Source organism: Mizuhopecten yessoensis, unplaced genomic scaffold (assembly GCF_002113885.1).
Source record: "Mizuhopecten yessoensis strain PY_sf001 unplaced genomic scaffold, ASM211388v2 scaffold10069, whole genome shotgun sequence".
NCBI classification, from domain to species: domain Eukaryota; kingdom Metazoa; phylum Mollusca; class Bivalvia; order Pectinida; family Pectinidae; genus Mizuhopecten; species Mizuhopecten yessoensis.
Genome location: NW_018408363.1, coordinates 112,800 through 184,888, shown reverse-complemented (window position 1 = coordinate 184,888; position 72,089 = coordinate 112,800). Strand labels below are relative to the sequence as shown.

At 37.2% G+C, this 72,089-nt stretch overlaps 3 protein-coding genes, 1 long non-coding RNA gene and 1 pseudogene across 4 annotated transcripts in view; 3 read left to right on the top strand and 2 right to left on the bottom strand.

The window, feature by feature from the left end:
- Nucleotides 1-7,497, bottom strand: part of LOC110459459 (receptor-type tyrosine-protein phosphatase kappa-like) — a 45,901-nt gene extending 38,404 nt beyond the window's left edge. Inside the window, exon 1 of the mRNA XM_021511723.1 lies at nt 7,399-7,497. Coding sequence (XP_021367398.1) covers nt 7,399-7,480 — 82 coding nt within the window. The 5' untranslated portion in view covers nt 7,481-7,497. The remainder of the gene's footprint in view (nt 1-7,398) is intronic.
- Nucleotides 7,498-11,500: 4,003 nt separating this feature from the next.
- On the top strand, nt 11,501-21,754 carry LOC110459458 (pancreatic lipase-related protein 2-like). Its single transcript, XM_021511721.1, has 9 exons — nt 11,501-11,654; nt 14,460-14,788; nt 15,118-15,346; nt 16,143-16,262; nt 16,466-16,588; nt 17,222-17,458; nt 18,271-18,385; nt 19,730-19,930; nt 21,288-21,754. Exons 1-9 carry the CDS (start codon nt 11,612-11,614, stop codon nt 21,388-21,390), a joined length of 1,500 nt encoding a protein of 499 aa, XP_021367396.1. The 5' UTR covers nt 11,501-11,611; the 3' UTR covers nt 21,391-21,754.
- A 7,474-nt stretch (nt 21,755-29,228) lies between these two features.
- LOC110459448 (inactive pancreatic lipase-related protein 1-like) lies at nt 29,229-43,953 on the top strand. Its single transcript, XM_021511710.1, has 7 exons — nt 29,229-29,333; nt 32,517-32,591; nt 35,059-35,354; nt 38,592-38,823; nt 39,169-39,285; nt 40,527-40,649; nt 43,659-43,953. The coding sequence occupies exons 2-7, from the start codon at nt 32,537-32,539 to the stop codon at nt 43,895-43,897; spliced, it is 1,062 nt and encodes a 353-aa protein (XP_021367385.1). The 5' UTR covers nt 29,229-29,333; nt 32,517-32,536; the 3' UTR covers nt 43,898-43,953.
- Nucleotides 43,954-47,030: 3,077 nt separating this feature from the next.
- On the bottom strand, nt 47,031-53,529 carry LOC110459455. The gene is made up of 4 exons (XR_002463893.1): nt 53,435-53,529; nt 47,900-49,412; nt 47,600-47,728; nt 47,031-47,404 (listed from the first exon to the last, which is right to left on the bottom strand). It is a non-coding gene; the product is annotated as an uncharacterized LOC110459455 (long non-coding RNA).
- Nucleotides 53,530-64,847: 11,318 nt separating this feature from the next.
- Nucleotides 64,848-72,089, top strand: part of LOC110459449 — an 8,181-nt pseudogene continuing 939 nt past the window's right edge.

The following is a 72,089-nucleotide window of genomic DNA, read 5'->3' as shown; positions in this document are numbered from 1 at the left end:
AAGTCAAAGTCACACAACCTAACAAGTCTATCACACAGGTAAAGTCAAAGTCTCACAACCCAACAAGTCTATACCACAGGTAAAGTCAAAATCTCACAGCCCAACAAGTCTATAACACAGGTAAAGTCAAAGTATCACAGCCTAACAAGTCTATATCACACAGGTAAAGTCAAAGACTCACAACCTAACAAGTCTATATCACACAGGTAAAGTCAAAGTCTCACAACCCAACAAGTCTATACCACAGGTAAAGTCAAAGTCTCACAACCCAACAAGTCTATACCACAGGTAAAGTCAAAGTCTCACAACTCAACAAGTCTATACCACAGGTAAAGTCAAAGTCTCACAACCCAACAAGTCTATAACACAGGTAAAGTCAAAGTCACACAACCTAACAAGTCTATAACACAGTTATATAATTAAGATATGATGATAATGATTTAAAGAGGCATTCCAACAACACAGAAACTGATTTAACCAGAATTAAAGTCATCAGGATGTATAGAATTAGTTATTTGCATGTCACTTTTCCTGTTTTCTGCCTCAAACTAGACCAAAAAAATAACATGTTTTTTCCTATTACAAACCTGAAAAATTTTGGGAAGGTAGTTAGCTATATATAGGTAATAATTTTTATTTTGTATGCTTCATTTACCAGGTAGAAGAGTTATCTCAATTTCATAGTGCTTCCTTGAAAATTGCCGAAGAGTGCACAATTAATCATACTATTAGGGAAGGGAGGGCATCATGAAGCAAACAACATTTTGTATTTTGCACTAGATTCTCAATCACACAAATACGCATATAACTGTACAGATCTATAACATGGAACCTCTGGACTATAATTATTAATTATGAAACATTTTATCATCAATTAAAAATAATAACACAAATATGCAGTTGCCTGGAGTTGATATTTTTCTTATTAAAAAGGATTTTAGTATTTCTGGTAATATGTGTTTCAAAATTAACAGACTCAAGTCATGTGACTATATAGATAAATTATGATAGGTGTAACAAAACACAATGGAAGCATTCCCGGGATGACTGGGAACCACATGAAATATATATATATATATATACAAGTGTGATGACATATCTGACACTGGTGTACTGTACACCTTGTATCTCTGATGTGGTATAGAGTCACATTATAGTATGCATACATGTAGGTGCCGTCAGTTTCATGTACATTCCCTCACTGAAAGAAATTCCTTCACTTGGGATTTTCCACAGGAAAGAATGTTTGAATGGAACATAAAACTTATGTATATTTAAGTCCATTCATGATCATCAGTAATTTTATCAAATATGAGGTGGCACTATAAATGATACCGTTGGAAGCACAGTCCCACTACAAACCATCCTCAATATCTAGGGGTTACGCTCACTTACCGTCTCTGCACCCCTGGAATATGTCATTGCAAAACTGAAGGCTCAGTGTGTGCCAACTTGTTGATGAGACATGTACAAGAAAACTAGTTTGATCCTTTGATATACATCAAAAGAATCTTGTGGTGGCATAATGTTAAAATTGACTGACTTTGAAGTCGGTGTGGTCCCTTTGTAATCTTCTAAGGACAGGTATCAACCTAGCCATTGGTCAGGTTTTGTTACCTGAGACCAACCAAAGAGCTGTCTTTGTGGCTTCAATTTTGCTTTGACATATTCTAGTGGTGCAGAGAGAGTAAGTGAGCATAACTCCTGGATATCGAGGATGTCTACAAACAGAACACATTTACAATACATATACATCTCCAGCATGTACACGCGCAGGCACACACACATAGGGAAATGTTAGCCAGGTGTGAATCGCGCAGTTAGATGAGAAGTTTATAAGACTCATTTATCATAAAATAAAATAAAATATAATGTATAATTTCTGGACTACAAGTATGAATAAGAATCTCTGCAGCACTGCTTGTTTTACAAACCAGACAAGCATTAAGAAGTTACAAGACAAACTTCTTTATGGATTTTTCAAGGGCTTTGGATCCGGAATGAACCAAGAAATTGGTAAATTAATAACATTTACAGTTATGGTAAAAATATATTGATTGTGTTGCATCTTCGGCTAATTCAAAATTTACATGTCATCTCTTCAAATCAGCTTATTTATATGTCATCCTTTCTATCACAGGTAATCTATATAATTTCATAATAAACCAGCTGATTCAAAATACATATCGCTACGTATACTTTGATCATCAGTCTAATTCACACCTAACTCCTTAACTAGATATGTAAATTCACATGTCACTCCTTCCATTATAAGCTTATAAATTTACACATCACTCAATCTCACTGACTCTTCATGATCAGATCACTTAATTTACACACTAAAAAGGAATTAAAATTTGAAATTAGGATTTAAGGCATATTCACTTTTTACTCCTTAAATCAGCTAAACTACATGTAATTCCTTCTATCAGTAAATTTACAGGTCACTATTTTAATCAGCTTTCCATTTACACATCAATCATTCTACCAGCTAGCAAACATACACTGTATAGACTGTTCTTTGACTCCCTAAATGAAGAATTCTGGGTTCACTAAACAGAATTTACACTAAAATGTCTAACAACATCATAAAGGCACTAGAGTGTGCAATTTCATTTTTGTGAATTTGCTCGCAGGCAAATTTTGAAAATTTTTAATAGCTTGACATATATATTTATTTTCATAGTAAAAATTTAAAACATCTAGAGCGCCGACATAAAATGTACAAGCGCAGACCGCCAGGCTAATGGAGTTGTACATACATGTCGACATAGACTGATAGCTATAGGTATATAGAAATGATATACCATAGTCAGATGCAAAAAACATGTTTCCACATTTTTTATATTCACAAGGTAAATTTTTAAAGTGGCATAGCATGTTATGGTTATCAAGGTCTAGGCTAATACAGGGAAGAAAATGGTGTGCTAAATTGGAAAATGGCAGGTGAGAATCAAATTAAAATGAATCTTCTAGATCTTAACTAAGAGGTTTTGTGTGTGCATGTCAGGAAGGAATGAACATCTGTGGATTATAACATTGTATTTCATATGCTTTGTTAACCAATTCTGACAGGCCAAATGGAGGGAGTGAGACGAGGGACTAGCTATCCTATTACACACGTACTTTATGTGAACTCGCAATCCTATACACTAACACGAAAATTGCTAAATTACAGCTAACAAGTTCACCCAGAACAGACATATATAATACCGGCATACATTTAAATTGTTACATGAGTCACCGACAACTTCTGTTCAGAGGAAACACACTAACTGAAATATGTGTCAGCTTTTCATCTAACAGCTGGCCATCATAAACTCTATATAATTATATGATATTACCAAAGTTAGCCTGCATGAACATTTTCATGTGATCGAGCCCATCTTTTTGCCATTTAAGTGTTAATCTGATTATTTCATATCAGATTTTTTATGTGATGTATTTTTTATTTATGATCCTTTGATTGATTTTCCGACCTAATGTTATAAAGTACCATGGGAATTGAACAATGTAAAAGCATGAAAAAAAGCCATTAAATCTACCCAAATCATTTAAATTTCTTTTGTGATGTGAATAAAAGATACAACATTTTAGAATTGTGTTTTAATGGTTAAAGCAACAAGTTCAAATGATGATTGGTGGAAAAATGGCTACAAAATGACAAAACATTCCATCAGTAAATTGGATTGAAGTTGTGTGATGGCATATCTAGCCATTCATGTTACTTGAATGATTATAACATAGCTTGTGATCATTGTTCCACATGGACGGGTTGTACATGTAGTACATGAATGTCGTCATCATGTACAGAATTTTAGTGTTAAATGAAAAACTGTAAATTACTCTCTAAAAACAGACGAAACCAGACAACAGGAAAGACGTGGGTCAACGAAACCACAAAAATGTAAAAAAATGAGGGTTAAATATATTTATTTTAAAAATCTCCATTGATTCAGACGTTCCTGTATACAGTCCATGTACATGTACATACCATGCATATATATACAATGTGCATGTGTGACAACAGACTGCTGTGATCACATTTATTTTAATATATAGTTCTCATACAATGTACATGTATAATTACCAGATACTTTTTCGCTGTACATGTGTTTTGTCAGTGATTTTTCAGCTTGAAAGAACGTTATCTGATAATTTACTCAAATTGATACCCAATAAAGCACGTAAATTTTGAGTAAACAACATGCATATATAATTTACAAGATCTTCAGTAAGTAGATCAATAATATTTAAGATTTTATACATGAGAATTGATATAGATCATCATAAACAATTCCTTTCAACATGCCTAGGGGCCTGTCCCATGCGACTTTCGGAAAATTAACACAAAATAAAGTGATTTTTGCATTGAATTTGGGAAAAGAAAGCAGAATTTTTCTATATCAGTTTATCTTATGGAAAGGGGCCTGTATAAGACCCCTAACTAACCCTAACAAAATCCTATACAGCTTGGGAGCAAACATGCATGTATATGTAGAGTGTAAATAAAACACTTCAACCTAGTTCTGGGTATATATTTACGGAGTACAGTATATACATGTACATGTACATAGAAAATATAGCAAGTTAACATTATGTACCTTTCCCCTGATTTACTACATGTATGTGTACATGTACATGCATATATATATATGTACCTCTATAATACATTTTGTTTTAAATTCCATACAACTGGCTATGAGAGTATTTTGCAGTATTATACTTCATCATTTACAGGTCTGTAGTGTCATTATGATCAGATATGTATTGATTGACACACACAATTATATATGATCAACAGGACAGACTGACTCCAATGAGTCTCTGTACATGGTGTTATAACGAATAATCAATGTGGCTCATCCATCAACTGGATACTTTACTCTAGTTTCACAGTAACTCTCATTATTGACAGTAAAATGGGAAAATAAGAGAATAACAACTGGTAATTGAGTGGCTCAAGTTCGGCTCTGTCACTTGAACAAATCTGAACTAACACAAATCTAAACAACCTTATCTCTATCAGTGATTTGTTTGCTCAGTTTTACAGCCGAATACAGGTGGTTTCCCATTGCTAAAAGGTGCCTTATTTTCCCAAAATGACCCAAAACCGAGGAATATATTCCCAATTCCAGTACAAATGATGCTATATTTCCCAAAGTTATAAAGGAATGGGCTGTTGTATCTCTTTTTGTTTTACCTTATCAGCTGAATTACCAGTATGTTTAGAAATTAACCAATTTTAACATCAGTAATAATACAGTATAACATTTCTTTGAGAATAACAAAGACTATCATTATATGAAGATTACGTTTGAGTTATGAGGGGATTCAATTTATATGAGTTTTACTTCTTGTATATTTTTGATTATTTCACCATGTGCTCTGAATTCTAACAATATGACTGTGTCTAATTAAGATCAATGCAAGAATTCAGTGTGCTTTACAGGTAAATATATAAATCCATTAGAAATGTAGTCAGTTTTATGTATCAACCTAAAGCATTTTTTTTTTAAACCTGTTTTTAATTTTCTACTTCCTATAATGATATATTTGTTTTAGACCTTTTCCCAATACTATATTAGCAGACAAATAACTTGGCACATCAGTTTAAATGTAGGAAAATTATGCATTAATCAATTACTCTTGACTTTAATTTGGTCATTTCATTGTGATCATGACCAAAAACAGATAGTGTTCATGTGTGCTATAATAACATGTGGATTATAATAAGATGCATGTATATCACAGTGACTTTTGCAAGACTTCTTCAGGTAGGTCCTGACCATCATTTTCACAATATGTCGATGAGTCAAATGCTCTCTTATGGAGTCCCGGCCCACATACACAGGAAAAGCACAAGTCTTTGACTCAAATATACAGTGTAAATGTGTCTCAAAAATTGCTTTTGTCAATTAACATTTAACATCCATTTTGTTAAGTTTCATGCGTTTCCACATCTCTTTTTGAATAATTCTGAAGTTATTTTGTATTGCTAGTATATAGCTTAATTAATTGAACTGAAGGAAACTTTTTTTTTCTGAATTTCATGATCATTTTGTTTCTTTTCCATTTTTATCTGGGTATTGGTTTGTAAGGTAGGGTAACAGGTTGTTTTACCCTAAATCCTGTTTGCCCTAGGTTGTTTCGCCTTAAAAATATTTTGTTAATTTATACGCTAATATAAACATTAATATTTAAATATATCAAGGACACTTAATTGATAACTTTCCATATTGTTGTTAGATATATTTCATGTAGAAAAAACTGTGTGAGTGCGGAGTCAGCTTTTCACAGCTGCCGTTTGTCACACTCGCTTAAAAACAAGACAAACACATTTCTTTTTACAAAATTTATCGTAATTTAATGGAAGACAAAGAAAGACTTAATTTGTGACTTAAACTACTAAAATTGAAAGAAAATACCAAACAATGTTTCGCCATATTTTTGTGTTTTAGGGCGAAACAACCAAGCACGAATCAACCTAGCTAGGGCGAATGGGATTTTGGGCGAAACAACCTGGAACCGTAAGGTATTATCACAAGTTTATCTTTCTCCAGAAGTATGGTTTTCTGATGCAGCTTGGTAATGTAAAGGAGAATGGCACCGGCATAGCATTTTTTTCAGATAAACTCTGTGAAATCATTGAAAACTGTAAACGGGTAATAATTATGGTCATCTACATATACACTATACCTTCAAATGTATAGATCGGATCATGACTCAAAAATGATTTTGACCCTTACCTTTTGAATTTCTCTGTCAATAATCGGAGAAGTGTTTGCTTGACTGTTATTGTGTCGTACATTTGATGATTATTTATAGTACAACATACTATATACATAGGCAGTATTTAGAACAGTACTGTTCATCTCTGTGACATCATTTTAAATGAACTGTGTCACCCCTCGGCCAGCCCATACTTTACAAATAAAAAGGTTTAAGCACAGGAGTCTGACTTTCAGTATAACTCAAAAAATCTGCATATACAAAAATACCCCTTGTATCATAAAAAACATGAAGACAACAAATAAAATGATTTTTCTTCATTAAGCGACTCTATTCCATTGAATGTTAGGCAGTAAGACGAGCGACTAAGATATGGAACTTATTTTGGCAGCGCTGTTGGCACACCTGCTTGTCGTTTGTATTATCACAAATAAACACAACATGGTTTTCCCGACAGTAGACTACAAAAGTATACAGTAGTAACATTAACAGGAAAAAAACCGTTCTCGTTCCAAGTATCGCAATGAGTCAGTCGTAAACATTACAGTCTACCTGAGTTAAAATCTAAGTTTAAACCTTAATCTACACCATCATGAAAATATGTAAGATATACATTTATGCAACTATGTAAATACCATTCAATGAAAGTACATAAAGTGAGTTTACCTGAGCAGAAAGCACACAAAATCCCAAATATTATCAACAGTGGCACAGTTTTCTCGATGTCTTCCGCCATTTTTCGTGCCATTCGCCACCTTGTGGACACCTGCGAACCAAACAGGGGAGATAATTACGAGACAGCTGGGCGCCACGACTCCCAACTATGCAATATCACGTACAGGTGTTTGGAATAATCCCGTTGCAACACTTTGGGGAAAACCTAGGACGACCGCATTATTTATCTCAACATTTTTTTGACTGCGTAATATATATTCGATCCGATGAAATCGGACAATATGTGTAGATTTTGAATTAAAATATGGAACTGCACACTATCTAGGCCTATGTGCCCACGGCAGATCTTCTATAACTACTCCGTGTATTATGTAACGTTACAAAATTACAAGTTAAGTACTAATACACATAGTCAGAATGAAGTTAGCCCGGATCGTTCACAATGACCAGAGAATTAAGGTATGCATGTCGAAGCATTTGTGTAGTATTATTAGACATTTTAGGGTTTAACAATAATGCAGTTAAATTAGTGCCACGCAAATGGAAAGTAATGTAGACGATGCCCTCTTTTAGATATCCAAACATGTATTTAACTATTGTGTTTAATTCTCAGGCCCTTTGCAATACTTCTGTAGAATGGCAAAATGGATGTTAGTTAATATAAACCGCTAAAAGTCTAATGATACTCTCCTCATACCAGGAAAGGCCTGATATATGAATTAAAATATTTCAAAACAAACGTGTCTTAATTCTCGGGTCCCCGTTGACATTACCAAAATCCAAAAATGAGAGAGAGAGTTTATTAAGTCAGGGAGATATAAAACAAAATACGATGAGCTGGGCGATCAGACACAAGCTGATTTGCAGACACATGTTGATGTGGAGTAATGATGGTGAGCGCCCGGGGCAGTCAGGCACATGTTGATGTGGAGTAAGGATGATGAGCGCCCGGGGCAGTCAGGCACATGTTGATGTGGAGTAAGGATGATGAGCGCCCGGGGCAGTCAGGCACATGTTGATGTGGAGTAAGGATGATGAGCGCCCGGGGCAGTCAGACACATGTTGATGTGGAGTAAGGATGATGAGCGCCCGGGGCAATCAGACACATGTTGATGTGGAGTATGGATGATGAGCGCCCGGGGCAATCAGACACATGTTGATGTGGAGTAAGGATGATGAGCGCCCGGGGCAGTCAGACACATGTTGATGTGCATGGATGTTGATGTGGATTTGGGAAGATGAGGTGGGCGGTCATACGCATTTTGTTGAGGATTAAAGGAGGAGCAGAGAAGTCAGACACATATGTTGATGTGGATTTAGGATGATGAGCTTGGACGTCAGACACATGTTGATGCGGACTAAGGATTGTGAGCGAGGCAATCAGACACATGTTGATGTTGATTTAGGATTGTGAGCGAAGCAATCAGACACATGTTGATGTGGATTTAGGATTATGAGCTCGGAGGTCAGACACGGGTTGATGTGGATTTAGGATGTTGAGTGGGGCGGTCAGACACAAGTAAATGTGGATTTGGGATGATGAGCTGGGCGGTCAGTCACGTGTTGATGTGGGTTTAGGATTGTGAGCTCGGAGGTCAGACACGGGTTGATGTGGATTTAGGATGTTGTGAGGGGCGGTCAGACACAAGTAAATGTGGATTTGGGATGATGAGCGGGTCGGTAAGACACATGGTGAGGTGGGTTTAGGATGGTGAGCTGGGCGGTCAGACACGAGTTGATGTCGATTTGGGATGATGAGTGGGGAGTTCAGACACGTGTTGATGTGGGTTTGGGATGATGAGCTGGGCGGTCAGTCACGTGTTGATGTGGATTTGGGATGATGAGTGGGGAGGTCAGACACGTGTTGATGTGGGTTAAGGATGGTGAGCTCGGAGGCCAGACACGTGTTGATGTGGGTTTAGGATTATGAGCTCGGAGGTCAGACACGTGTTGATGTGGGTTTGGGATGATGAGCTGGGCTGTCAGACACGTGTTGATGTGGATTTAGGATGGTGAGCTGGGCGGTCAGACACGTGTTGATGTGAATTTTGGATGATGAGTGGGGAGGTCAGACACGTGTTGATGTGGATTTAGGATGTTGAGTGGGGCGGTCAGACACAAGTAAATGTGGATTTGGGATGATGAGTGGGGCGCTCAGACACAAGTAGATGTGGATTTGGGATGATAAGTGGGGCGCTCAGACACAAGTAGATGTGGATTTGGGATGATGAGTGGGGCGGTCAGACACATGTTGATGTGGATTTGGGATGATGAGTGGGGCGGTCAGACACATGTTGATGTTGAGTTGGGATGTTGAGCGTGTCGGTCAGACACATGTTGATGTGGATTTGGGATGATGAGTGGGGCGGTCAGACACATGTTGATGTGGATTTGGGATGATGAGCGGGTCGGTAAGACACATGGTGAGGTGGGTTTAGGATGGTGAGCTGGGCGGTCAAACACGTGTTGATGTGGCTTTAGGATGGTGAGCTGGGAGGTCAGACACGCGTTGATGTGGATTTGGGATGATGAGCTGGGCGGTCAGTCACGTGTTGATGTGGATTTGGGATGATGAGCTTGGCGGTCAGACACGTGTTGATGTGAGTTTAGGATGGTGAGCTCGGAGGTCAGTCACATGTTGGTGGGGATTTGGTATGATGAGTGGGGATAGACACAAGTAGATGTGGATTTGGAATGATGAGCGGGGCGGTCAGGCACACGTAGATGTGGATTTGGGATGATGAGTGGGGCGCTCAGACACAAGTAGACGTGGATTTAGGATGATGAGTGGGGCGGTCAGACACATGTTGATGTGGATTTGGGATGATGAGTGGGGCGGTCAGACACAAGTAGATGTGGATTTAGGATGATGAGTGGGGCGGTCAGACACATGTTGATGTGGATTTGGGATGATTAGCGGGGCGGTCAGGCACAAGTAGATGTAAGTTTGGGATGATTAGCGGGGCGGTCAGACACATATCGATGTGGATTTGGGATGATGAGCGGGTCGGTCAGACACATGGTGATGTGGATTTGGGATGATGAGTGGGGTGGTCAGGCACAAGTAGATGTTGATTTGGGATGATGAGTGGGGCGGTCAGGCACAAGTAGATGTGGGTTTGGGATGATTAGCGGGGCGGTCAGGCACATGTTGATTTAGGATGATGAGCGGGGCTGTTAGACACATATGTTGATGTGGATTAGGTATGATGAGCGCCCCGCCCCGGTCAGACACAAGTTGGTGTGGTTTTTGGGTGATGAGCGACCTAAAGTGACTTGTCGGGGCATCATATGAATGTAATTACTGAACAAATACAAATTTAGTCAGGTGATTAATGGACTAAACAGTTCATGTGTTTGAAATATGATGTATATATTGAAACGTAGTTATTAATTTTAAATGGATTAGGCCAAATAATTTGACAAAATTATGTTATAGTTGGAATATCCGTCTGAATTCTCTCGAGATCCTGTTAATTACAAATAATAAATACCATGTGAGCATTTCAGCCGCATGATGCATCGAAATTGTAAGTTATCTTTTTAATCATTTGACAATTAATTTGCATGCTTTTTCATTACAAGGATTTCAAGTTAGGTAAATTTTCAATCTGCTTAAATTACAACAGCTTAAAATATTTCCAATAATTCCTCTACCAGACTGCAAGACATGAGCAGTAGTCAAGTACTGAATTCGGTTAATTTAATTATTTTGTTATTATCTCGTCCGCTTCTATGTACACATAGTGTGCGTATCATGGATGCTGTTCAGCTGTTAGGGATATAAATGATAAGGACCTCATTCAGACGTGGAATTTCATGGATATCGTATTTGCAGGAAGCTTTTAAAGTCTACTCTTACGGGAACATCATTTTGGAAATCGTTCGAGTAAAGTAATAATATATCTCAGAAATAGATAATTAAATGGCAGTGAACTACAAAACCCAGCTTAAATGGGAATATCATTAACAACCTAATGACGTTCAAATAGCATAGCTAATTTGACTTTGAAACGACCGTGCCAAGATATTTTTAGTAAAAACAATATAACGCATGCGCATTGCGTCGGTTCAATCACGTGCAGTGGTACGATGTTTTCACAGTTCCCGTAATTAGGGCACCAATAGGTCAGGCGCAGACTCTACACTCATGACCAAATGTTTACCTTACCAGTTCCAAAATAAAGAATTGCCATAAAGCAAGATGGTCTCCGTTCTCTTAGCGCTTGGGAGTTATCTCCTGCTTGGTAAGTACGTGTGTGAAAACATTGTACTTTTTAGGACTACAGAAGTGTTAAGATATAAACGATCATATTATGTTCAAGATGATTTAATGCGATACCATCTCCTGTTAACACTAAATATATGGGTTTTGTCTTGTACTTCTATGCAGGCTATGAAGTATAGTTCGAGGATAAAATGTCTTTATTTATGACCATCATACATTATATCGAGTTAAACATAAAACAACAATAATAATTTGTAATAATATGTTGCAGTTTTTATTAGAATTCTGATCAGAGGCTCTTAATTTCAATATGATAAAAAATGAAATGTGCACACGTCATGGACTTGTAATGAAATATGACCTTTGCTAACACTTCAAAACTACATCGGATCCTCACACGTGTTCTCAGATCTGTACGAGCCATTGCCGTTATAATTTATAAAAGATGTCGAACCTGATAACCAGAATAAATTGTACTTCAAACAGACAGAAGACCATGTTATCCTAGCCAGCTCCAGACTTCTCGTGTTGATGTAGCTAGCGCTACATATAGCTCACAGGAACACGTTATAATGAGTTCAAGATGTCGACGAATACACCAAGGCGCGGGGCTGAACGGTTTTACCATTAATATCTCTCGTTTTGCCAGCGATTTCCAGTATATACCACACATTTCATTTTCTAAAATGAGGTCTTTCTTAAAAAACATCATTTCAAGCAATATTAAGATAAGAAGGTCGACATCTATATATTATTACCACTGCCATACTTATGGAAATTGGAGTCATTATTTACAGAAATATTTCGTAAAAATTACACTATGCCATGGATGAGACAGAACTATAGTTTATCTAAAATGGTTGATTTGAAAGCAAATTTTCAAAAAAAAAACAAAAGAGAAAAAATCAAAAGCTTAAGGGTTTCGATCTTGGAAACTTTCCAAAGTCCAATCCTACACTTAAACAATGTTGCCTGCTATTCATTAAATCGGTCTTATGCTCAAATTCATAAGCTGTGCTAAAACTCAAATTCTTGTTCATGAAATAAATAAGAAAAATCACATTTACCAATAACGGCGAATTTAGTACTGTAGGACACGGTCCATGGAACAAAAAATGACAACAGACGAACGCAAAGGTATCTATTTTTAACTGATATCTTCGATTTCACTTAGAGTATACGGTACCGTCTAAAGTAATATTCTCACGGAAACCTAAATGAATCCAGCTTTTTGCACATAAACCTAAATGACTCAATATACCCAAACTGATTGCCTTCTGGTAACGTTTCAGCATTCGATACCCCGAGATTTAAGGGTCTGACAGGAAACCCTCATTTAGTCATTCACGGAGAAATGCATCAAATATGACCACATTACCAGTTGTGTCACTGTTTATAAGAGGCTGCAACGATCTATCGTATCATTTTTTTTTATTTATCTCTCAGAGTTTATTTATTGAATTGGTATCTTTCAGTAAAGATGTGGCGCCCCCTGTGCAAAAGTACTAAAAAACATACAAAAGTATATTTTGATATCATTTACTATGCATATATATAATTAGGACTATAACAAAACTGTAAAATCTTAAACTCGATTACTCATTTCAACATTTCAAGACCGACTGGCCCCTTTGTAAAGCTATGACTGAGTGAGCGATTTGTATTTTTTTTTACCTGTACAACATTGTGACGAAAATGCATATTTTTCATGTCACTCGATCCGAAACGTCTCGCCTATCGATAGGGAGCGTATACACACTGCATCAGCTATGTTACAGGTAGGGTGTAGATCTAGCCCCTTCCCTGTTTTGTCGGTATCGGTTCATACAGATGACTCAGCTGGTGTCCCCCTCGTCTCTGTTCATGTTATGAGTTTTCCTGATTTTGATTGCTACTTCTATTTGTCTCGTTTTTTTGTATTGTTCCCTTTCAACTATCTTGTTATTGTCCCTATCGACGATGTGGGTTTGGGTGTTAGCGTGATCAGTTAATGGTTATTGTACTGTTGCTCGTTTTCTCTACGTCCTTTTGATGTACTTTCAGACGTGTACCAAATTTCCTCCAAGTTTCACCTATATATGACTGCTGACAAATTTGCATGGAATTTGATATACAACTCCTGGTTTGTCTAAAATGTCAGTCTTGTCTTTGAGGTGCACCAGTAACTGTCCGATGGTTGTCAGTGGTCTCATCGGGTTGCTGAAATGGTGTTTCCTCATCACCCAGGCAAATGCATCAGATGTCCCCTTCACATAGGGTATAGTGACCCAGCCTTTGCATTTGGTTTGGGATATATATATATATATCCTCGTGCTTAATCTGTAAGAGCAATGATTGGCTTTAGCTTTATGCTGTTCTACAGATATAAAGCGTAAAATAATTAAAAGAAAATCGTATTATAATTCGCATGGGAGAAATGTTTTTAAATTTTTTTAATAACCAACTCATAAAAATGGATACAAAATATAAAGTGGAATTTGTATATTGAACTCTGCAGAGTAAGATATCGAAAGTGAACTTCGACGATCACAATTTACCACAAACCCAAATATAGTAGCATTAAATAGATAGCGCAGCTATAATAATCAATGAAGACAAAACAAAATCAAAATGGATACTAACGATAAGTGTGTGTGTGTGTGTGTGTGTGTGGTGGTGGTGGTGGTAAACGGAGCCAATGCCACTGGATTTCGAGGGTGGATAGTAGTTGTCGATATGACATGATGTTCACAAAAACCAATCACGTTTGGTGAACACTTCCTACATTTGCCAGTGTCCAAAATACACAAAGTGAAATACATGTTGTGTGTTTCTTGGTTTTCAGGATTCTGTACTGCGTCCAGTTTGAGAAGTGATCGCACAAAGCGCTCGTCCCTCTGTTACGGGGACCTGGGTTGTTTCTCCAACGACTACCCGTTTAATAACACCGATGGGGCACTGCCTCTATCTCCAAGTCATATACGACCCGCCTTCCTTCTGTTCTCCGAGAGAAGCAACCCTAGCGCACCTTTTCAGCTTGTGCGCAATGACAGACACAACTTATGGACGTCCGGGTTCGAATCCAGTCTCCCCATCAAGATAATAATCCCCGGCTTCACACAGAACGGCAACGTGACTTGGGCTCATGTCATGATGTCCGAACTCATAAGAAAGGTAATGCTACATATTTGCATACTTTAGTATCAGCTCTGAACTGCTTTCAGTTGGCATTCATAACCAATATGAATGCCAACTGGAAATGACAAATTCCCCGAAGCGAATAAACTGTTTTGGCATATATGTATAAGGTTGTGAATATGATATATCGTTAAAATATAGACATTTTATTTTGTGAATATGCTGCGGTATTTATGAAGGTAGATAATTACTCGAGGCCATAACCGATGTCTCTTTGGTTTCTCTGTAGTCAATATCACACCATATAACTACTAATATTACAGCCATGTTGGATTATGTCACAGGTTAACGGTTTTACTCTGTAGGAGAGGATGAACGTGATTATTGTGGACTGGGGCAATGGTTCCGGGTTCCCTTACACTCAGGCGGTCGCAAACACCCGCGTCGTTGCGGCGGAAGTAGCAGCCATGATCTCTTACCTGAACACCGCTGTAGGAACCACCAGCACACAGTATCATCTGATTGGTCACAGTCTCGGCGCCCACGTGTGTGGCTATGTCGGACAAATTGTCAGGGGTCTAGGGCGGATCACAGGTAGGTAGAGTAAATAAAGACGAAATGTGGGGGGAAATGGGAATATTTTTGGAAACTACGGTATTTAAGTACAATGGGCACCGGGTATTTCAGTTTCAGGTACCGGGGCGGTCGATAGGTACTGAAGCTAATGATATCACGAATGACAGACTGAAGAAGAAGAATTGGAGTAAGGCTTGTCACTCAATCAAGTTGTCTATTGAATATCAAGGAACGTAATGAATGGATTATTTTGACAGAAATGGATATAACGAAGTAAAGATAATAGGTTATCAAGTGTTCAGTAATGTTTAAGACAAACATATAAGTTATGTATTTCAAAACCTTTCGGACAGTGTTTAATCTTGTCACCTTGTGGACACGTCTACAGGATCTATACGTCAGCAAACAAGACATCGAAAGCATTATAGCTATGACAAGCCTTACAGTTGTATATAAGAGAGGGGATCGTCGATATTTAACATTACAGAGCGGAAAATCTTCGGAGCAAATATGAACATGGAGACTTATTTTTTTTAGAACACTTTGGAAATCAGGTTTCATTTGTTCAAAGTGAATCATAATTCGCCTTATCCCAAAAAGCAACTATATTCATATTGTTAAATATTCAGATCAATTGTCCATTGAATATCAACAAAATAAGTCGACATGCACTTCTGAACCCGCCAGCGTTTCGTCCTTTAACTTAATAAATGTATACAGCAAGATGATGTCCTGAAAAAAAGCCAGTGAATGTGTAATTAGCAAAATACAACCTTGGACAATAACCTCATTTCATACTTATTTCAATATATAGGTCTCGATCCTGCCGAGCCCAACTTTGAGGACACGCCAACGGAAGTGCGTCTGGATGCTACCGATGCTAACTTTGTTGACGTCATACACACCGATGGAACGGAATACGATACAATTTCCGGTAGGTTTAATATCTTGTTTCCTTCAAATAGTGTCCCGATGTTAAAGTAATTCTAGATGGCTGAGTTAGTCACGTGAAAGGAATATGACAAGGATATGATGTAATTCGAGTATACGAAAGAAAGTATACCGACATTTTGATACGGTATTAGATATTTAACGTTGTATGAAGAGAAATATATATATATAACATGCGGGTTACAGGTTACGGGATGAAGGCGCCCTGTGGTGACATTGACTTCTATCCAAATGGAGGGCGTAACCAGCCCGGATGTACACACGAGACTTGGACCAACGTTGTGTCACATCTCGAACTAGGCCCACACGGTAGGTCACACCTGGCCCGCGATAGGCCCAACTTAAAGCACAGGAGATCAAACTTCTCTAAATAAAATCGGAAATTTGCGCCTTTAATAGAAATATTGCCAATCGCAAGCAAAACGCATTTCGCGGTGGATTTAATAATTCACTTTACCGCGGCTGATTTTGTTCGCGGTAGACTTATGTATATATATGCGCTATACTTTGACCATATTGATCGAACTTTGATCTTCTGCGCCTCAACCTAGGCTGGCAAGACATATCATGTAGGTCACACCTAAAGATTGACCACATCGCATCAAAGAAGATCATCCCTCAACATTGACTCCACAATAGACCACACCTGAATCTAGGCCAATGTAGAAGGTCACACCTCAATCTAGGTATAGGCCGTTCTCAACCATAAGACTCCTCCGCGGCAGGTCCTATTTCGGTCTTGTCCCCTTACCGTAGTCCACTCCTTAAACGTGATCGACGTGGTCAGTTACACAGAACTAAGGGTACGGTAATGCACACAACATCAACAAATTTGGATTGAGCGGTAAAACCCTACTAAAATACCTTTCGTTGCTGTTTTCTTACCAGCGTGCAGGTATGATGTGGTCAAACTTAAACATTTTATCCTTTTTCCTTTTGAAGCTGTTGGCGGTATGCTAGCTTGCAGCCACGACCGGTCGATCTACCTGTTTACGGAGTCCATCAACGGGAGATCCTGTACCCTGAAGGGCCATCCCTGTAATAGCTACGAGGACTTCGTCGTCGGGCGGTGTTTCTCCTGTGGAAACCAGCCATGTCCAAGCATGGGGTACAGTGCCGCTAGTTTCCGTGCAAGGGGCAAATTCTATCTTGCGACATTAGACAGTCCACCTTATTGTGGTAAGTTCAACAATCGCAGTCAACCCCTCATATTATCAAATACAAAGAAAGACTAGACTTACACTAGTTTTGTGGTATGTTTTACTTGCAAGATACTGATGTATGTATTTTCGTTTTTTTTCGAATGCTGTCGGATCTGTGGTCTGACGCTCCACACTGATCTGCGGTTCTGCTTGAATATCAAATGGTATTATATAACATTGGTTATAACTGTGGTATCAATCATACGAATGCTTCTTGACCACTTGGTATGTCTGTTATGCCACGGGTTTAAAGGGGCTGGTCGGGGAAAAAATACAAAATAAATGGGTCTAAATGCGTTCTCTGGCCTTCCAAAGGTTATACCACGGCAATATGATGGTCGAGAACTGCTTGCAATGTCCAGTTTTGACCACTGAAATCTCGGGGAAGCCCCTGCGGTAAAATTACATCACTGATCTGGGTCAATAGAGAGTTATAGACTGTCAGGTGACGATTTAGGATTTCTTTGATATAATTATATTTTTTACTCTTAGGGAGTTAGTTTCAGCAAAATTTGAATCGGTATATTTCATAAGAAGGTATTTTAAACATGTGTATGCCATTTTAGCAAATATGACATTTTTTTCCCCGACCAGCCCCTTTAATGATAACAAAATCCAATACCTGTTGATATTGCAATACCTACCTTCAACACTTCGCATTCACGAAGATAATCCATTTAATGATTTTCATCTGGTATACGAACCCGAGTCAAAGGACGTTGATAATTGGACGTCTCCCAAAAATATAATTATGTGACATGTATAATTTTATCATTGTATCATCCGTAGGTAACTACTACCAAGTGACCGTCCAGTTCGGACCAACCATGTCAACTGACCACGGAGAATTACGCCTCAGGATACTAGGAACATCGGGGCTCTCCCAAACGTTCACCATTCAAAGGTAGGCAATTTAGGATTTATGCATTTAAAGGTAGGCAATTCCTGATAAAGCCATAAAAAGGTAGGCATTTACTGATGAAACCATACAAAGGTAAGCAATCATACAAATGTAGGCAAATCCTGATGAAACCATACAAAGGTAGGCAATTCCTGATACAGCCATAAAAAGGCATGCAATAACTGACGAAACCATACAAAGGTAGGCAATTTAGGATTTATGCATACAAAGGTAGGCAAATCCTGATGAATCCATACAAAGGTAGGCAATTCCTGGTAAATCCATACAAATGTAGGCAAAAACTGACGAAACCATACAAAGGTAGGCAATCATAAAAAGGCAGGCAAATCCTGGTGAATCCATTCAAAGGTAGGTAATTCCCGATAAAACCATACAAAGGTAGGCAATCATACAAATGTAGGCAATTCCTGATGAAACCATACAAAAGTAGGCAATTCCTGATACAGCCATAAAAAGGCAGGCAATAACTGACGAAACCATACAAAGGTATGCAATTTATGATTTATGCATACAAAGGTAGGCAATTCCTGATAAAGCCATAAAAAGGTAGGCATTTACTGATGAAACCATACAAAGGTATGCAATTCCTGATACAGACATAAAAAGGCAGGCAATAACTGACGAAACCATACAAAGGTAGGCAATTTAGGATTTATGCATACAAAGGTAGGCAATTCCTGATCAAGCAATAAAAAGGTAGGCATTTACTGATGAAACTATACAAAGATAGGCAATCATACAAAGGTAGGCAATTCCTGATGAAACCATACACATGTAGGCAATTCCCGATGAAACCATACGAATGTAGGCAAATCCTGATGAAACCATACAAAGGTAGGCAAATCCTGGTGAATTCATACCAAGGTAGGCAATTCCTGATGAATCCATACAAATGTAGGCAAATCCTGATGAATCCATACAAAGGTAGGCAAATCCTGATACAGCCATAAAAAGGCAGGCAATAACTGACGAAACCATACAAAGGTAGGCAAATCCTGGTGAATCCATACAAAGGTAGGCAATTCCTGGTGAATCCATACAAGGTAGGCAAATCCTGATCAATCCATACAAAGTTAGGCAATTCCTGATGGTTCTGTTTGTATGTTTTAAGTTTGTATTTTTTAAAACAGGATTCTGAGCTGTGGTGTAAATAACATTTTAGGCATGATTGATAGAAAAATATCTCTTTTCAGTTCAAAACTCAATAGCATGATGTAAGTAGGCCTTTTATTAAGTCAATGCTATGAAAAATGATTTCCTAACATCAGATTATGATATGACGATGCTTTGTAAAGTAACAATCTTTAAATGTTCTTTCTCTGGTAGTACCAACCAACAGACCAGAAGAGACGACGGTTTCCGACAAGGTCAAGAACGCAAAGTCATGGTTGTGTCCAGAAATTACCTTGGCAACATACTAAACGTGCAGGCACAGTTCCAGGAACACAGTTCTATTCTGTCTTACTTCTGGACCGGGGCCGTATCACTCTCCAGAATCACGGTGACCGATGGCAAAACGGAAGCAAGGTAAAAAAGAAGGAGGATTAACAATTTTTTAAAGAAAATAATTGCCTATTACTAGCGTATTCCGTCCTTCTACATATAAGTCTGTCACAGAGAGGTTATTTAGACATGGAGTCTGTAAGATTTAAGCCTCATAGGTAATTGGCATTGAGTCTATTAGATCTAAGCCTCTTATTGGTTGAAGTGATTACGGGATTACGGATGTTGTAATCTACTTAAGCATTTACACCGCTATGGGCGAGTGTAACGGCACTGTTGAAAAATGTCTATAAGGGTTCTATGTACTCCTTTTAAGACGGAAGCCGTACAAAAAAATAAATAAATAAAAATCCAGAGAAACTGTAGAGTATGAAAACTAACAAAATGCCTTCACCTTATCCAGCTGTAAAGGCGAAACTAAATACGTCATCAGACAGTCCGGTCCAGCTGTTTTGAAAAGAAAAGAATATGAAACAGCTTACATTTAAGTTATAGAAAGGTCATGTATCATAACCAGTGAGTGTTTACGTGTGACGGTCATTTGTCTGACGAAGGTGACAGGGTGCGTACCGTACTGGTCATCGAAACGTCACACATAAACACTTACTGGTTGTGATACATAACATTTCTACAATCCATACTTAACAATCTGAAGAAAATGTTAAGAATTACACTGAAGTTCATTAACAATGCAAATATTCTGAATTTACAAAAATCAGGTTATTTCTGTTTAGATAGGAATGTTTGCCAAAGCGTGGTTTAAATGAAGACATGTATATAGTATGCGTGGACAGGTTTGCATGCATGAGAGAACTTGGTTTAAAATGTTATTTCATCCTCTATAAATATAGAATGTATCCTCTTTTTTGTTCTCCCCCTGAAACAGAATTATCCAACTCCTTACCAGCCTACACGCTGATTACACGTACTAGTATACACGTAGCTGCGATAATGTAGCCTCTAACGTCAAGTTATATATTGGTTCGTCAGAGGAGACTGGGTATTTGGATATGATAGGATATTAGATATTAGATTCTATTAGATAGAAATTCATGGTGGTAAACATAAAATAAGCCTGTATATAAGGCGCTGTATCATCGTACTTCAACTCAAAATCTTTCCAGAATTCGTCCAAGCTTTTCTCAAAGTAAAATACGTCACGAGCTGAAATAACATTTTGTGGGAGACATTTCCATATATATATATCAATTATTCTGTGAGTAAAGGTATTAATATTAGTACTAGTATACACTAGATAAGTTTAACTTTATTATGGTTACGTTTTTGTAAAAGTTTTGTTTTTACATATAGGAGCAATACCTAGATATGTAATGGTAGTGAGATATCCCATCAACGACCGTAACGTTGTTTTTTCTTACAGGTACCTGTTCTGTATTGGCGAGACCGTGCTTCACTCTGGACAGCCATTGGTCGGTTTCAATCACGCCGTACACACTACGGCGGGGTGTCCACCTGGACAGTAACCAACTGACCAGATGACGTATTAGGACGAAAAAAAGATATAGTCGAAACCCGTAAATCGAGTCACCACTAATGAGTGAAATATTGACCTTTTCTACACAAAATTGACCCATTGATCCTGCTGTTTCATCCGGTCACTTGTGCGGGGAGCGACAGTAATGTATTACCGAAGCTCCAGTGTAATAAGGATGATAGTAGGCGGAGACTGAGAAACAGTTAATGCATGCGACCATTAGAGTACGTTCAACAAGGTGTAGATGTTTGTGGATTATGATAGTTGTCAAATTTAATCAGGAGTTACCTCCCCTGTCATGTACAATCTATGTAATATTCAGTGATGCATTAAAATGGCAGTGTTGTCTTTTCGTTTTTATAATTGTAGTCATGATTTCAGCAAATGTCTGGGAAAGGTAGGTGGAATTTGTTACAGAGAACGACTTGTGTGAGATTAATCTTGATATGAACCTGTAAAAAGAACTTCAACTGGCTTCGTATCTCTAGATGAATGTCCACCAAATGTGACTATGGATAATACAATAATGAAAATTCAAGCAAAGTTACAAAATCAGTTTCTTGAGAATATCAATTCTATTGAAAACAACAAAAAACAAATGTTCTGATTCCTAAAAGGAGATTGGACAATGTTTAGATGGTCCGTTCATAGCAAGTTGATTGATCAATTATTCCAAGAGCAATGCTTTGTATTTCACAAATAAATGAATTGCGAGCTTTCAAAAATAAAACGACGTCAGGAATATTAAAATCGAATATGATTAGGGTGGCCAAATTAGGAAAAAAATATCTAGATTTTGAAAATATAATACTTATTTTTCAAACGAAGAGAAATTGATGTCCTTAACGATTTCCATTTCCCCCATAAAATGATTCTTTTAAACATTATAATGCTAGTGTGGCGCAAGTAACCAGAACAATAGCAGTACCTTCGGTTTGCTAACAAATTTTGTCGTTAAACTGAAATTCATCGCTCCCGAGTATTATGCTCAAAGCATTTAAAATCAATTCCCTATTAAATCTTGATTTACATAGCCAATATTTTATAACTTCAAGATCAAAATAACGATAAATGTTCGTTTAAAGAGTCACAGGAAGAAATTATATGTTTTTTAGAACCCGACCTCAGAAATCGACCTTTGTAAATGAGTTCATATGAAATCAAAGTCATCCCTGATGTAACTTTGACATTTTGTATTTTGTAATGTTATAATGTATTTTTTTAAGCACCCTTCCCTTTTCGTTTTATTCTCAACAACGAGTCTTTAGTACTTTCATCTCTGAGAAGAGATGAAAGTACCAAAGACTCGTTGTTGAGAATTTTTCTTTTTATAATATATATATATATTGAAAAAATAAGATTAACGACCGACTAAAAAACTAGCTGCTTTCACCCTTCACAGAGCCCTGCAGGTTTATTCCTGAAGAGCCATGTGAAGGGTGAAAGCAGCTATTTTTTTAGTCGGTCATTAATCTTATTTTTTCTNAAATTATGTCTCCTTCTTAAAATATTAAAACAGGTTTTGTTTACATGTATCATTGTTTGATAAGAAATAGCACCTTTTGTCACAGTTATTCATATTTCTGAAATTTTCATTTAAAGCTGCTGCTTCCCCAAAAAGTAAAAGTCGTAGGTCACTGTGTAGTGGACAGATACAGGGCGTGTTCTCCATCCTCTACCACTGTCGCCCAACAAAAGCATACACGCTCATTCCGGCTAATATTCTGATACCGGCCCGTCTCAAAGCGTAACGGCGCCACTCCACAACTGAATTTTGCAAAAGCGCTTCTCCAAGATTTTGGAATTTGACTAAATATTAAGATAGGCTTCGTAACCATACTTTTGAATTTCTTAAAAACCAAAATAAAAAATTAAACAAGAGGACAATGGGCCTTAACGGTCACCTTATTTATGTAAAAGCTGATGTTATCGATATTGCCAAATGAAAATGAAATCATTTTGTAACAAAGGTAACTTGAACTACATGTAATGCAAAAGTAGTGTGAAAGATCTGGGTAGTATATGTACTATGTACAAATAGTGGTTCTGTCAGTCAGCTGAATTATGGTTAAGCACCTCAAGACCCTCCCATCTATGAAGAGTATTTGATTTTTGCATATCTGGAACTTTAGAAGAAGATTTTTGAAATTTTAGTCAACTTGACCCTTTTTGGCCCCGCCCCTCAGGCTCCTGGGAGCTGGAAAACATATAATTCACAATTAAACTATAGTAAAGTTTACCCCCTCCCCAGGGGAACGTGAGACCCCAGGGTCATGAAATTCACAATTGTGGTAAAGCACCTTAAGACCCTTCCATCTATGAAGAGTATTTGATTCTACCATATCTTGGTCTTGAGAAGAAGATTTTTGAAATTTCAGTCAATTCAACCCTTTTTGGCCCCAACTATCAGCCCCTGGGGGTCAGTCAGGGCTGATATGTGCATACCATCAAACTTCTATCCAATGCTGATAATGCTTACCAAGTTTAAATTAATTCCGATTAATTTAGGTCACTTGAGACTTTGTCTCAGGTGACCTAAAGAAACTAAATCTTAACAATGATTCAAACGGTGTGTGACACCATGAAAACCACATGCTGAATTTCAAATTCTTGGGTAATGAATTCTACATCAATTACGTAAGAACAAAAGAAACACGTGTTATTTTCAGAGTCTGTTAAATATTATTTATTTAATCGTCGCAATTTTGATGAACAAGATTATCAAGCACTTCGTCCATATCACAGTAAGCCCAAATATCATTTCTGGTCATTGTCGCAATACAAATCGTTGTCAAAATTAACCACTGCGTCAAAATCGTCGACTTCCTTAATGACAATAGTCCTATCGTTAGTTAATGAATCTTCTGCCTTATGGTGCTTATATAAACATTAAGGATAAACCCACATTCTTCAGGAGATAAAACAAAACCAATAGTAAAGTTAACAGAGCCAAAAAGTCAAATAGAGGTTTACCGCACTCGACGGAGAAATCACTGACATTATAATTTGAAAAAAAACACTTCGGACAAAGAGATGAATAAAGACCATATGGAAAATCTATCAAGATGTTAAAAATCCTAACTAGACTCCTGGTCAAAGGTCAAAGCGAACTTCACCCTAAAATGTTTTTGTTACGGTAGATGCCATTTAAAACACGCTTACTAGTTTTTCCTCAGAGAAGTATAAAGGAAGGAATCCCATCTGTATACTGGAAAAAGCTAATATTACCTCAGTCTTCAAAAACGGCGACGAAGAAAGACCATTGGCATTGTAGACACATCATTCAGACAGCGGTCTATACCAACTTTCGATAAAAATGCACCCCCCCCCCCCCCCCCCCCTAATGGTGATACTTATTTTCCTATTATATGGTGTTTAGTGATCGGATGGAGTTCGGTAGACGGTTAAAGGTGGGGACCTCCCCAACCACCATAATCAACTGACTTCGATTCTGTATATCATTATAAAGAAGGGTATTTATATTTCCTTCTTTCAAAAATGGTAACAATGAGTGGAATCATAGTTAATGTATACCTTTATTAAATTAGGTGTGTAATGCACAGCAAGACGGACGCTCTACCAAATGAGCTACCTGGTCGCCGACAACCGACCCAGTCCAGTTTCGCTCCATTCCTCCCTCCTATTTTAAGTCTTCCCCCCAAAGACACAACAATTTACACCTAAGGTTCGGATATCCCCTTACTAAGCATTCACCCAGTGCTTGAAATAAGGGTTGGCAATATCGCCAACTTTGTAACAGGACTTGGTAAAATGCACGGCCAGATCGGAGTTCGAACCCAATGCCCTCACATCTCTAGACGGACGCTCTATCAATTGAGCTACCTGGTCGCTGACAATCGACCCAGTCAAGGTCTGAATGTTAGTTATCATTAAAGTAAGTACGAGTTGGTTATAAAAATAATAAACTCTGTAGGATGTTTACCATATAAAGCAGTTCATGTAGTACAAAACATAGTTAATGTTATAGGTATGCCAGTGGTATCTCAACCTTTAATATACACCATTGTTGTTAGCACAATTATGGTATCGACCAAGAGTCGCGAGCTCGAGCCCCAGAGACGGCACTATCTTTATCACTATTCCTCGTCCTACTACATAAAACCGACAACGAGCCCCATTACTGGTAGCGATACTTATGTTCTAGTTCGCTCCTCTCTAACGAGCAAATATCATTTATCATATAAACTCACACTCATTATAGGGAGGTCGTCCGCCTAGCTAAACGAGGGCGTACATTTATTCACTTTATACAATGTTAAATCGAAATTATTCCTTTTTGTCTTCATCTCGATCTGGCTTTGAACTGTTAAGAACGTCCATGGTGTGCTCAACCATTAATTCTCCTATAATCACCAGTTGTGCTAATAACTCAAAAATAACAACTCATCTATAAATTGCACCGGGGCGACCATGCACTTGCTGTAATAACTACACATAGAAAGTAGATAACATGATATCGCTAATGTATCTCCCGCGAGACTTAACCACATCACGCGATGTTACACACTCGATTGTAAAACATTATACAAATTCTGTAAAAATAAAGTTGACGTGTCTAACGTGGTTGCCTGAATGACCCAGGACGTCACCTAGGGCTACATTCGCGTATCCCGGTTGAAACGGTACGTGTGGCGCAGAAATTATCCACGATAAACGAACACAATGAGACCGTTCTACAAGCAGAGCTAAAAATGCACAGTTTCGGAGAATAAGAAACACGTATCTTAAAAACTGCATGTGTCTTGACATTGTCCAAGAAAGAAATAACGCAAATTGGCAATAGTCATCATTTTAGTTTCGTTCAGGTACGTATTCAATTGGTTTGATATCTGTTTCATGCATTATACAAGTCTATGTCTGTACGTAACATTATAGATACATACAGTCTCTGTTTACAGTCCTCTACAGGGCACAAACTGACCCAAAGTTAGATGAAAGGTACCGGAATCGGCCGAGGTTTGCCGAATGTCCATCGGCCTTCATCGGTTATTTCCGGAAGGATGAAAAATAACCGGAAAATCTTGGAACTGATGGCCGTTGCATTTATCTCTTTGTCGGTGCTTCATGACTTTTTAATTTCAGTTTTTGTCACAGGCACAAAAGGTAAAAATGCTGATATTTTCTGTATAATGCATGAAACAGATATCAAACCAATTGAATATGAACTGCTGAGATATTAGGTATTGCTAATAGGATACTGTAAATATAGCCATATTCACTATATCTATGAAAGTGATGGGGTTTCCCAGACTTCAAAAATACTTTCATCAGTTTCCCATCTGAGAAACAACTTTTGAATGCATTTTTGGATTCCGTGATGTAATATGCAAAATAAATCGTATGGCAGGTAAGCGGTCCTCCTTTGGCTGTTTGGGAAAGTGCTCAAAATAATGAAAAACATGGTTGATCCGGGTTCTCAAAACTGCGACAGGTGTTTATTGGGTTAAAACAGATTGTATTTCCATATTAGTGTATGTCCGATGTAGTGAAATATTTTTCAAATCAATGGAACATTTGATTGATATTTTATTAACATACATATTGATTTATCTTCTTTGAAATAATGTCATCAAATTCCTGTACACGTGTACAGTACAGCTATGCTTTGTAGATAAGACATAATTTTAAATGATATTTATGAATAGTTTTACCCTCCCATTGGACTTGTAATTTTATTTATTATTTAAACACAAACAAATGATGCCGACATACAAAATATGTGGGATTGTTGCGTCATAATAAAAAAAAAGGTCAAGCACAAAAAGGGAACTGTTATTAATGCAAATATACACTACAGTCCGACAGTCAAGTGTCACACATTTTTGTTGTAATCTATCCCAGATGTAAGAGATGTGATGCTGCGTTCAGGTACTCCATAAAGTCCATCGTGTGCCTAGATAATGGTGAAACTCATTATCTCACTAATTAGCATAGGCCGTGATCACTTCTAGCTCACCAATATGGAAATTATGTTTATGATAGTTATGATCAATATACTTCTAACATCTAGGAATTAAGATGAATTTCTTTTTTTAAAGTTTAATTATCAAATTAAACACCACACTCTTAGTCACACACAACCATTCTTACCAGGTTTTTAGGGACCATATTACATGTAAATGCTACAATGATAAAGAAAAGTTTTATGTAATAACTATTGATATTATTATTTTAATAATATGTTTTCAAGTACAAAATCATTCCCCAAAAAAATAACACATGTGTTTCATCTTATCATATGTCAAATCAGCAGCACAAGGACTACATAATGGATATATTTAATATTTATATATTATTGAAATATCATAAATATTAACATTTGTTATTAAAAATCTGAAAATCTTATATGATGTATTGTTAAATTTAATATCAGCTTTCAGCTTAGATAGAACACCACCTTTGATAAATGGATAAAAATGCAGGTAAATACAGGTAAATACTGCCAGTACTACTCGTAAACAGACTATAATCCTTCTAACAACATTCTTCTCCCCATGTTATTCTAAAATGTGGGGGAATTGAGAACAAACCGGGATTGAATCTGGCAATTTTTGTGAGGACGTGCGTACTAGCCACTGCGTTACCCGATTCATCATATACGTCAATAACAAATATCTACTTTAGCTTGACTAGAAGCAAATGGCGTCATTGATGCAAAAATGATATTGTGAATACATTTTTACCAAGCATTAATGATACAAAAAATCTACTTACGGGAGACCGGGTCAATTTCGGCCTCCCTGACATTTTTGTTTTTGAGGTCATATTTACAACTTTAAAGATCTCTCAAATGTAAAATTACTAATCAGGAGAAAATTACTTTTGAAACACGGCAGAAAGAAAATCATGATCTCGCTTCTAGTTTTGCTATGTTTTTACGATCAAACGTGTAACACACTGACAGCTTCAAATGATATACATAAAAGCCATGCAAAGCACTCGCTACCACATTGCTGTGCGATAAGAATTTAATGAAATATCAATTTGGGCCCGAACAGGCTCGGCCAATGATACCGTGGCAAGTTCGGCCCACGTTACACACAAAAAATCGTAAAATTGGCGGTAAAATCTGACGTTGCATGCTTTACGACTTTATAATTAAGCTGATTCCAACGGGGGCCGAACTTACCCGAATGCCTGTCCGAACTTACCACATGGCGGGGCTCGTTCGGCCAACCGATCTTCAGACAGGAAAAGTTAAATAATGTTCAAAAACGGACGTGCTGCCCCAGAACGGACTTTTATAATAAAAAAGAATAGGCCGGACTTGCCCCGGTCTCCCATATTGTTATGTCGGTCTTGATCTCATTAGAGCTAGTGTGTTATTGTTATTCCTCGACTTGCCGACTTCAAATAAAGTTCATCTTATCTCATTATGAAAGCAGTTTTCTGAATCAGTTAATATCAGAGATCGACAAAAGCTACGCTCATTTAAGGCTTTGGCTTTTCATATCATACAAAAGCATCAGTAATATCAGAATGCGCTCGGTGGTTCTTACCTTTGAGAAAATAACTTGCGTCTGGTAGTATCTGACAATCAGGAAAATAACTTTACACGATTCAAGCGCTTACATGACCATAAAAACCTAGCGTTCCGCGGAAACCCTCTCATTTGCTTCAAGACATGGGATGTGTTCGGGTTGTTTAGCTCTATCGTAAACAATCATCTGCTTTTCCCTTTTTTAATGTAACAGGGTGTACTCTATGCCCTAGGTCAGCATGTTTACTTGTATGTGTTGTCTATCGTACCCGTTTCAGAACGAATACGTGTAAGGTCGAGCGAATGCGATTGCACGAGTATTTCCAATACTCACGCCACTCTGGTTGTCGTATACACACGCACCCGTAACCTTCCCACCTCACTCTGCACTGTGCTGTCGTCGGAGCAGGACTGACCTTTCCAAGCCTCTGGTAAGTCATTATCATTGTAATAGTAATATGTAAATGTACATTATAGCACAGTGCAATATAATATAAGATAATATGATACTATATCTGTTTAATAACGTCGAAGCTTATAAAGCGAAAGTAGAACTAAATAGTGTAGATAGACATCATTTCGCATTTATTGTAAACGTCAGTTTCGTACTTAGTTCAACTCATATATTTTAATACTGTACGTAATATATTGTATTTTAGGTTTATACACTGCAGGTCCAGTACACTCTGCCGATTGAGCTATATAGCTATAAATACCTATATAGCTATATACACCTATACATTATAGCTGTACTGAGCTATATTTTCTCAGATTTCAAAATTTCATTAAATTAAAGCAAAGTCGCATATAACAATAAGGTTTATGGTAATGTTGACTACAAAGAGCATACAGTTAGATGTTTATTTTCATTTTTCATAAATGTAAAATTTCCGATTTTTTTACATCATTATTTTTTAAAAAGAATACTTAAATTTAATGTCTTTTGTTATCAACCTAATGATACAATCTTCTTTTAAAAGCGACTTTGTTTCGTTTTCTTTAAAAAAGAAAATCACTTGAAAATAGCTCAAAAGACCTATTTCAGATAGGTCAATAGAGCTATTATAGGCCTTAACAGCTATATAGCTCAATCGGCAGAGCGTACTGGACCTGCACTGGACACGTAATAAAACAATGAACCAAAATCTTGTGCTCGTTATTCTTCTTCTTCTCCTTCTTCTTCTTCTTCTTCTTCACAAGCATGTGCATCATTCATAAGAATATTGTCGCACAGTTTGCGCATAGCGGGAGGTAAATAATAATAAAAATAATAATATACAGCATTTATATAGCGCCCTATATAATTTGTAAAATTCCTCTAAGGCGCTTTACAACATATGGATAATAGTAATGGTTATTATTGTGAAAACAAACAACAAAGGTCTGCAATCACTTTCATACATTTAACAAGCAATGTGCATATAATTGAACAAATAAAAGGGTGGTATTTACATGACGTCTTTGCAAAGATTCTAAAATGCAGACGTGAAGAGGTGAGTTTTTATGTCCCTATTGAACTTGGCCAGGGTATTCGACTTCTTAATAGCAGATGGTAAGCTATTCCACAACGTAGCCGAAACCCTCCCAAAGCATCTGTTTCCGTAGGTCACAGTACGAGATTTTGGGACACACAACAAAGATTCTGACTCCGACCGCAGTGATCTTGACGGCTGATACAGGGTAACAAGTTCCTGTAGGTACTGAGGAGCTGTTCCATTCAGTGCCTTGTATATGTATACCAGAATTTTGTACTGCACCTATCCACGATAGCCAATGTACAATTAAAACGAGTTAAAAACAGATCTATCATCTTCTGTCGGGATCTTGCTGATGCTGTGGCGGAAGGCATCGGCAGATGGTGCTGTCACAACTGACGATGGTAGTTGATTCCACGTCCTCACTGCAGTTGGAAAAAATGAATGTTGGTACGTCTGTGTTCTTGATGTAGGTTGGACGTACCGGTTGTCGTGTCCTCTGGTCCTTGCTGTTGTTGATGCAGGCAGAAGGTATGGTTCTGGGCGGATGTCGATAAGACCGTGGGCGATTTAATTTTATACAGCATCACCTGCTAGGCCTGAATTCTCCGCTCCTGCAGGGTGTGCCAGCCGAGGAGTTACTGAGGGGTGAACGACTTCACATTAATGAAACGTTTTATTTTGTAGTGCTAGAAGAATTGGTAATAATTGAGATTGGACTAGTACCGTACCATACACCATTCTGAAACGCGTTGTACATAAACGTATATACGTCCGTCATTTTGTATATAAAGTCAACAGCGCAGCGCCACACAGCGATCATAAAAGATGGCTTTTTCTGTTCAAGACATGCGCACACATGTACTACTTATAAGCCCCCGGTCATTCATGCCGGAGGCTTAAACATCATTTTGGAGCTAAAAGGTGATCAGCGAATTACACGCACGACTGATTTTAAGGAAAACACAGAACTCCGTTACAGATGTCTCTACTAGCTACTGAAACATCGTTTTATATTCAACGATGCTCTGTTGTTCCGCAAGGTAGGATGCTAAATATAACCTCATGATTTTTGTTGAGTATGCAAACATTTGGCCCCGGGTAGAATTTTAGGAAAGCTTTTGATAAGGAAAACCATATCAAATTCTGTATTCAAAATAATCTGGAGGTGAAATATGTCAACCAGGTGAAGTATTGATTATGACAAAACTAGGCTGAGTATGCTAATACAGGTAACGTATGACAGGTTTGGCTTGATGGTTTGAACATTCCCTGATCTCCAAAATATAACTCGGTGGTGTCCTCAAGATGCAACCCCGTGCTACCAGGAGGTTTAATTCCAGTGGAGAACTTATTTAAAACCGACGAACAATTTATTCAAATTTAATTGACAACATGAAAGATGTTTGTTTTATATTAAGGTAAAAGTTACCACTGTACCAGATATATATAAGCGCGAAGACGAGTTCCATTTCTGGCTTAGAGAAACATTTCCGGTTAAGTATTTCATAGGCTGTTTTGTCCATTTACTTACGTAACATTAGTTTTTACCCTTGTGGTAGGGAAACACGACTCTTTGTTTCTCCAAGATTAATCATGTTTCACGAGGGCCAACTGACCTCAGATTTAAACACGATTAATAGAGAAGAAACAACAAATCGTGTTTCCCTGCAGAAGGGTAATAAATATTTAATCATGCCGAAAGGAAATATTAATAAGAATAGTAAAGATGATCAAGTTTACGTATCATTGTTATCGTCTACCTCGGACATTCGAAAATCTGTTGTGGTGGCTTAAGCACTTTCGTTCGATAAATATTATTCATTACACTATTTCTGTCTTTGTCTTTCCCTCCACTTCTCTCCCGCTCAGTCTGTCTTTCTCTCTGCCTCTCTCTCTCTCTCTCTCTCTGTCTCCACCTGTCTGTCTCCTTTTTCTTTCTGTCTGTCTTCTCAATCCTCCAATAATCCCTCTTTCTGTCTTTCTCAATTGAACAAGTACTTTTCACACGTGACTTTCCGTTCATTTTTATCAATGCCTTCCGCATATTCACATATTTACAAACACCTGTGATCATGTGACCTGGACAGGCCACAAAATGACCGAAATGTCCCTGTACAAATTATCTATATGTTCCAGGTGTGAAGACCACGTTTACAATGGCGGCGTTTCTGAGATTGCTTTCTCTCTTCATTCTGAGCAAAATCACGACAGGTAAGTATATTTAAGTACTCCTAAAGTATATATTTGTTTTCGAAACAGATCGGCGCCCGAGGCGCGTTGAAATCTATTAGATATACCCATGCATCCATGCGTACATTTATTTTTGTTGAACTATAGTTGCAGAGGCAGCTCAACGGTAAATAAGGCCATGCATGGCTATTCAACGGTTTCACGTGAATTTGCTTTGAAACAAACTATTATCTAAATCATGAACATTTTAATCAATGATCAACAAGTTACACCAGGAATAAAACGATAGAGTGGCTTTGTAAACGCCACACATTCTAGAATATTGCGATGTATGATTTTTGTTTCAGAAATGATTTATCAAATCTGAAGTCACGCCGGTAAAATAGTTTCAAGTGTGTTACTACATATTTCTGACAGTAATACGCAGATCCTTAATATTAGAGTATTCATATTTTCACCGCAACAGTTATCATTTGTTAAAGCTATATTTGGACCTAAACTAAGATGTTAAGAGTAATTTTACACGCTTGGGGTATTTAGATCAATTTTAAGCTCACCTGGTCCGAAGGACTAAGGTGAGCTTATGCCATACCGTGGCGTCCGTCGTCCGTCCGTCGTCTGTCGTCCGTCGTCTGTACGTCAACAATTTCTTTGAACGACTTCCTCTTCTTAACCACAGATTGGAATTTAACTAAATTTGACTGGAAGCATCCCCAGGTTGTAGGGATTCAAAATTATTTAAATGGTGGGGCCGACCCCCCAGGGGGCTGAGGGGCGGGGCCAAAAGGGGCCAATTTGGCTATATTGCTTTAAGCGACTTCTCTGGAACTAAGAGATAGATATCAACCATATTTGACTGGAAGCATCCCTAGGTTGTGGGGATTGAAAATTGTACAAATGGTGGGGCTGACCCCGAGGGGGCTGAGGGGCGGGGCCAAAAGGGGCCAATTTGGCTATATTGCTTTAAGCGACTTCTTCTGTAGAACTGTGCCATGGATATCGACCATATTTGGTCGGAGCATTCATGGGAGGTAGAGATTCAAAATTGTACAAATTTTGTTGCTGCCCCCCCCCCCCCGGGCTAAGGGATGGGGCCATATAAAGTGTATTACTTGGAAATTGTTGAGATCCCCACCGTATAACCATATATACAATTGCTGAGTATAAAAAGAAGAATGCACAGTTGCTTCCATGATGGCCCTAGGGTCTAGCCCCACCCTTGGAGGCATAGTCCCTGGGTCATAACTTTGAAATGGTTCAGATCCCCTCCCCAAAACTATATATACAAATGCTGGGCATAAAGAGACGAATGCAGTCATGATATTAGAATAGACCCTTGGGTCTGACCGAACCCCTAGGGACCTAGTTTCTTGGTCACAGCTTGGAAACAATTGAGATCCCCACCCCGAACATATGCTTCCATGATGGTCTTGGGGTCTGCCTCACCCTTGGAGACTTAACCCCTGGGTCATAACTTCAAAATGGTTAAGATCCCCACCCCAAACTATATATACAATTGTTGGGCATAAAGAGACTAATGCAGTCATGATATTAGAATTGATCCCAGGGTCTGCCCCACCTTTGCAGATTTAACCCCTGGGTCATAACTTTGAAACGGTTGAGATCCCCACCCCAAAACTATATATACAAATGCTGGGCAAAAAGAGACGAATGCAGTCATGATATTAGAATTGATCCTGTGGTCTGACCACAACCTATGGACCTAGTTTATGAGTCACAGCTTGGAAACAGTTGAGATCCCCACCCCATAACCATACATAAAGTTGCTGGGCATGAAAAATCTAATACAGATATGCTACAAGGAGCCTTTGGTTTGGCATATTCCCTTGGATCTCATTTGGAGAATATTTTGCCATGATTGCTTAGATATGCAGGTGAGCGATACAGGCCCGCTGGGCCTCTTGTTCGGTATAAATGCCACCCCAAATGATGATATTCGTATACTATCATCATTGGGGGTGGCACTTTTACCGAAAATTGATCTAAACTCCTAAAACGTGTAAAATTACCCTAAACACCTTAATTTAGGTCCAAATATAGCTGTAACAAATTATCAGGCCCCTGCGATCTATCGGAAGGATTAAGTTTTACATAAGTCGACACTATATTGGCAACATTATAACCGCTGACATAATGATATTATTTCAATCGACCATCTCCATATGATCTAGCTGTGAGGAAGTTAAACTTTAAAAACAGCGTTCCTTTGATTTTGATTTTCTACAGATAATATACAAAACATGTTCAGAAAACGAACAGCACGACCGCTGTTTAGAATATGGTCCTCAGGCTACACTCGGGGACTGTCATACGCTGTTTGCTTGTCCCTCCCCTTTGTAAAACTAAAGATGTTTTGCATCTTAAAATCATACAATAACTGATTTTGTTGAACATTCTACCCCGCATCGGCGTGTATCGTGCATTCCCCTTCACCTTGAGTATATGCATCTTTTTCTTAACATTGTAGGGTTCCTGTTTACAAGACAGGTTTGCTATCAACACATCGGTTGTTTTAGTAACGCCAGACCTTTTCGCAATGCAAAGGGATATCTACCAGAACCTCCGGACCATATTCAGACAAATTTCTTGCTTTATACGCGACAAAATACCACGCATGCAAAATCCCTAGATCCTTACAACAACGCAACTGTCACAGGAAGCCACTTCGATAGCGCCAAGAATACCAAAGTCATTATTCACGGTTATCGAGATAGCGGACATTCACATTGGATGCAACAAATGGTCCAAGTGTTTTTGAACACGGTTAGTATATTTTACAGTGCATTTCTATGACTTTTATTCAACCCTCTAGTCCCGAATTAAACATATTGAATAACATTTTGTGCAACACAAAAAGACAATGTTTTTGCACATATTGATACGTTTTTTAAGCCGCTCTTGGCGAGAGCCGAGCGGCTTATTAATTCTGTCCAGAGATCGAAATGATGGACCCACTTCCGTTCGGGGTGCATGCGCATAATTCAGTCTTGCATGCGTCCGCTATATAGTTTCGTTATATAATTATCGTAAATAGAAAGTAGAATCTCTGACACTCGCCTGTGGGTTACATAAAGTCTTCTGATACTCTTCTCCAGATAATAATCCATACTTTGAATAATTGCTGAAAACAAAATGTTGATCTCCGGTGCATTCTACGAGTGTTGTGGTCGTGAAATTCGTGCACTGAGTTTGAGCGTTTTAGCAACTCGGATTGAGGTCTGAGGAGTGACACATATAATTCGAGAAAGCACACGTGAAGACTGTCAAGCATTGACGCTGTCTGTAGAAGGAAGAAGTAAATATATATAATTATAAACCGTATAAGTGATGAAGTAAAACCTCTATTTTGATGTTTCAAACGGGAACGTAATATGGCATATCGTGCCTAGGTTGACCATGGTAATGGCTCTGACTCTGAGACGAGACGATATGTGAACTGTTTATGCTTATCAAACATTTCTTTAACACATCATGCTATTTCTGGTGTATTTATTTATGAAAGTGTAACAATTTAAGAACATGACACAACTGCCGTAACCCTAATAAATGAAAAATACAACAATGCGTAACACTTGGAGAGGGAGAAATGTTTTTAAGGCATCATTTAAGAGGTGATTGATTTTGGAAATCCCAAAGGCAACATCATCACATGTCACACATGATTTTCAATTAGCAGAACACAGACCACATATCTGAGGTATTATAGTAGATATTGATGCTCAACGTGTTACTGAAGCAATTACAGATGTACATTTAAAGTGGTGAGCGGCTTTCATGTCACACTGACATACTTCTAGTTTGTATATGCGATACGACACAATAGCTCTAACCCATATCGGCCCTCGCCGTATCACACCCCAAAATCCGTATCAGTCCTCGCCGTATCACACCCAAAAACCCGTATCAGCCCTCTCCGTATCAGCCCGCAAAACTCGTATCACACCCCTTTGGGAAATTTTGGTTTTTCAATATTTCAAAAGAAAAAAACACCCATAAGAAAGTAGCTTTTATTAGTATGTATGTTATAAACAGAATAAAACATGCCCATTTCCATATCACACCCAGTATCAACCCTCGACCAATATCAGCCCTCGAGGTATATACATTATCAGCACACACCTGTACAGCTGAGGTTTTACTACATACATTTATTTCAAATCATATCAAGGTCTCATATACTACTTCGTTTTAGCTGAATTATATTTTAGTCTAAACACTATTCTTATTATCTAAATCGTAAGGTTTTCGGGCTTTTGTAGGTAGGGCATTCCAGATCGGTTAGAAATCGGGGATATGATAATTTTTATGAATGTGGTACTGCGATTATCTCCCTTTGTATGTGATATCGCATGTATGATGTTAATATTTTTTTTATATATCACAAATTATGTATCTGCGATTATCTCCCTTTGCATGTGATACTACATGTATGGTGTCATATCTGTTACAATATCAGATTTTTGTAAGGGGTTCTTACTAAAATGTCTTTATGTTTTTCTCTGATATTGTCATACTGCTAACGAATAATTAGTTCAATCGGATAATATGAAAAGCGCGAAATAGTCTAAAGGCTTATCTGTGATTGTCGACTAATTTTTCACGTGAAAAGTGGCATTCCGAAAATCCCCGAACAAAAATCCCGATGAATACCGACTACTGCTCTCGGACAACTGCAGTCATGGCAATGACGAGGTTCGCGTTGGCACACAGCCGAAAGCTAGGAATGCATATCATTTTGCATTGAAGGACTTCATGCCAGGAAAAAAGAAACCATACTAACGAAATGGGAGGAACTCGCGGTTAAAGGGTTGAAATGAGGCTGATATTTCATTATTATTATTATGACTGCAACGATACGTATATCTCACGATGCATTACGTATCGCGGTACGATGCTTACGATATGAGACGTATCACGATACAAACATCAACTTTATACTGATTAAGAGCAGGATTTGATGGAGTTTTATCATAGACCCCAACAGTTAATACTATCAAACTATATATAAAAAAAATCTCTCAGTATTTTTGGGTTTGACTGCACAGTGAACCACATCTTTACTGAATGATTAAGAACAAATACGTACACTGTTTTCAGAGTTGATTGATAAATTCAGTACTGTATCGCAATACAGGAAAACAAAACCATTTGATACGATACACAAGAAAGTAATAATAATAATAATATTTCGAGGTTCTTATATACCGCTTTATCGCAACCTAGTTCGTAGGTCGTCTCAACGCGGTTCACAAATTATTATCCGTGGTTAAAGGGCCTTTGCAAACAGCTAATATCAACTCCCTGGGGAGCATACAACAGGTGCTGTCATTTCGCGCGCTAACGGCTAACATTCAACAATTCTAGCACTTCCCAACCACGTACTCATTTACAGCTGAGTATACTGGAACAAGCGGAGTGAAGCATCTTGCTCAAAGATACAACAAAGTGCCTTTCCGTGACTCAAACACGCAACCCTTCGGTCACGAGCCCGGCGTCCTACCACTAGACTGCCGTGCCGCGATACGATACGATATTACGTTGCAGCCATTATCATTAAACTATAACGTTATTGTTGTGTTGAATACAATGAGTGTTAAGAAAACCCATTTAGATATCGTTCACTTTAAAAAAAAACCCAGGTTAATAGTATGTCAGATTTGTTGTAAATATAAACTTTTACAACAATTGTGAAAAAAGTTATTTCGACTTCTATCAATCACTCTTGTTAGCCCAGATGTTAGCGCGCGTAGGGTCTTAATGTGGGAGTAAAGCGGAGTACCCGGGGAAAACCGACGAAGTCAGGCAGGTGACCCTATACCTTTTCACGTCGGACCGGGGAGAATCGAACCCCGGTCGCCTTGGTGAAAGGGTATGCGCTATCCACTACACCACCCGACCACTACACCACCCGATTTGTTATAAAGGTCTAAGATTGGTAACATGCACTAATATAACCTGTCAAGTTTGTATATTGTCCTTAATAAAACCATCTTTTTCCAGGAGGACGTTAACGTGATTGCGGTAGACTGGTCGTTAGGAGCTGACAACATCAACTACATTAAGTCGGCCGCTAATACTCGCGTAGTGGGCGCCACAACAGCTAAACTTCTGGAGCAGCTCCATCACACGACCGGGCTTTCTTACAGTCGTGTCCACTTAATAGGGCACAGTCTTGGATCCCATATAGCTGGGTACGCTGGGAGGCGTGTTCACGGCATTGGGAGGATCACAGGTAGGACATATTATATTTCCCTAATAGTTTCGATTATTTCCGAAATGGCAAACAAATTTGTATCGATATTGGTTGTTCAGAGTGTCTTCAACATATGTTACACAGTACAGTTATGCTTTTTAATAGCAAATGTTTCAAAATTATCCTCCAAATGTCTACTTTGGGTGGTCTGGTGGCGCAGTGGATGGGTGGCGCTCTTGTCTTTCACCTAGGCGACCGGAATTCGATTCCCCGATCGGACTATCATCCGGGCCAACAAAAGTGATTAATATAAGTTAAAATAACTTGTTTCATAATTGTTGTTAAATAGATAAAGTTTACTTAACCAATTGACACTACTTCCAGGTCTAGATCCTGCTGGCCCGCTTTTCGAGAACTTTGATGCTCAAGTGAGACTGGACCCAACTGATGCGTCTTTTGTGGACGTCATTCATAGCGATTCTGACTCTCTTTCGAAACTAGGTAAATTTACATTGTAAAAGGATTAACACAATACATAATGCATTTACAGGTATATTGACAAATACATTCATATGTATTATGTGTTGGAAAAATGTATAGTGTGTTGCCATATAGTTTACAAATATGTATTCCTGTTTGCTAGTCTTTTCCACATCGTTACCCGCAGTAGTTACTCTCTATTCCTCTACCAGGTTTGACTGTAAAACCTTTGTGGTATCACCCGTGCCATGTTTAAAACAATGGTACGACGGCACGTAATCAAGTCGGATTCCTTTATATCATTCGATATGTAATTCCAAATATGGTATTGAAGTACGTTTGTTGTCCAATTATTTTCGTGTTAAAATTATCCAAGTTTGCTTTTATAAGGTCAATTAATTCTATTAAAGCACGGACTTAGATTAGTGTTAGTGTTATCAAAGTCCGTGATTAAAGTTATCGCCGCTAAAACGTCATTCCAAGTTTGAATATGTTTTTGAGTATCGGCAGCAGTATAAATAGTAATTCATGAGGTTGACGTCAGCCTCGTGCCGAAATATGCAGTGTTGGTTGGCTGGTAATTTAAGCGAAAACATGGCTGCGATTTCAGCCAATCATATCACGTGGCTGATGTCAATCTCATGAATATACAAAAATCGGCTCTCTGACTTCGAAAAACATCGAAACTCTGACATGGCGTGTGTTTTTGGAGGAAACGGAAATCATGTCCGCGATAGAATACATTTCGGTGCATATAGAAGTTTTTTTTTTTTAATCCATCTTTCCAACGGCACTAAGCATTTTTCCGTGCATCAATTAGAATTGTTGTTTTTGAATCAAGAATGTTAGGTGGGGTCGAATTTCCGACATCGAGAGCTTTCCACCCCTCTCGTATATATCGATCTAAACCTCTAAAACATGTAAAATTACTCTGAGCACCTTAGTTTAAGTCCAAATATAGCTGTAACAAATTCTCAGGTCCCTGTGATAGTGATTATATAAGACCTGGAACCTGTGCTACAACATGGGGACCAACAACTTGTTCTGTATGCTGCCAAATAAGGTGCGATACACTGTATGACCTCGACAATCATATGCCACAATAACAGCTGCAAATTTATTGAATTAAGGTACAAAAAAAATGTATATATATATATATATACTATCGTCTATGTATTGTATTATCAATCATATTCGCAAGAAAATTAGATAAGTTACTATTTACGATATTGTATAATTAAATCTGTTGTCACGTCCGACAGGTTTTGGTTTGGACAAAGCGCTTGGGCATGCCGATTTTTATCCCAATGGCGGCGAGAAACAACCCGGATGTTCACAGGAAGATGTCAATCATTGGTTTTTCCTGATAGCCCTGCAGATTGAGCGTAAGTATAACATGTGTTATCTGTAGTAAACTTAAAAGCCTTGCATGATATTTGGTAGTATGTTGGAATTATCACATGCTAATAGCCTAGTGAAGTAGGTTTTAGCTTAGTAGGACATTGGAAGTGCCAGAAGGGTTTTCCGTCATACGGAATCTAGTGAACAAACACGTGGGTCTTTCTCATAAACTAATTTGTTTACGTTATCGCGAATTCCTAAAACACAAAGACAATACCTTATTGAAACAGACTACATTCGGACACTATAAACACTCGCAGGAAATCACACAAAATTGAACACACCCTCGGTCACACATACACTTCGGCTCGGATGATTATATTGGATTCACAGCATGCTAGCTGGGTAGTATATTGGATTTGTAGCATATAAGCTGAGTAGTATATTGGATTTACAGCATGTTAGCTGGATAGTTTATTGGATTTACAGCATGTTGGCTGGTATGATATTGGATTTGTAGCGTGCAAGCCGTGTAGTATGTTGGATTTATAGTATGTTAGCTTGATAGGATATTGGATTTATAGCATATTAGCCTGGTATTATGTTGGATTTAAAGCATGTTAGCTGGGTAGTATATTGGATTTGTAGCATGCTAGCGGGTAGTATATTGGATTTGTAGCATGTTAGCTTGGTATTATTTTGGATTTGTAGCATGTTAGCCTCGTAGTATATTGGATTTATAGCATGCGTTTAGCGGGTAGTATATTGGATTTGTAGCATGCTAGCGGGTAGTATATTGGATTTGTAGCATGTTAGCTTGGTATTATTTTGGATTTGTAGCATGTTAGCCTCGTAGTATATTGGATTTATAACATGTAAGCTGGGTAGTATATTGGATTTGTAGCATGCTAGCGGGTAGTATATTGGATTTGTAGCATGTTAGCTTGGTATTATTTTGGATTTGTAGCATGTTAGCCTCGTAGTATATTGGATTTATAGCATGTTAGATAGATAGTATAGTAGCTTTATAGCATGTAGAAAAGTAGTATATTGGATTTACAGCATGTTAGTTCGGTAGTATATTGGATTTTTAGCATGTTAGCTTGGTATTATATTGGATTTATAGCATGCTAGCTGGGTGGTATATTGGATTGTAGCATGTTAGCGGGGTAGTTTATTGGATTGATGGCATGTTGGCCTGGTATTATGTTGGATTTACAGCATGTAAGCTGGGTAGTATATTGGGTTTACAGCATGTTAGTTTGGTAGTATATTGGATTTATAGCATGTTTTCTGGGTAGTATATTGGATTTACAGCCTGTTAGCTGGTTAGCATATTGGATGAACAGCCTGTTAGCTGGGTAGTATATTGGATTTATAGCATGCTAGCTGGGTAGTATATCGGATTTATAGCATGTTAGCTGGGAGTATATTGGATTTATAACCTGTTGGCATGATAGGATATTGGATTTATTGCATGCAAGCCGAGTAGTATATTGGATTTAAAGCATGTTAGCTGGGTAGTATATTGGATTTGTAGCATGTTAGCCTGGTATTATTTTGGATTTGTAGCACGTTAGCCTCGTAGTATATTGGATTTATAGCATGTTAGCTGGGTAGTTTAGTAGCTTTATAGCATGTAGAAAAGTAGTATATTGGATTTACAGCATGTTAGTTCGGTAGTATATTGGATCTTTAGCATGTTATCTTCGTATTATATTGGATTTATAGCATGCTAGCTGGGTGGTATATTGGATTGTAGCATGTTAGCGTGGTAGTTTATTGGATTGATAGCATGTTAGCCTGGTATTATATTGGATTTATAGCATGTTAGCTGGGTAGTCTATTGGATTTATAGCATGTTGCTGGTTATTATAATGGATTTACAGCATGCTAGTTGGTTAGTATATTGGATTAACAGCCTGTTAGCTGGGTAGTATATTGGATTTATAGCATGCTAGCTGGTTAGTATATTGGATTTATAGCATGTTGGCATGATAGGATATTTGATTTATTACATGCAAGCCGAGTAGTATATTGGATTTATAGCATGTTAGCTGGGTAGTATATTGGATTTATAGCATGTTAGCTGGGTAGTATATTGTATTTATAGCATGCTAGCTGGGTAGTACAATTGTATATTGGATTTATAGCATGCTAGCTGGGTTGTATATTGGATTTATAGCATGTTAGCTGGGTAGTATATTGGATTTAAGGTCATATGAGTGTATTGCTAAGCGGAAATAGGAAGTACATCCCTAGTTGAAAACCCAATGTGGGGAGACAGTATCACAATTTCCGCATATTCTAATGTTTAATATTAAACTGATGAATAATATGTTGTTCATTGACAGAACAGTGTGTTAATTCAATATTAAAGCATTTTAAAGCAATCCAGGCATTAATTCAGTTGTTTTTTAATCAATGAGTCACATGTGTCCATTTTTCTGTACTTCAGGAAACCGGCTACCTATTTCACTACTGTGAAGTTTTTCAAGAACGATAACTCTTACATGCAATTACTATGTGTATATGGTTTTATTATAAAATGTCAATTTTTAATTGTTTATAGATAAATAATTTTACACAATTTCAGCATTTATGAAATTGATAGACATTAATGCAATACTTATCTTTGTCAGTATCATTTTTATTGACATTATTTTGCAAAAATTGTGTTTCATTTTTTTTTTTCAAAGTTCACTCTTTTTTCACATAAAAATCCATTTAAAATCCTTAAAATTCTGACAACCTTTATTGTTTTTGTGGCAGAAATTTTTCTTTAAAACTTCAAAGCAATTCAACTACAAAATTTGAAGAAATTCTACTGAGAAATGGCGACACAATCCTATTACCTTAAGTAGTATATTGGATTTACAGCATTTAAGCTTGGGTTCTTGAGTTTGTATGTTCAATTACGAGGGCCAAAACGAGAAAAAATATAGTACACTAAATAATTGACAAGGTCTGGTCAACCCTACTCGTTAAGATGAAAATACTTGCGTAATACATATATAATTTTCTTTATTTTCTTTCTTGCTTTTCCTTCCTAGAATTCACAGACACCGTTGCCTGTAGTCACATGAGGGCAATAGCCTTATTCACGGAGTCCATTCCGACATCCGGATGCTCGTTTACAGCATACCCATGCCAAAGCAAGGCAGACTATGACGCCGGAAGATGTCATTCATGTGACCAAGGGTGTTCCGAAATGGGTTACCATGCCGACAAGTATAGTGCTCATGGAAAATTCTACTTGTCAACCACAGGAAGTCCGCCATTTTGCCAATGAAAGCACACTTTGTTTTAAACCTTTTAACATTCGTTTTAATAAAAATTAAACAATTATCTGGTCATTTGAGTTATTTTGTAGTTTTGTATCGGTCGAATATGTTCTAGCCTAACACTAATCGGGATAGATGATTTAAGTCTTTCGTTTACTCGCACCTGGATTTTTGCCTCTAGTAATGTTTAGGAGTTTATGGCGTATTTTGCTGCTATGTGCGGCCTCTTTGATTCCTGTTTTATTTTGTATAGACTTTGACATCCTATGATGTCCCTGTGTATTATAAAAGTGGTTGTTTTTCGTAGACCTTGACCTTTGACATTGTCCGTGTATTGACAGTATGGTTGTTTGTATCGATGTTGACCTCCGAAGTTGTCAATGCGTATTGCCAGTACGGTTCTTTTGAATAGACCTTAACCTCCGATATTGTCAATCAGTATTGACAGTGTGGTAGTTTTGTATCGACCTTGACCTCCGATGTTGTCACTGTAATGACAGTGGTAGGTTTGTACAATGTATCGACCTTGACCTCCGATGTTGTCACTGTGAATTGACAGTGTGGTAATTTTTGTATCAAGTTTGACTTTCGATGGTATTGGCCTTGTGTAGTGACTGTGTGGTACCTTTTGTATCAAAATTTAATTTGTAAAAAATAATAATAAAATATAAATAAATAAAGAAAAATAAGTTTTGAACTCATTGGAGCCATTGTTTCATGAAACATCTCTGTGGTATCTCACCTTGAGGTAAGAGGATGTTTAGGTTAATCAATGGAATATTACCACGACTGACCGTCCCAATATATTCTGTGTATTGTAAGGTCTTATAAACCTTTAAAGTACTTGGCAAGGACTTCGACACGTTTGTCGGACACCAATGGAGTATAGGGCATGTGTCTGGTATCACATTGATCACTGAACAAATCTAATGACACGGCAATGGCGTAGTCACTTGTGTGACAGTTACACAGTATAATAGACATGTGGGTCAAATACTGCCTAGACCGCCACGGACGTCCACTACGCCAATAATTAATCTTTTGAGGTCAATACTATATAGCCTTGTTTATTATTTTATGCTTCGATATTTTGTGTCGGATGCATTTGTTATGAATTATAATCAAATGTTTCCTTGAATTAAAATTACACACGTTTCTTTATCGAAATTTTCTGTCGGCTGTCTGGCAATATCCATGCTTTATGTTGCCCCAACAAGAAACCCTTTTTACATTAAGCCATCCAACTAGTGCTGTAAAGTTTCCAGAAAAAAGCCAATATATGGTGATTTAAGAGTTACTCGCCAACTGACCGACTTCATGTTGCAATAGTGAGATTAATGATAATTTGTTGCATTATTTTTGTTGCAGTAATATGGAAACGAACAAACCTCGACCTCGGACAAACTGATTATAGATACCATTTAACGTCTTAATAGGATTATTGCAAATACGTATGGACAGATAAGTTATTAGTTTATCGGAATTTTCCATAGTGCAATTGGTGACTTAATGGAAAAATGGTTTCTTGATGGTGATACATATAGCATGGATACTGCCAGATTTGTGATTTGTCGCGGTAATGTGGAAACGGTACCGATGGTTGACCGTTCTTTTTGGCTAAGCTTGCTTATATTTTTTATTCAGTCCGCCTCAACCTCTGACCTCGGACACTGATTATAGATGTCAGTTAACGTCTTAATCGAATTAATGCAAATATGTATGGACAGATATGTTATGAGTTAATCGGGATGTTCCATAGTGCAATTATTGGCTGAATGCATACAAAGGGCGTTCAAAAGTTCAAACCCGATTATCAAACGAAGACTTAAAATACTTCAAATCTTTGTTGTTGTGTGGGCAGCGTGTGTAAAATGATATCTGATTCGGTCAATAAACGAAACAAACAGCGTAGCAAATAAATACTTTTATTAACAACTCATGTACGGCATTACCCGTTGTTTAACAATGCACCGAGGAACCGGCCATTCGGTATATCAATGTACTGTTTAATGTATATAACAAGTTTGCATTGTAGTTGCTTGATTCTCTCTGACGTACATTGGTACTAACAAATACACACTCGTAAAGTGGCTGGCACACAACCAATGTTAACTAATGTTATAAACCAAATAAGTCGACTGGATCAATGAAATCATCACACCTGAACACGATTTGGTCAGATTGTCTGTCGAACTGTTTATTTAAGTTAACCCATTTAGTTAACCCATTTAACAATGTCAGGTACAATGTCTTTACGGTAATATATTCACAAAAGTGTTGACGTGTTGACAAATGGTGGATGGCAAAAGCGTTCATACAGGAGATATATCTATTTTTGAATTGATAATGTTATAAGATAGTTATATTTTGATTGTTTGTTTATCTCGCTGTATTTGAAACTGTATCGTACACATCGGGATATCATTTTAAACATGCACCAGAAGGAATCAATTACTCATTTGTCTGCCAATTAAGACACAGTGTATAACAACCGGTCATTCCAGAATATAAACGTCGCCCACGGAATGTAGCACTCCTTAAATGTAGTACTACTGGTTGTTATGTAGTGAATATGAGGTTTATAATGATCTGATGTATTAACTCATTCACCCCTGAAGATACATTTGAACTTTTCCAATTAAAAGATTTGAATAGTTCATTATGCAATTTCAGGGGTGAACGAGTTAAAGACTGTTGGTAAGGATTTTACCATATACTGACCAGCTACAATACGTTAACAAAAACAGTAATACACGTCTAGCATTCCAGCGTTCATTCAACTCCCATACGTTAATAAATAACATGTATACTAACCTTAATCATTGCTTTCCTTAACACACATACTCCAGTCATGTACACCATACATAACACACACTCATACCCATGCCCCCCACACACATAACGTAATATCAGTAATAACAATAAACACACACTACTTAATAAAAGTAAAATATGAACGGTAAACGGTAGATGTAAACGTGATCTAGAAATGTATCACAAACACGGGCGCGAGATTTCCACTCCTGTTGACAAGATGATCTGGCTGTGTAGCACACGCTAAATGAACGATTACGAAATAATGACGTAATAGACATATCCTACATTCTATGAGCAGTCTGGTAACACGAAGTGTGTGGAATACTTTCCTGGAGAGGACACTCAGCTGAGATATTTGTTGATGAAGACAATAGACAGTTACACACTACCACAATGCTGAATTTGGTTTCGATGGACGATTGTGTTGTCTATTGATTCAGGTAGTTTGACTGTTTCAGGTATACAAAATGGTGCTTTTTCGTTTGTATTGAATACGAACACTCCGCGTGGGTTCCCAATGTTGGAATGGTAGCCCATGAGGGCACATCCATTTTCACACGTGTTGCAACCCTCTGCTACATCAAGTCCGTCCCCTGCGGTACAATTGTACGATGTATACTTGCATTTTCGTATATTAACAGATTCGATGTACAGATTCACTGCCCGTATGTGACTGCATCCCATGTTCATAAATACATCTAAAACAAAAGACAGATAATAACTGTTATTAAAGCAATCAATGAAGAATGGAAAAGAAATTAATATGAACGTTCAAAGATTTACTAACAAACAATAAGCAAATTACAAAATGTGTCAAGCCCCTTATGAAGTTGACTTGCTCGGAGACATAAAAAAAATTAAAACATAGGGATTGTATCCTTAACGACACTTACCAACACTTCCGGTCACTATCAAGCCCAACTGCTGATTCATAGTGGAGGGACATCCAGGTTGGGAATGGCCACCATTGGCATAAAAATCTGCATGTCCCATTCTTGACTTGGCACCAAAGCCCGGATGACCTAGAAACAAAACAAGAAATAAATAACTTATTTCTTCACAAGGAATAACTTCTTCATACCGTATCATTATGATGAACAACAACGTTTTATAAGACGATGTGACCATTAAGGTAAGAAAATACAGTAAAGCAAATTACCCCATATAGTTGCTTATCAATAGCCAGTACTCACCTAGTACAAACAGATCCCGTGCATCTGTGTGTAGTATATCTACAAACAAGGCATCGGAGGCGTCAAGAACTGTCTCTTCGGGGTAACCTTCAAACGACGGCCCGGCAGGATCGATACCTACAAAATTGAAAACCTATAAGGTTACTTCAATGTAAAGCAAAATAATTAGACAACTTAAACTTTCAAAGGGAACCGTGAATACACAGTATACCTCCTCGGCAACCCTTTACTGGTGAATGCAGTCTCTAATTGGCAGGTTCACATGGCAAAACGACTCTTGTACAGAGCTATCCTATTGTACGTATCACAATAAGCAAACTGGTACGTTTTTGATAAAAGCTGGGTCGCGTAGTATGAAGGTCAATGACCTATAATAACTAGATGCTAGGAGGAACTTTTTTTTCTTTCTTATAGTCAGTATTCAAAATGACAATAACTGTTTTGTCCTTTGAATCGATTTATTAAATTCCAAATCGAATTGTATTATATTTGCGACAAATTTGTGGCACATCTATGTAGTTGCGCTAATTACACGAAGGCAACGCGTGATCATTGGTTAGACATGTCGTTTTGAAAGATGTTAGGTAATCAACGTCAAACTCGGATGCGGTTTTGTCCCGGACTATGATGGTTACTAAATGCACTCCAGGCCTCGTATATTTGAACGGTTTCCAAATATCAAATGCTGTCTATGAGACACTTTTCATATTTTCTTTTTAGATTAAAGTGTTCTTAAAGAACCATCACTTTTTGAATATATGATGGATAGAGCCAAATAAATTATACGAACGGATTGGTATAATGTCACAAAAAATCATAAATTCAAATTTAGGTCTTTCGGATTTTGTTTTCCGTCAAAATTTTCAACAAAACCTTTCACTAAAATGAAATAAACGCGCAAACTGTATTTGTTGATATCTTGGTCAAAACGAAAGCGCTCATATTATAGAAATTCTATCACAAGTAAACTGCTAGTACCTCTTTCATCAATTCCCACAAAACCGTTAACTACTGCAAAGAATTATATAACCGCTAACTTCTTGTGATGTATAAACCCAGGTAACCATTAACTACTAGAAGCCCGTTGGTTCCAACATAACATATATACATTGCAGGAAATATCTTTCACGTGTATATTCCCTAGCACGACTGAAACAACGATTTTTTTTTTTTACTAAGATAGATAGAAATATACGTATAAATCGTAAAAGTGTTTTCCTCAGTCTGCGGATCTTTGGATTTCTGGCACTATCCATCCAACCACGAATGATGAAAATTGTGTCACGTTGGAGATCGAGTTTCCCCTGGATTCTTTTCTGGTTCCACTTGAGCTTTCGGGCACGGACGGGATTCTTGCGGGTGTACAGGAAGAATTGCAGCCCCTGTTTCTTTGGCGACAATGGAAGAACGCCCTGTGTGTTGTTGAATTGCTTCTCGCTGCTATAACAGCCGAATCCAAGGAATCAAGCCGTCTTACATGTCTTCCAGGACCACATCCCAGAGAGATATCCGGCTGTAAGTAAAACAAATATACGATTAGAATCAAGGAATGTATTGACCAATGTGATTAAAGTTTTATAAACACAAATTTAACAGCAATGTATTGTTGATTACTTTAGGAGTATAATACACTGGTCGGATGGTTGAAAATGCGGATCTTAGCAAAACAAAAGAATTTTATCTCTTATTGCATTACGAAACCTCTGTGGTATATCTTATCTTTATTACACATGTTAAAAATAAATATATGATTGTATTAGTGTGATAGTTCTCACATAATTTTGTTCAGAACACGATTTAAATGACAAAATAGTATCAAATTACCAAACACAAAATGTTTTTTCTGATTATGTAAATTGTATATCCAAGTCGTTTACTACATTCTGGATTCCTTTGATAACTGAGCAATTAGTTGCAGTTATTTTCATGTGATTTTGGCAAAAAGGCCAATGGTGAATTTCCAAAGCACCATTAATTGATACACAGTTACATTTCCCATTGACACTTACAATCAATGTTATGACTGTGTTCTATTCTTGATACTTCCAGAGAACATGAGTAATGTCTAACTGAAAATAAGCGAATCGATTAAAAATTATAATCAGATTGAAAATAGCTCGGATTTGCCAAATTGCAAAGGCATGATGAGTGATAATACTTGAGATTCCCGTAATACTTGGATTTCGCCAATATTGATTGTGAGATTGATGTCATAATACAAATATATATTGATGTATACAGAGAGATATGTCTACATATTTCATAAGTGATTTAAGTATATATGTGAATTCCAAACTATTCTTTTAGGTGTTCAGTGGAGTAGTAGATAGCGCACTTGCCGTTCACCGGGCGGCCTTGGTTCGATTCCCTGATCGGACGTTAAAAGGTATGGGGTCACCTGCCCGACCACGTGGGTTTTCTCCGAGTACACCAGTTTCCTCCCACATTTAGACCATCCGTGCGATAGCATCCGGGCCAACAAGAGTGATTAATAGAAGTTGAAATAACTAGCCTTATAATTGTTGTAAAATAAATAAAGTTTATACATCACTGTGTAGGACTGATACCGGATATAGCTTGTACCGAAGCGGGCATGGAGGCTAGGCGCAGACGAGCCAAGGGATGTTTTCCGATATTTCATGTATTTTCTGGTAGCGTAGAGACAAATTAAGGAGCACAACAGTTATACAATGAACAATGATGTACGTGATGCAGATGATTTGTAAACTATTTAATGCGATCTGAAGATATTGGTAAAAAATGACTACAAAGTACCGGTACAAAATAATTTACAAAGAAAGATGAAGAGATAACTATTAAAGTATGACATATAAACGATGACGAAACAGACGTTCCTGGCATATGTAGATGAAACCGGGATAAACATATCATGGTCATATGTCTAAATGAAGTCATTACGATGTAATTGACTTAAATGTTTTTTCGTCTGTGTACGGCGAAAAGTTGTTGATACATTTGCAAGTGTACTGCGACTAGCATGTTAACAGTACGGCGAACAGCTATACTAACATAACCATGTTTAGAGCGAGCATTTGTACTAGCTATGTTTATATGTTGTTTTATCATTGGAGTAACATACCAATGATGTTGCTTTGTAACACCTTTGAATGATATCGTAAAGGGAAGGGGTTAAGAATCTCGAAAGTCTAATGAATGTCGAGTTAAATAATGATAAGGAGTACCCATGTTTCATATGCTATAACACAACATAAGCTGTGACCATGACAATAGCGGTGAAGAGTTGAAACTTAATTTGTGACCTTGAAAATAGCGGTGGAGAGTTAGGACTTAATCTGTGACCTTGGCAATAGCGGTGGAGTGCTGGAACTTTAGCTGTGACCTTGACAATAGCGGTGAAGAGTTGTAACTTAGGCAGAAGGTGACATCCTATTTCCCTGTCACAACGTTAATATACAAGGGGGAGGGGTTACACAAGAAATGTTAAGGGTGATGTTGAGAAAATCTGCACTAATACATAGATTTGCAAAGAAATACACGATAGTTAAGTTGATATATCCTCAATTTATTCACAGTTATCTGTAAACAGCAAGGTGGTAAATGCAATACAGACGTCTGAAAGTGTTAATATGTATACCTTTAACAGGCAATGGGAAAAGTCTGTTTCATTCCTACTCAAGATTCCAAAGTCTATTCTAACTTTATTTTCATCAACTTTTAATAGGCACTTTTAAATTATGATCTGAAACTTTGTTTTATAATTGGTACTTATTTTATTTCATTTTGCAGCCCTAATATTTTGAGGGCTGAAAAACAGACACACAACTATCATTTTGGCCTGTCCTTTTCATCTACAGCACAGGTAGACTATTGGTTATCTGACTTACCTGTACAACTGTATTGAGTGCATTGTTGTTTCTTGTAATATTTGGTGTTCTACACCTTACGTACGATAAGGTGCATGCATTTTACAATGTAGGAGATTTACGGTAATCGGGGATAGTTAGTTCAAGTTTAGCTTTAACAAAATATGTCACATTTAGGCAAGGTGTTCACTTGAATACTGTATACATATGAACTATTCGCCGTACACCAGTTATTTTAAACATTCCTATTCGCCGTACAATGTATTGCTATTCGCCGTACACTTCACCAAAATTAGTTATACCAATATCTAAAGAGAGAAGCATAATATAGAGTGACTTCGTGTATTATCATGACTATATAACTATAAGAAATCATCTTAGAATATAAGTGTATATAATCAAGTGGCAAATGTCAAGTCAAGACAATATTTGCTGTTGCTAATGAAGATTTAGCGGTACTAGGCAGACTGTTTTTGTAAATGATTTGGAACTACACCGAAACAATAACATGCCTCCTGTTTCAGATATGAATTACGTCTATGCTTGACTGTCGTGCTTCTTTATTTGTCTCTACACTACAAGAAAATACCAGAAATATCGGAAAACTTAACGACATTTGACTACGCTCAGCTTCTATGCCCGCTTCGGTACTAGCTATATCCGGTGTCAGTTCTACACAGTGTACATATGTATATATATATTTTTTGAAACTTTGAATGTGTTTATTTCTGAGAAAGTCACTTTCTGCAGTGCTATTTACCTAACAAATCACATGAAACAAATTGTTCTAATTTCCTGTAATCTAAACAAGATCTACATTACCTCCTAGCAACAAATAGATTTGTACTTCCGCCAACTTTTGATTTCTTATGAAAGCGTGTACTTAGTTATTACTATATATATATATATATCGTCAGTGACTTCACTGATGTATGTATACACATACTTTGGAGGTGTGTCGGTAGGCGTCAGAGAGTACTTGCATTTGATTGCCTCATGGCGGCACACATTGCATATGTTGTTATGCAGAAATTTTTCCTCTCTCGGTACTCAATGCGTTTGTATTCAGCGGGGGTTCCAAGGTGACATTAAATACTAATTTCCCTCAGTGAAAAAAAGACTTAAGCCGAAATCGTTTGATAAATATTTATGAATGGGCGAACAATAAAATGTAGTAGCTGACCCACTAAACATTCGGCATTTTTATGAAGCAGTCTGATACTCCCCCTAGTATAATGGGAAACAGACGCCACGGTTGACCTGTAATGTGATATCTGTTTCATTATATGTCACGAGGTATTGCCTGACATAATCGCCCCATATCAGGCGATGATGACGATATAGGTCCCTCCCATGTCATACGATATACAATGTTTTAGTTATTGCCCAATATATAATTGATTTGAAATATAAATAAAAACAAAAATAAACTCTGATATATAAGACATATCATTGAAACATCTGTAATGATATGATGACGTATAGCTTAAATTAAGGACATACCGGTAACGATACCTGTATAAAACTACACTAAAAATACATAACATTCAATACTTATAACTGACATCAACAGAAATACGATAACGTGTTATCATAAAAACATCTTTAACAATATAAATAAATGTTAGTATTTTTAAACGAGGTTTAAATGAAACAAATTTAAGAAAATTGATAACAATAGGCTACTTACATGTTACGGTGGCCGTCAGGATGACCAGAGAAATGACCAAGAGGATACTGGACATGGCGATAGGTCACTGACAAACTATCAAATAGGACCCAGACTCCCAGTCAGAAAGTTATAAATGTCCCGGTAATAAAGTTCTATTTATAAACACTCCTAGCACTCCACAGTATCACCGATGGAATATATCTATATATTAGGGATCACTTGAGGATAATGTAACATGTGTATAGTCAAATTCCGTCTAAATGTCATATAAAGTTGTTTTGTATAAAGTCTCTGGCTTTCTAGATGTGAACAATTCGAAATACAAATTTAATAACAGATAGTAAGATTTAAGATTTTTCATTAACAATCAGTTATTTTCACAATTAATTTGTCAGAAAATTTTCTATGTGATAGTATTATGAAACCCCTTTCGTTAAAAACGGTAACAGATCAATGTTTAAACAAGTCTGCGGTCGACAGCGCTAGGTATTTAAATGGTCAATGGTTTAAAGGCGAAATTAATTGTTTTACGTACACAACATCTAAATGCTCTTCACCTTTTGTTCAACTTCAATACGATTCTTTAATGCTCGGTGTGCTTACTATAACGAAAAACAAAACGGAAGAGTAAAAGAGGCAATATGACCGTTCAGTGTGATGTAATAGAGTACCTGCTTAAACACAAACAATGATAATAATAATCTTCCAGCGCACCCTTGAAAAATCTTCGACTTTCGGCAGCTAGTACATGTCCTATACAAGAGGAAGTCAATGATTTAGACTGCAACGCGGTAATTTTTTGAATCGCCAATTATAACGTGAAACGTAAGAAATCACACGGCGGAAGTGCTTTAATGAATTGATACCTATTTAAACATACATTATTAACAATATATTGAATCTTGATGTTTTCCCGCCAAATGGTCTACAGCCGTTATTGTACCCTCCCATAAAAACGATGTTTTCACAGATCCTAAGAGTTTTCCAGGTATAATTAGGATAAGTTAAATATTGTGTTTTATTTCAGGACAATTTTAGTTCATTTAAACCTTTTTACTACACTTATGTTGGATTGATGTAATGGGACGCATTACTCCAATCACAAATTGTCTTTGTTTTACACGATTATGACAACAAATATGTATTGAGAATTTTACCCCTAATTACGTATTTTTTCTATACATGTGCAATATTGGCTATTCATAAAGGGGTGGAGGTACAAAAAACATGACGTATTTTATACAAAAAAACCCACTTCGGGATATAAATGCCCGTGTTATACCATGGTTAACATTGAGTTTCAGTGAACGTCAGTGGCGAATATCTTGTTTACAATGTTTAAATAGATATTTATATTGTTAAATTCTGTATTTGGATTTTTAGAAAAGATACAACTTATGTAAATATCTAAAACAAAATTTGTTGAACTTTGTCTCGTACGTATATGGGCGAAACAGTCGTCATTCGTTATTAAACTACTGCGACCAGACTAAGCATTATTTTTTTAATTTGCTGCACATTTCGGTAAAGGTTAACATTGAGTTTCAGTGAACGTCAGTGGCGAATATATTGTTTACAATGTTTAAATAGTTATTTATATTGTTAAATTCTGTATTTGGATTTTTAGAAAAGATACAACTTATGTAAATATCTAAAACAAAATTTGTTGAACTTTGTCTCGTACGTATATGGGCGAAACAGTCGTCATTCGTTATTAAACTACTGCGACCAGACTAAGCATTATTTTTTTAATTTGCTGCACATTTCGGTAAAAGTGACATTAAACAAACTTATTGTCGATAGCGTTACTTTACAATTTTATTTAACAAAGTCCATATCCAAACTTTTAGCATGTCACCAAGCTATAGGAACTGGAAGGTATAGGAATAGTGATAAGTGATAAGTGCTATAGATGTTGCCTTAGGTGTAATGCACTGAATTTCATTTGTACTCATCTGTCAACTTAGATAAAAAGGCGGAAACTCTTTCGGACATTTACTGGTATAAGACATCTGCCTTTTAAAGTGATGTAACTGGTGAATGTAAACACGTTGAAATCATTAACGAAATCAGGAGAATTTATTACGGGATCTAACAAACACAAAACTGTTTCGTTTTAACATCATTTAAACTGCTGTTGATAATGTCTTGTCATGTCTGTATGTCCTTCCGTCCAGCTGTCTGTCTGTGCGGTGTTATTATTCTTTCATTGTACATTCCAACTATGAGTTTGTAATAAGTATCCGTTCACATTTTGCTAACGAATGGTAACTGGGAGTAATGTAAACGGAAATATATAAAGCTAAAGACATAATAAATTATTAGCCACGTGTTTAAAAACTTTAAACAACAACTGAATATTACAATGCCATTGATAACTTGTCAACTTAGTCAATTAGGATGTTAGAAGTAAATACGTTCATATTCGAAGTTCCACACTCCAGTTATTTAATGATTGGTTGCCCTCGGGATATTATCTTGTGTAGTGTAATTGAAGGTACCAGTATAGATGCCCTTTTTTAAATGTGTGTGATAGAGATCGTTATCATACATCTAATGAAAATTATAGAATCTGATTGGTCGTGACGTGTCAGTGATGGTCGACTCTGCACAATATAATCATGCTACGTCTATGCGACAGTGTTAGTATAGGACCTAACTGGACTGCGGACAAGGACCACCGAGGTAATTAACATACCCCCTTCCATCTCAGCACCCCTGTCTATAAAACATACCAGTCAGCTAGCTTAGTCACATGTATCATCATTGTATTGTATTGTTTATTCACTTTCAGCCTTACGGCCCATTAGCATTACAGCATAATACAGAGTAATTTATGTGTACATGTACAATAAGGGTGTCGAAAACATTACACAAATATTGAATAATATGTAACATAACCTACATTGTACAAGACAAGCTGATTTGATAGATGGCGGACAGTTGTACGCACATGAGAATACAAATGACAAAAGAAAAATATTAATGAGATGATTAATTGAAGTAATGTACATGATTGAAAGATTGGAAGAATCTCAATCAAATGAAGTAAGAAGTAATCAGTTTTTATCTGGAGATAAAAAGAAAAAGCATGCACATGATAATTAAACAATGCACATTATGTCGAGCGTAATAGTAAACTTGATTGTAAATATTTACCTAAATGACAAAGTTCTTTCCTATTACGAACTGCTAGCAACTGTACAAGTTTATAGGACGACGGACGGTTCCAATAATATTTTTTGATAATTTTTTTACGTAAAGTTGCGTATAGAGGACAAATTAAAATGAAATGAAATTCATCTTCTATTTGATTTTGGTTACAATGTAGACAAATTCTATGGGCCCTTGGGGTATTACAATATCTGCCTTCTTCTATGCGTAAACGATGGGATGACATTCGAAACTTGGAAATAAGCCTAAGATAAACGACAGGAATTGATTTTGTTAAATAATATTGTAAGGTAAACGAGTCAAGCAAGAATTTGTACAGATAACATTTAGAAGAGTTTTCCACAAACTCGTTCATTGATTGAAGAAAGTTGTCAGTGAGACGTTGTTTGAAATTATGTAAAAATACTTTTTCGTTAACAACATTTTGATTTAACCAAACATCACCAAAACCTGTAGACATTAGTAAGTTTTTAACTTGGCACCGCCAGTTACAGCTATTATGATTACAAACAATCATGTCGTCATACAATGACTTTAGAATACAATTATTAGTCTTGGTTAATTTTAACCAATATTTAATTATTCTTAGTTTCCAGGTAATTTGCAGAGGTAAACGACCAAGTTCAGAGTATAACATAAACGTAGGGGTATTCTTTTTAACATACAAGATTCTTTTTAAAAAGTCAATGTGTAATTTTTCTATCTGATCAGCCAAGCTAAAACCCCACACTTCACAGCTGTAATTAAGGACAGGCGATACGTAGACATCAAACACATTAAGTTTTGATTCAACATTTAAAGCTAAGTTATTGCATATTTTCAAAATCTTATACATACATTTACGTCCTTGTTCAGCTATATTAAGTTGAGTTTTAGTAAACTTACCATTAAAGTATAGCGTGACACCAAGATAATTAAAACTATCAACAATTTCTATTACATTATTTTCAAAATAGAATTTGTCATTTGAACTAACTCTACCACCATTTCGGAATACAACGATTTTTGTTTTCTCTATGTTGACAGATAATTGCCATTTATCACTATATAGTTTCAAAGTATCTAACATCTTCTGTAACCCAGAAGCTGACTCTGAGAAAAGAACAGTATCATCAGCATACATCAACAAAAACAGAGAAATATCTCTTAGAAAAAGTGCATCACATGATGTATTAATAAATTCATTCTCCAAATCGTTTACATACAAAGAGTAAAGGAAGGGAGATAACCCCTCACCCTGCATCAAGCCTTGCGTGCATGCAAAAAAATCAGATAGTTCAGATTTGTATCTAACACATGACCTTAACCCTTCATAAAGGGACTTCAAAATATTCAAAAATTTACCTCTTATACCACTTTTACACAGCTTCAAAAACAACTTATTTCTATTCACACTATCAAACGCCTTGCGATAGTCAACAAAACTGCAGTAGAGCTTGCGTCTTTTAGCAAGCACTTTTTTTATTATTCCATACAAGACAAATATGGCGTCGTTGGTGCCATGACCAGGTTTAAAGCCGAATTGGGCATCAGTGATAATATCAAATTGCTCCGACCATTTTAGTAATCTATTGTTTAAAACACTTGTAAATAATTTGGACAAGCAACTAACCAACGTTATTCCTCTATAATTGTTCGTATCGTTGGGGTCGCCTTTTTTGAATAATGGAAAAATTATACCTTTCGACCAACTTGATGGGAATTCCCCTTTATCGAGAATAGCATTGAATAATTTTGAAAGAACTGGAATAAAAACTTCTTAAAATTTAACGAAAAATTCATTCAACATGTTATCGTTACCAGGTGATTTGCCCAGCTTGGCGTTAGTTAAAACATTCTTTATTTCATCTTGTAGAATGGGACTATCCAATTCGTCATAAATAGGTACATTAGCGTCTGCAGATACGTTATCAAAGATCTCGTCATCAACAATACCGCCGCATACAGTTTTAAAGTGTTCAAAAAAGTCTGAAAGATCCAGATCACTGAGACAACAACAAGATTTGCTCTTGAACGTCCATGGTGTGCTCAACCATTAATTCTCCTATACTCACCATTTGTGCCAATTACTCAACAATAACAACAACAACTCATCTATAAATTGCACCGGGGCGACCACGCCGCGTATTTTACTAACAAAGTTCATCACAAAACATCTCAAATTCTCACAATTACATCGTTCTTCCAATAAGCAGACCTCGGGAGGCTTGACTAACATACAGTAAACAGCCGGTGTGGACTGCGGTGCTGTGCACCAAATTGCATATTCAACCCACACATGCTCGGGTTCTGAAATATATGTGATATATTAGTATAAGGGGGTGCGATATCTAGTGGAGTGCGATAATATATCACATATATTCCAGACCCCGAGCATCTATTATTACAAATATTTCTATTGACAATGTTCCTCTGGATAAAATATCAACCGTCTTCTGGATTAAAGCGTCAATCGTAGCCGCCCATCCCCCTACCCCTTGATTAACAATTATTACTTCTCAAGACTGTCACGAAGATACATTTTGCCACAACGCTGTTTTTTTGGTTGTTATCACATATTCGTTTTATACAAGTGAAATGAATAATTCGTATTGAACGGGAAAACCATGAAATTTTTAATTTCGTACACTTTTTCACGTCACGCCACGCAAATATTGCTACATCAGAAAAGCGCGGGAATGTGTAGCGTATTTTTTGACGCCAAGTTGTTATGACGTCTTGCTTGACAACAATACAGAGCGCCATTTTTAATGGGTTTTACTGCAATTTTGCCGTTTGTTGCTATTATCTGGTAAGATTACCTGACAAAAATGATATTAATAGTGTAGTTGTGTAAAAACAATAATGTATGCTGCATAGGTGAAACACACAACCACTTATTCTGCCGTCGCTTCATCTAAACTTGAAACTGAAAATCTACGCAGAGAATAGAATGCACCGTTCAGATTGGACGACGAGTGAGTGACGTCTTCACATGTGAAGATAAAATATTGCGTATATCTTCACTGCATTATGATATGTTTTTATCAAATGGAGAATTCATGATATATCATTAGTAAACTGTAATAATGACAGATATCGTAGGGTTTACTATCATATTTTTGAAGACAGCAGGGAGGTGGGATGGGAGAGAAAGATTGAGAAGAGAGAAGAAGAAAGGATGGATATTCAAGCTAACATACAATATACATGTATGTAGTACGCACATATATACACATGCTAACATACATGCGTAGTAACACATGTGTTGACCTCTTCCAAAAAGTCTGGAAGTGCAGCCATATTTTCGCTAAACCAACAAACACTGCATGGTTCAGCACGCGTTGACGTCAACATCATTGATATTAAAAAAGCGGCAGGCTGACTGCGAAAAAACTTGAAACACTGAAATGGCGTGTTTTTGGAAGAAACGGAGTTCATGCCCGCAGGAAAATACATTTTACGTGCATTTATGAGTTTAAAAATAAAAGAGGCCCACCTGGTATTAATCTCACCATTGTAACTTAAAATACGACTAAAATACAGCTACATGCAGAATATCAGTTTTTGATTCATAAGAACCTATTAAAAGATCTAAACATATGACGCCTGTGACCTTGAATGTTGAACAAGGACATTAAGTTGAATATGGTTAAAGGTCATTCATTTGAACATAGTCCTTCATCCAACATGTTATTGGTCAAATATCATCACCCATGGCCTTTTGAGAAAAAATCTTTTAAAGGTTTTTATCATATTTGACCCAGTTGACCTTGAATATATGTCAAGGTTATTCATTTGAACAAACTTGGTAGCCCTTCATCCCAGCATGTTACTGGCCAAATATTATTACCCTAGGCCTCTTGATTATTCAGAAAAAGTTGTTTAAAGGTTTTAAACATATTTGACCCCCGTGACCTTGAATATAAGTCAAGGCAATTCAATTGAACAAACTTGGAAGCCCTTTATCCCAGCATGCTACTGGCCAAATAATATTATCATCGGCTTCTTGGTTATTCAGAAGAAGTTGTTTAAAGGTTTTAAACATATTTGACCCCTGTGACCTTGAATATGAGTCAAAGTCATTCGTTTGAACAAACTTGGTAGCCCTTTATTCCAGCATGTTACTTGCCAAATATCATCACCCTGGGCATTTTGGTTATTCAGAAGAAGTTGTTTAAAGTTTTAAACATATTTGACCCCCGTGACCTTGAATATAAGTCAAGGCAATTCAATTGAACAAACTTGGAAGCCCTTTATCCCAGCATGCTACTGGCCAAATAATATTATCATCGGCTTCTTGGTTATTCAGAAGAAGTTGTTTAAAGGTTTTAAACATATTTGACCCCTGTGACCTTGAATATGAGTCAAAGTCATTCGTTTGAACAAACTTGGTAGCCCTTTATTCCAGCATGTTACTTGCCAAATATCATCACCCTGGGCATTTTGGTTATTCAGAAGAAGTTGTTTAAAGTTTTAAACATATTTGACCCCCGTGACCTTGAATATAAGTCAAGGCAATTCAATTGAACAAACTTGGAAGCCCTTTATCCCAGCATGCTACTGGCCAAATAATATTATCATCGGCTTCTTGGTTATTCAGAAGAAGTTGTTTAAAGGTTTTAAACATATTTGACCCCTGTGACCTTGAATATGAGTCAAAGTCATTCGTTTGAACAAACTTGGTAGCCCTTTATTCCAGCATGTTACTTGCCAAATATCATCACCCTGGGCATTTTGGTTATTCAGAAGAAGTTGTTTAAAGTTTTAAACATATTTGACCCCCGTGACCTTGAATATAAGTCAAGGCAATTCAATTGAACAAACTTGGAAGCCCTTTATCCCAGCATGCTACTGGCCAAATAATATTATCATCGGCTTCTTGGTTATTCAGAAGAAGTTGTTTAAAGGTTTTAAACATATTTGACCCCTGTGACCTTGAATATGAGTCAAAGTCATTCGTTTGAACAAACTTGGTAGCCCTTTATTCCAGCATGTTACTTGCCAAATATCATCACCCTGGGCATTTTGGTTATTCAGAAGAAGTTGTTTAAAGTTTTAAACATATTTGACCCCTGTGACCTTGAAAATATTTGAAGGTCATTTATTTGAACAAAATTGGTATCCCTTCATCTCAGTTTGCTTCTGGCCAAATATCATCACGCTAGGCCTTTTGGTTATTAAGAAGATGTTGTTTAAAGTAAAATATTGACGCCGGACGACGGACGGACGACAGACGACCGACGGACGACGGACGCCACACCAAGGCATATGCTCACTTGGCCCCTCGGGCCAGGTGATCTAAGAAATATCCATCTTTCCAAAGGTACTTAGTATTTTCCCGTAGATTAACTAGCAATGTTGTTTTTGACGCAAGAAAGTTAGGTGGGGTCATTATTTCGACATCAATGATCATTTGGGGTCTCATTTTTACCGAAAGTCGATCGAAAACCCCTAAAACATGTAGACTTACTCTGAACACCTTAGTTTAGATCCAAAAATAGCTGTAACAAATTCGCAGGTCCCTGTGTATCTAAAGTCAACAGCGCAGCGCCACACAGCGATGGTAAAAGATGTTTTTTCCCTATTTGAGACATGCGCACACATGTACTACTAATAAGCCCCCGGTCATTCATGCCGAAGGCTTAAAATCATTTTGGAGCTAAGACTGATTTTAAGGAAAACACGGTTCTCCGTTACAGATGTTTCTACTAGCTACTAAAACATCGTTTCATATTCAACGATGCTCTGTTGTTCCGCAAGGTAGGATGCTAACCTCATGTGTTTTTTGTTAAGTATGCAAAAACTTGGCCTCTGGTAGACTTTTAGGAAAGCTTTTGGTAAGGAAAACCATATCAAATTCTGTATTCAAAATAATCTTGAGGTGAAATATGTCAACCAGGTGAAGTATTGATTATGACAAAACTAGGCTGAGTATGCTAATTAGAGGTTATTGCCTTCGGCCCTTGGGCCTGATATAGGCATGTTATAACATTTTTATCATATGCATTTTACTAATGAAAAAAACTCATAAAAAAAACAAATCATGAAGAGCTTTATGCCATTCTGAGTTGTCCTCTTCGTGTTTCCGTTTTTCACACTGTCGACAAAACTACCTGTGTCCTCCCTTTCGATATTTACAAACCTTGCCTCTTCCAACATTTGGTCATTTTTTTTGTCGATAAGTTCATCTTATTCAAGTTTTCGTTGAGCTAAAGACTCCAGTTCTGCCTCTCCATGAGAACCCATTGTAGACGAGAAGTGCAGACGACAACAACAAACCTCTAAAATTTGAAGCGGTCACCGGACTGGACTGTGTTGAAGACCCGGATGCGGGTTGATATATCCGGAAGCGGGGTGATATAACGCATGCGGGCTGATATTTAGAGATTATCATATGATTAATTTGATATAACACCCCATATCAGCCAGAGGGCTGAAGGCCCGAGGCTGATATTAGGACTCGAGGGCCGATTGGGGGTGTGATATCAAAATGGTCATATCATAAACATTTTATCATATTTTTTCCCCTTTAAAATAAACAAAAAATACACACAATTACTATTTTTATTTTATTTATATTCATAAAAATGGTAACAAAAACAACGATGAATATAAACAAAACAGTAACAATTATACGTAAAAAGTCAACATTTGGAAATTACCAAATTCCTACAAAATGATATGGTTATTAAAATTTGGGTGGGGCTTTGTAAATCAATTTTTAAATTATTTCCCATGAAACCGCAGTTATTCCATGCCAATAATTCGTTTGATTACATTAAAAGTAGACATCTGGAAATTTGGGAGGGGGTGTGATATCACTTTTCTAGGGGGTGTGATATCACTTTCAAGGGGGTGTGATATCACCCGGGCTGATATCAACTTGTGGAAATTTTAGACTTATTACACATACAAAAAGGGTGTTATTATTAATAAACATATGATAACGATCGGTTATTACACGGGCGGGCAATATCGACAATGGGAATGATATAGTATCAAATATGCAATTTGGTCGATATTTCAAGCAAGAATATTATAATACAGGATACGTATGACCGGTTTGGCTTGATAATTTGAACATTCCCTGATCTCCAAAATATAACTCGGTGGTGTCCTCAAGATGCAACCCCGTGCGACCAGGAGGTTTAATTCCAGTGGGGAACATATTTAAATCCGACGAACAATATATTCAAATCTAATTGACAACATGAAAGGTGTTTGTTTGATATTAAGGTAAAGGGTACCATTGTATCAGTTATATATAAGCGCGAAGAAGAGTTCCATTTCTGGCCTAGAGAAACATTTCCGGTTAAGTATTTCATAGGCTGTTTTGCCCATTTACTTACGTAACATTAGTTATTACCCTTGTGGTAGGGAAACACGTTTTTTTGTTTCTCAAAGATTAATCATGTTTTACGAAGGCCAAACTTCAGAGTTAAACACGATTAATAGAGAAGAAACAACAAATCGTGTTTCCCTGCAGAAGGGTAATAAATATTTAATCATGCCGAAAGGAAATATTAATTAGAATAGTAAAGATGATCAAATTTACGTATCATTGTTATCGTCTACCTCAGACATTCGGAACTCTGTTGTTTTGGCTTAAGCACTTTTGCTCCGATAAGGGAAAAATACGATGAAACTCGAGGGCGCGAGGGCGACATGTTGTTTTATTTCCTCGTCATGTGATCAATACCATCCGATCAGAAACCTATTATAACGATGAGGTATACTAAAAGGTGTAAAAGACCAGAGAAACGAAACGGTCGTTCGATAAATATTATTTATTACACTATTTCTGTCTTTGTCTTTACCTCCACTTCTCTCCCGCTCAGTCTGTCTGTCTTTCTCTTTGCCTCTCTCCCTCTCTGTCTCCACCTGTCTGTCTCCTTTTTCTTTCTGTGTTCCCAATCCTCCCATACTCCCTCTTTCTGTCTTTCTCAATTGAACAAGTATTTTTCACACGTGACTTTCCGTTCAACTTTATCAATGACGTCCGCATATTCACTTAATTATTTACAATCACCGGTGTTCGTGTGACCTGGACAGGCCACAAAATGACCGAAATGTCCCTGTACAACTTATCTATATGTTCTAGGTGTGAAGACCACGTTTACAATGGCGGCGTTTCTGAGATTGCTTTCTCTCTTCATTCTGAGAAAATTCACGACAGGTAAGTATATTTAAGTACTCCTAAAGTATATATTTGTTTTCGAAACAGATCGGCGCCCGAGGCGCGTTGAGATCTATTAGATATACCCATGCAACATCCATGCAGCAGCTCAACGGTAAATAAGGCCATGCATTGCTATTTAATACGCGTGAATTGTTTTGATACAAACTATTATCTAAATCATGAACATTTTAATCAATGATCAACAAGTTACACCAGGAATAAAACGATAAAGTGGCTTTGTAAACGCCACACATTCTAGAATATTGCGATGTATGGTTTTTGTTTCAGAAATGATTTATCAAATCTGAAGTCACGCCGGTAAAATAGTTTCCAATGTGTTACGACATATTTCTGACAGTAATTCATATTTTCACCGCAACAGTTATCTATAGCACATTGATCTGATAATTTTTTAAAGCTATATTTGGACCTAAAAAAAACTAAAATGTTAAAGATTAATTTTACACGTTTGGGGGGTTAAGATAATTTTTTCGGGATAACTTCCACCCCAAATGATGATAGTCGTATATTTTCATCATTAGGGGTGGCATTTTAACCGAAAATTGATCTAATCCCCCGAAACGTGTAAAATTACCCTATACACCTTAATTTAGGTCCAAATATAGCTGTTACAAATTATCAGGCCCCTGTGATCTATCGGAAGGATCAAGTTTTACATAAGTCGACACTATATTGGCAACATTATAACCGCTGACATAATGATATTATTTCAATCGACCATCTCCATAGGATCTAGCTGTGAGGAAGTTAAACTTTAAAAAAAAAGCGTGATTTTGATTTTCTACAGATAATATACAAAACATGTTCAGAAAACGAACAGCACGACCGCTGTTTAGAATATGGTCCTCAGGCTACACTCGGGGACTGTCATACGCTGTTTGCTTGTCCCTCCCCTTTGTAAAACTAAAGATGTTTTGCATCTTAAAATCATACAATAACTGATTTTGTTAAACATTCTACCCCATGGTCGCTCGCATCGGCGAGTATCGTGCATTCCCTTTCACCTTGAGTATATGCATCTTTTTCTTAACATTGTAGGGTTCCTGTTTACAAGACAGGTTTGCTATCAACACATCGGTTGTTTTAGTAACGCCAGACCTTTTCGCAATGCAAAGGGATATCTACCAGAATCTCCGGACCATATTCAGACAAATTTCTTGCTTTATACGCGACAAAATACCATTCGTGCACAATCCCTAGATCCTTACAACAACGCAACTGTCACAGGAAGCCACTTCGATAGCACCAAGAATACCAAAGTCATTATTCACATTGGATGCAACAAATGGTCGAAGTGTTTTTGAACACGGTTAGTATATTTTACAGTGCATTTCTATGACTTTTATTCAACCCTCTATTCCCGAATTGAACCTATTGAATAACATTTTGTGCAACACAAGACATGTTTTTTTTACAATATTGATAAGCAATTTCAAGTCAATAATAAAGCTAATAAATATGGGGTAGCATGGGAAATAGACAAGTTAATGGTTAAATGTGGTTTTGGGATATTGTCGCTATGATCTCGTAATAAATATAATGTTTATTATGTATATTATGTATAATGAAGTGTTGTATATTGTTATATGTATATATCTCAATACCATAGCTGTATGTGTATTATCTACTACATATATTGATATAGTTTAGTTCATATCATATCAAGGTCTCACATGCTGTGTTGTTTTAGCTGACTTATATTGTTATCTAAACACTATTCTTATTATCTAAATCGTAAGGTTTTGGGGCTTTTGTAGGTAGGGCATTCCAAATCAGTAAGAAATCGGGGAATAGGATAATTTTTATGAATGAAGTATCTGCGATTATCTCCCTTTGTATGTGACATTACATGTGTGATTATGCTACAATGCTAAAACGAATTATGAATTATGTATCTGCGATTATCTCCCTTTGCATGTAATATTACATATATGGTGTTATATCTGTTACAATATCAGATTTTTGTAAGAGGTTCTAACTAAAATTACTTTTATGTTTCTTTCTTTCTGATTTTGTCATACAGCTAACGAATAATAAGTTCATTTTATTTGTTAGTTACAAGGCGATACTATAACTAATCAGATAATATGAAAAGCGCGAAATAGTCTAAAGGCTTATCTGTGATCAACTAATTATAGACTGCGAACACGGGATAACATTTCCTCTCTGGGTTTGACATTTCCCTTAATGGCCTATGTTAAGCTTCACGTGAAAAGTGTCATTCCGAAAATCCCCAAACGAAAATCCCGATAAATACCGACTACTGCCCTCGGACAACTGCAGTCATGGCAATGACGAGGTTCGCGTTGGCACACAGCCGAAAGCTAGGAATGCATATCATTTTGCATTGAAGGACTTCATGCCAGGAAAAAAGAAACCATACTAACGAAATGGGAGGAATTCGCGGTTGAAGGGTTGAGATGAGGCTGATATTTCATAATTATTATTATGACTGCAACGATACGTATATCTCACGATGCATTACGTATCGCGGTACGATGCTTATGATATGATACGTATCACGATACAAACATCTGCTAAAAAGGTCAACTTTATACTGATTAAGAGCAGGATTTGATGGAGTTTTATCATAGACCCCAAAAGTTAATACTATCAAACTATATTTTTGTGTTTTTCTCTCTCTCAGTATTTTTGGGTTTGACTGCACAGTGAACCACATCTTTACTGAATGATTAAGAACAATACGTACACTGTTTATAGACTTGATTGATAAATTCAGTACTGTATCGCAATACAGGAAAACAAAACCATTCGATACGATACACAAGAAAGTAATAATAATAATAATATTTCGAGGTTCTTATATACCGGTTTATCGCAACTTAGTTCGTAGGTCGTCTCCACGCGGTTCACACATTATTATCGGTGGTTAAAGGGCCTTTGCAAACAGCCAATATCAACTCACTGGGGAGCATACAGCAGGTGCTGCCATTTCGGCGCTCACAGCTAACATTCAACAATTTAAGCACTGCCCAACCACGTACTTATTTACAGCTGAGTAGACTGGAACAAGCGGAGTAAAGCATCTTGCTCAAAGATACAACAAAGTGCCGTGCCGTGGCTCAAACCCGCAACCCTTCGGTCACGAGCCCGGAGTCCTACCCTAGACTGCCGTGCTGCCATACGATACGATATTACGTTGCAGCCATTACTATTAAACTATAACGTTATTGTTGTGTTGAATATAATAAATTTTAAGAAAATCCTTTTAAATATCGTTCACTTAAAAAAAAAAGGTTAATCGTATGTCAGATTTGTTATAAACATAAACTTTATTTATTTTACAACAATTATGAAACAAGTTATTTCAACTTATATCAATCACTCTTGTTGCCCCGGATGTAAGCGCGCGTAGGGTCTTAATGTGGGAGTTAACCGGAGTACCCGGGGAAAACCGACGAAGTCGGGCAGGTGACCCAATACCTTTTCACGTCGGACTGAGGGGAATTGAACCCCGGTCGCCTTGGTGAAAGGCGAGTGCGCTATCCACTACACCACCCGACCACTGCACCACCCGATTTGTTATAAAGGTCTAAGATTGGTAACATGCACTAATATTACCTGTCAAGTTTGTATATTGTCCTATATAAAACCATTTCTTTTCCAGGAGGACGTTAACGTGATTGCGGTAGACTGGTCGTTAGGAGCTGACAACATCAACTACATTCAGTCGGCCGCTAATACTCGCGTAGTGGGCGCTACAACAGCTAAACTTCTGGAGGAGCTCCATCACACGACCGGGCTTTCTTACAGTCATGTCCACTTAATAGGGTTCAGTCTTGGATCTTATATAGCTGGGTACGCTGGGAGGCGTGTTCACGGCATTGGGAGGATCACAGGTAGGAAATATTATATTTCCCTAATAGTTTCGCTTATTTCCGAAATGGCAAACAAATTTGTATCGATTTTAGTTGTTCAGAGTGTCTTCAACATATGTTAAACACTACAGTTATGTTTTTTAATAGCAAATATTTCATAATTATTCACCAAATGTCTACTTTTGGTGGTCTGGTGGCGCAGTGGATGGGTGGCGCTCTTGCCTTTCACCTGGGCGACCGGAATTCGATTCCCCGATCGGACTAACATCCGGGCCAACAAAAGTGATTAATATAAGTTGAAATAACTTGTTTCATAATTGTTGTTAAATAGATAAAGTTAACAATTAATTGACACTATTTCCAGGTCTAGATCCTGCTGGCCCGCTTTTCGAGAACTTTGACGTTCAAGTGAGACTGGACCCAACCGATGCGTCTTTTGTGGACGTCATTCATAGCGATTCTGACTCTCTTTCGGAACTAGGTAAATTACATTGTAAAAGGATTAACACAATACATAATGCATTTACAGGTATAATGACAAATGCATACATATGTATTATGTGTTGGAAAAAATGTATAGTGTGTTGCCATAAAATTTACAAATATGTATTCCTGTTTGCTAGTCTTTTCCACATCGTTACCCGCAGTAGTTACTCTCTATTCCACTACCAGGTTTGACTGTCAAACCTTTGTGGTAGGTACGACGGCACGTTATCAAGTCTGACTCCTTTATATCATTCGATATATAATTCCAAATATGGTATTGAAGTACGTTTGTTGTCCAATTATTTTCGTGTTAAATTTATCCAAGTTTGCTTTAATAAGGTCAAATCATTCTATTAAAGCACGGACTTAGATTAGTGTTAGTGTTATCAAAGTCCGTGATTAAAGTTATCGCCGCTAAAACGTCATTCCAAGTTTGAATATGTTTTTGAGTATCGACAGCAGTATAAATATGAAATGTGTAAAGAAACTAGCAATTAATATAAGTATTAATAAGAGTTGACCCATGATCGACCCTCCTATTAACATGCTATAGTTATATCCACTTACTATTGCTGTCTCCATGTGCCCTAGGGACCTATATTTGGACCTAAACTAAGGTGTTCATAGTAATTCATGAGGTTGACGTCAGCCTCGTGCCGAAATATGCAGTGTTGGTTGGCTGGTAATTTAAGCGAAAACATGGCTGCGATTTCAGCCAATCATATCACGTGGCTGATGTCAATCTCATGAATATACAAAAATCGGCTCTCTGACTTCGAAAAACATCGAAACTCTGACATGGCGTGTGTTTTTGGAGGAAACGGAAATCATGTCCGCGATAGAATACATTTCGGTGCATATAGAAGTTTTTTTTTTTTAATCCATCTTTCCAACGGTACTAAGCATTTTTCCGTGCATCAATTAGAATTGTTGTTTTTGAATCAAGAATGTTAGGTGGGGTCGAATTTCCGACATCGAGAGCTTTCCACCCCTCTCGTATATATCGATCTAAACCTCTAAAACATGTAAAATTACTCTGAGCACCTTAGTTTAAGTCCAAATATAGCTGTAACAAATTCTCAGGTCCCTGTGATAGTGATTATATAAGACCTGGAACCTGTGCTACAACATGGGGACCAACAACTTGTTCTGTATGCTGCCAAATAAGGTGCGATACACTGTATGACCTCGACAATCATATGCCACAATAACAGCTGCAAATTTATTGATTTAAGGTACAAAAAAAATGTATATATATATATATACTATCGTCTATGTATTGTATTATCAATCATATTCGCAAGAAAATTAGATAAGTTACTATTTACGATATTGTATAATTAAATCTGTTGTCACGTCCGACAGGTTTTGGTTTGGACAAAGCGCTTGGGCATGCCGATTTTTATCCCAATGGCGGCGAGAAACAACCCGGATGTTCACAGGAAGATGTCAATCATTGGTTTTTCCTGATAGCCCTGCAGATTGAGCGTAAGTATAACATGTGTTATCTGTAGTAAACTTAAAAGCCTTGCATGATATTTGGTAGTATGTTGGAATTGTCACATGCTAATAGCCTAGTGAAGTAGGTTTTAGCTTAGTAGGACATTGGAAGTGCCAGAAGGGTTTTCCGTCATACGGAATCTAGTGAACAAACACGTGGGTCTTTCTCATAAACTAATTTGTTTACGTTATCGCGAATTCCTAAAACACAAAGACAATACCTTATTGAAACAGACTACATTCGGACACTATAAACACTCGCAGGAAATCACACAAAATTGAACACACCCTCGGTCACACATACACTTCGGCTCGGATGATTATATTGGATTCACAGCATGCTAGCTGGGTAGTATATTGGATTTGTAGCATATAAGCTGAGTAGTATATTGGATTTACAGCATGTTAGCTGGATAGTTTATTGGATTTACAGCATGTTGGCTGGTATGATATTGGATTTGTAGCGTGCAAGCCGTGTAGTATGTTGGATTTATAGTATGTTAGCTTGATAGGATATTGGATTTATAGCATATTAGCCTGGTATTATGTTGGATTTAAAGCATGTTAGCTGGGTAGTATATTGGATTTGTAGCATGCTAGCGGGTAGTATATTGGATTTGTAGCATGTTAGCTTGGTATTATTTTGGATTTGTAGCATGTTAGCCTCGTAGTATATTGGATTTATAGCATGTTAGCTGGGTAGTTTAGTAGCTTTATAGCATGTAGAAAAGTAGTATATTGGATTTACAGCATGTTAGTTCGGTAGTATATTGGATCTTTAGCATGTTATCTTCGTATTATATTGGATTTATAGCATGCTAGCTGGGTGGTATATTGGATTGTAGCATGTTAGCGTGGTAGTTTATTGGATTGATAGCATGTTAGCCTGGTATTATATTGGATTTATAGCATGTTAGCTGGGTAGTCTATTGGATTTATAGCATGTTGCTGGTTATTATAATGGATTTACAGCATGCTAGTTGGTTAGTATATTGGATTAACAGCCTGTTAGCTGGGTAGTATATTGGATTTATAGCATGCTAGCTGGTTAGTATATTGGATTTATAGCATGTTGGCATGATAGGATATTTGATTTATTACATGCAAGCCGAGTAGTATATTGGATTTATAGCATGTTAGCTGGGTAGTATATTGGATTTATAGCATGTTAGCTGGGTAGTATATTGTTTTTATAGCATGCTAGCTGGGTAGTACAATTGTATATTGGATTTATAGCATGCTAGCTGGGTTGTATATTGGATTTATAGCATGTTAGCTGGGTAGTATATTGGATTTAAGGTCATATGAGTGTATTGCTAAGCGGAAATAGGAAGTACATCCCTAGTTGAAAACCCAATGTAGGGAGACAGTATCACAATTTCCGCATATTCTAATGTTTAATATTAAACTGATGAATAATATGTTGTTCATTGACAGAACAGTGTGTTAATTCAATATTAAAGCATTTTAAAGCAATCCAGGCATTAATTCA

Coding starts and splice junctions, on each gene's coding strand:
- LOC110459448 (XM_021511710.1), top strand. CDS start 32,537: ATGGCGGCGTTTCTGAGATTGCTTTCTCTCTTCATTCTGAGCAAAATC. Junction 35,355..38,591: donor TCCAAGTGTTTTTGAACACG/GTTAGTATATTT, acceptor ATCTTTTTCCAG/GAGGACGTTAACGTGATTGC. Junction 40,650..43,658: donor GATAGCCCTGCAGATTGAGC/GTAAGTATAACA, acceptor TTTCCTTCCTAG/AATTCACAGACACCGTTGCC.
- LOC110459458 (XM_021511721.1), top strand. CDS start 11,612: ATGGTCTCCGTTCTCTTAGCGCTTGGGAGTTATCTCCTGCTTG. Junction 15,347..16,142: donor GGGTCTAGGGCGGATCACAG/GTAGGTAGAGTA, acceptor TTCAATATATAG/GTCTCGATCCTGCCGAGCCC. Junction 16,263..16,465: donor GGAATACGATACAATTTCCG/GTAGGTTTAATA, acceptor TGCGGGTTACAG/GTTACGGGATGAAGGCGCCC.